A 72,089-nucleotide genomic window follows, 5' to 3' on the forward strand; every position below is an offset into this window, starting at 1 on the left:
TCTTAACACGAGGGCAGTTCCACAGAGTTACAGGTTGCCCTCACGGACTAACCTGGCCGGTTCTAATCAGAGGCGGTCAAAGCGGTGTGACCTATGGAATAGTTCAAGACTGCTGGCTCTATTCTCCTTCTTCCTCCCTAATCCCATCGTTCAGATTAAATAAAAAAATCCCCACCGCTGCGGCCCGCCTCCTTCTCTGAGGTGGGCGCCCTCATTGCCCGGCCGCCTTGCGGCCCGCCCCCGCTCGACCTCCTCGGTGGCTGGTTCATGGCGTGGCGTGGCTGCAGCTCCCCACGGCCTCGCTGGCTGGCCCGTCGTCTTCGTGTTCCGCGGCTGCCAGCTCCGCCGCCGGCTCCTGATCTGGGAGCGTGCCGGTCCGCCGTCCGACCGCTCGACGGCCAGCAGCGTCGTCGTCTGGAATAACGTCGTCGCGTCGACGCCTCCCATTTGTCACCTGGACGAGGACCACGACTCCCACGCCGTCGTTGGTAAGGCTGAGCTTCCTCGGCCTTCCGTCGCGACGGGGCGCTCCAGGTGGTTTCCCCAGGTACGACCTTCATTTGTTCTATGCCTCCTTCTTCCCTCTCTGTTTTTTTTTCTCTGTTCCTGATTTCCTCTTACTTTTTTCGTCCGAGTCCGTGCCAACTGGGAGGAGTCCTGCGAGAAGATGGCGAGAAACCCGCCGAGCGGGGCCAACCTGCTGCTGGTTTCCGGCGGACCAGCCGACGAGATCCAGCAGCATGTGCCACGGCACCCTCTCCGCCTGCCCGACGGCGTGCAGCGGGTGTCCAAGCACCACAGCCTTTCCGCACCCCTCCCGTGCCCTTCTCCCCACAGCCCATCTGTTCATCCGAGCAAGTGTGCAAGAAGATGCTTGCGGTGCCATGGGCAGCACATCTGGGGCGCTTTAATCCTGTGTCTCTGTTTTCAATTAATTCACTCATTGTTTTTGCAGATTCCAGCTCACCAGATATCAATGGAGACGGACCTCTACATAGAATTGATTACATACTCAGATCGCTAGCGTGCTCTACTGTATATTTTCTCTAAAAATAGCTACTTAATTATGCCATGCATCAAAGAAGAGGGGTTGGTACTGGCTTGCTATCCAGTCAGTTCATACGGAAGACACCAATTCGTGGTTAGTGCCTCAATTTTCTGCTATTTAAGCGCCCTGAATTTCTAAAGTTTTATGTCCTCCTTAAATTTCTGGATTTATTTTATATATGCATTAGCAGCCTATTACAATTATATTCCTGCTTATGGCTTCTGTTTCCTGTAATGAGCAGCGGTGGCTGAAGGTAGTAGGAGATGACTACCATGCTAGCGATCCAGCTTCATGTACGGCTCGCATCTCGGTGAGTCTAGGGTCTTCCCTTCTCCACCAGTCAAGTCAGCATCTTATTTTTCTGTTCTGTCTACCTATGTTCTGGCGCCTGGCATATGCTACAGTGACCAACTTGAAAGTGGTTTGACAAAAATATGCAGTGACCTCTTACAACTGCATTTGTGGACTAGCATTTGCAAAAGTTGCGATTCTCAAATTATGCATTCTTTGATCTATAGCAGCACTTCAAATTATGTTCTGACTGGTCTAATGATCTGTTGTTTCTTAGGTTTTTTTCTCTCTAAAGAGCCCGCTGATAAGGTGTTACCCAGATTGTGTGCAACCTTCGAAAAGCTCATGTAGAAGCACCTTTAATCATGCTCTGATTGTCGTACCGATTCACTGTTTCACGGTTTTTTCATCTCTCCCAAGACGCAACCAGCAAGGCGCCATACAGATTGTATGCAAGCATTAAAAAGTTCACATCTTACTAATGTAGGTGCTCCTCCTACACTTCGGAGATGAATTGCAGCTCGCGGCCTCTCCTACTGCACACCCAAGGGTGACACCCTCCACTGACTAGCATCTAAGGATGCCCGCGGCCACATCGTCGCGTGAGGTGAGCAAGCACCCCTCCCCATCTTATTACTCTTCTTAGACAAAACTTTTAAAGCATGGATTAGAGCCTACAGGGTTCACAAATCTGTTGTAAAATAATATTGTAGTATTGCACCATTCACACGCAAAGAACTGGAGAGGTGTCAGTATAAGTTACAGTGTCGCCTTTTTTAAATGGGTTTTTTGTTTCGAATTTTGTAAGGATTTAAGAGTAAAAGATTCAGCAGGACCAATTTACATATTTCAAATGGTGGTCTACCTTACCATTCCAACAGAAATTAAACTCATTTCGAATTACTAAGCTAATAAATTCTACTTTTGGGATCGACTGCTAGCTGAAGAAAAATTTAAAGTGGCACATTTTTCCTCGCTGTTATAACTCATGTCATGTTTTTTATTGTTCAGTAAGCTTCAACGGAATAGATCTAGAAAGGGATCTGCCGATGGAACTCCGAAGGACGAAGACTCAAGAACAGGTACATAATGGCACTCCAATACGATTTGTTGTAGCTCCATAGAAGAAAGCTTTAAAAAAGCTTCTGTTACAGTTCATCTAGATTCTGTTACTTGAATGGATGGTCAAATGCAGATTTAAATGTGTTATTTATGTTCTGTCTGGCTCTCTGATGAAATATTATTATGATACCAACATATGCCTTGTGTCCAGTCCTGACAATTTAGAGGTTTTGCTGGATCCTCTGGTAATATCAAGTCTTGTGCTCTGCTTTTGATATGCTTGATTTAATTTTTTTTATCCCACTTCCCATGCTTTACATCAAATGAAGTCGTCAAAATGGTCCTTTTAACGAGCATTGTTGTTTACTTTCTGTTGGTCAGATATTTAGTCAAAGAAGAACCGCCAAAGCCTGAGGCATGTTACATTGGTACCCAATAAAAATTTGATTACATTGTAGCAGATATGAGTGACTAATCCAGTCATCCAGATGACGTGACATTGTAGCAGATATGAGTGACTAATCCAGTCATCCAGATGACGTCAATGCAAATAGGGTAAGGCATTGTTCTTGCAGGCCATTTATTCTATCTTATTACTTTTGGCTTTCATATACAAGATAGACAATCGTATGTATCATGTAAATGGGAGAATTTTTCCTCTTTCGGATCTATTACAGAACACACTTTTTTCTGCTATTTACTTATGCAGTAGCTGGTTCATGTGTCCATGTTATCTGGGTAGATCGTTAGTACAACATGTATGACTATTTATTTGTATTCTAAATGGGAGTAGTTTTCCTCTTTCGGCTCTACCATATGAACTACTAGGAATAAATACATTACCATCACGAATTTGTGGTTTGACCAATTTGTTGTCAAGTATAGAAAATCTGCTCCGAGCAAAATGGACTGTGAGGGAGGGAATGGAGCATGGTTATAATATTTCTGGTTGCCTACCACAAACTGTCTGGTTAAAACAGTAACACAGTACTGCGGGGTTCAGGTAGTGGCCAAAGCTGCTACAATCTTCACCGTAACAAATTGTGCATAACTAAACTAATCAATCATATTAATGCCACGATTTTACTCGCTCTGGAGTTGTTGCTGGAACTACATAATAGAAACCTCAACTTCCTCCAAGTAAGGGTTCTTGGTAAGTTAAAGAATTGAATAGCGACTTGCAAGGCTGTTTAATGGAATTGTGCATTTTTATTAGTTGGGATCTCATAGTATGAATATAACTTATCTTCTATTGTTTTAGTTTAAGATATCTAATTATCCTAGAGCGATGTACGCTACTAAAACTCAGAAACTAAAACTCCAAAGTAGATTTTAACCTCTGAACTTTTACCTAACTGGCAGATACGAGGGGCATTCCTAGGAGAGAAAATCTACAGTAATGTTGGCCCCATCACTAACAGAAAAATTTAGCGTCCAGCCTACAGGTTAAAGTAAACTACGGTTGTACAAAATGCTTACAGCCCATCTATAAGAATAGTCTACATAGAGTTATTCTTCAAAGTTTCTTTTGCCTGAAAGCAAGTACTAACTATATATATTCCTGTTGCATATTCTTTATTGTTTTCACCTATTTTTTTATTACATAAGAAATATAGGAATTCTGTAGTTAGTCGATCTAAATATGTACATTTTTCATGGCGCATTCTTATGGTGATGCTTACAAGTAATAATACAGTTATAGAAGACACTCTTCCAACCAAATTTGAAGCAACATTTTGCTACGTAGATGCACAAATAATTCAGTCACAGAATACACTACGTACTATGCTAACAATGCGAAAATTTAGCAAATTTAGCAGTAGGAAAGCTAATAACAGCAACTTAGTAATCAAGCAACAGAAGCGTACCAGACCATTAATCCCTTCACGTCGGACAGCGGCAAGGACCAGCAATCGTAGCCTGCGCTGAAGTTGACGGTCGCCGCCTCTGCCCAGGCGCAGCTTCTGCCAAAGAAAAGGATCCTCGCCGCGCTCCGCTTTCCCTGTGTGCTCCGCTGCTCCAGCTCTCGGAACGCCGCGTATAGAATGCAGTACCAACTGCTCCTCCAGTACCTGCTGACGGCTCACCCGTCGATGAATCCAAGGGAAACGGAGGTAGCATCAGGGAGCACACTGTTCCAGATCTCCGCCTTCTTCCGCCAACCCAAGCACAATTCCGTCTCTCTCTCATACAGATCTTATTGCAAGAATTCATCCTCCTGAGAAGAAGAAAGGGGAAGATGACAGAAGCTCCATCCACTTTTTATTTTTTCCTGAGAGAACATGACAATGCACAATAAAATCACCACAAGTGAACAAGAAACGGTAGACAGCACGGGCGCGGCGTGCGCCGCGCCGTAAACTTCCTAGTATCCATCAAGTCCAAATAGGATAATAGTGTATAGCACATATGTAGGAATAAAACAATCCAATCGATGTCACGAGATTATTTTGGCTGCTAATCTTGGTGCGATAACAGTCCTACAAGTTGTTCTAAAAGTTTGTGTTAAATAAATTTCCATGATTAATTCTATGGAGAAATTTTGTGTTTAAGAAAGTGTCGAAGGCCTTGTTCGGATGACGTCAAGTTCATTCTATGTGGGCATATCAAGTAATCAAATCATGTGTGTGAAAAACTTGTATGTATTATACAGTAATTTTTAATTTATTAATGATTACTATTAGTGATGCCATTTAAATAACAAGTATATGTCATACACATGTTCACAAGTCATACCGAACTCACTATAAATCAAAAGACACATTGGATTACGATAAAGCCAATAAAGAATCTTGCAAACCGTTCTAATTACACTTTGGATCCAATTTATACTCTCGAAGTTTATGTAAATATGCTTTCCTACTCACCTAATAAAACATATTAAGGTATTTACATGACCATATGATTTAGAGATCTGTACCATAAATATGTATAATAGTATATAGATTGCGCAATTGCAAAATAATTTGCAAAGAGAATAATTTTGCAAAATTAGTTTAAGCATAACACACTGCAAATGTAATTTTATCAAGATACATTACAAGTGTAGATCAAAAAACACTTTAACAAGTATTTATAAACTTTTCTATGCTATTATCTATGCCAACAATGTAACGAAAATTAATAGTCGCTAATCATAATATAAATAAATTTGAAGTTCAAAAGTTTAGTATAAAATTGTAGTTTACACTATTCCTTCGGGCCAACATTATGCCTGGTTATGATATAAGAAAACAAATCATCTTATTAATTGAAATAGATACAAAATTTCAAGTTGGAAACGGTCAAGGAGCCAATTTAGTTCGAAACAATGTCCAAAATTTACGAAAATGTGGTTTCGAGGTTGACATTTTTTGGACTACAAAATTAAACACTTCCATATACCCCCGCATATAAAATCCGTGATAAAAAAATATTTTTTTAATAAATATAGATTTTTATTTATTAAGAAGTTAGACAAGGTTAAATTTAGATATGGTATTTGTATGAAGCACAAAATTGTTTGAATTTTTTTTGTGGAGGGACATGCCCTATGGCCTATACAAGACATGGATAACCCATAGGCCCGCAAACGGGATGACCGTCCCGGCCCGGCAGGGAGAGCCTGAAGTGTGCCATGCATATGCACCACCCAACGTTGCAACACATCCCAGCCATGATGTCCATCAAAGGCAAAGTGTGCCACGAACAGAAAAGCACATGGGTTTTGTTTGTTTTATTAGTGGATACGAGGGAAAAGAGGTATTAATGTTAGGATGACACCGATCATGAGTAAAATCCTCAAACGGATCGATGCATGGTGGTGCTGACCTGACTAGGTTTGTCTACGTGAATTTGACGGCTAAATTCTCTGTCTGGATATCAAGATTTACATTTAAAATCTTAATTGAATACGCACGATAACTTGGTGTCAAAGGAACACACTTGTGCGAAGAAGAATAGGACGTCAAGGTGAAGACATCGGACTTACAGTGTACAAAATACCATTGTAGCTAATTATTCGTAGCAAGGATCGATGTTACCTAAATCTGATATCCAAAATCTTCGAGTGGTGCCTCGAAAGATGAGTTCCTATGTAAGTACTCCTTTCGTATATAAAATGATGTCTTAATTTTATTAAAATTTAGATGTATATAGATTTATTTTAGTATTTAGATACAACCAAATTTATCTAAAATTAAGACATTCTTTCGTAGACGAAGGGAGTAGTTTATTTCCTTCAGCTGCGACAAGCCAGCTAGGTCCATCAGCTACGTCAACCACATGATTTGAGCCGATACGCGTCACAGAGCATCTACGCCCTTGCCCCTGTACGTACTGATTCACAGTAATCTCCAGAGCCGCCGGCCTCTCTGCACTGCACACAGAGGTAGACCGCATTGACCAGCATTGGCGGCATGGGTTAAAGATGCTAATACTACCGCTACCACTGGTAACCAAATCCTCATTAAGTGGAACCCTAACCAGCTTTAGCCCTTTTGACGGCTACCAAGAATCTTAAGTTCTTAGAGCATCTCCAGTCGCGTCCCTCAAAAAACGTCCGGCACAAATGATTTGGGGCACGTTTAGGACCGCGCCGGACAAAAAGAGATCAAAAATCTGTACAGAAAAGAGACCCTTTCCAGCTCGCGTCCTCAAACAGCGTCCGGATGCATGCATTTTAATAGAAGGACCACCCCATATGGGAAAAGTAGGTGAGAGAAAGTGTGGGAAAGAGAATGGCATGTGGGGACTAGGGCCGCATGCATGCATATGGGTCTCATTTAGTGTCCGGCGTCCGGTAGAGACTCTATACATAGAGTCTCTACCGGGGACGCCGGACACAAAAGAGGCGCTATTTAGCTTTGGGGGACGCAACTAGGACGCGATTTTCTCCATTTCTTGTCCGCCGTCCCCCAAACGCCGTTTGGGGGACGCGACTGGAGATGCTCTTAACCCCCTTTTACCCTCCCCGTCGCGATCCACCTTGAGCTAGCCGTGGCGCACCTGCCGCAACTCCAACCCCAAGCTAGCCTGCAACAGTGCAACTGCGTTGCCGGAGCAAATTGAGCAAGGAAGCGAGCAGGCAGGCAAAGCGCTTTCATTTCGTCCTGCTCTTGCATGCATGCATAGCCATATGTGCAACGACCAAACGTGGCAACAAGCATGCATGGCCCTCCGCCATTTCCCCCTTCTCCATCCCATCCCATGTACTAGGCGCCACCGGCTTTACCTTTGCATGCATCGGCTTCTCTCTGAATGAACCAAGCTCTTTTTGGACCTTGGGTGGAGCCTTTCTCTGTGCCATAAAAACGTAACGATCTTTCTATCCCTCGATCGCATGCCTCATCATGGCTACTACTGAACTGTATACATACAGGTCTACAGATGCGGCCACTATACATTGGCTAGCGCCGGTGCGTACCGTAGCTCAGGCCTTGCTCAGGGCTAGGTTAGATAGGCAAGGGTCCAAAGGCTTCTATGTAGCATAGCTGTGGGATGCTAGCTAGCTGCGCGCGCAAGCTCTCTCCCACACGCCACAACAGCTTGCCCTCTCTCCCTATGTCGTTTCTGTCAGTCATGCTTGACGGCGATCGAAGCGGCCTGCCGTCCGGAATCGATCGATCGCCGCTGATGTTCGTACGTACGTACGTGGTTCAGAGATGCCGGCGTCGGTCAGAAACGGGTGGCGGATCGAGCTGGAACAATTTTCGCCGCCCGCTGTCGGCCGGGTTTCTCCATTCGGGCTTCAGCGAACGCGTGATGAGGGCGAGGCAGGGCACACAAAAAAAAAATACTCCGTACTGCAATAGCATCGCGTGAACAGACAGGCTTAATTAACGGGCGGGTCCTCTGATTCCTGGAGTGCAACCAGGACCGCCTCATAACAGTGCTCATTCTCTGTTCTCTCTCTCGCCCTCGCTCTCTACATACAGTGCTCATTCATTCTCTCTTTCCTTTTCTCGCTCCGCCCGACATATAGTGCGACGCGAGCATGGGGGAGACAGCGCCTCATTTGACGAAAGGGACGTTACTTAGGACCGTGGGTCCATGCGTTTCCCGTCGAGCTCCTGTAGTCGCGTGGGCGTAGCCAGCAGCCAAAGGCGGGAAATGATTCGTGCACACATCATCACTCGCAGGAGCAGTACGTGCCATCAGTCCGCGCACCAACAGCCGTAGGGCGATCCACGGATGATCAATTTGATCATATTGTGGCTACCATTAAGAAGTATAGGTAGCAGGATGGGCACCAATCGGCTACTTAATAGTGCAGGGAGACAAGTACTTATTAAAGCAATTTGTCAAGCAATACAAACTTATTCTATGCAAGAATAAGTTGTCTAAGAAGCTTTGCAAGAAAATTACCGCTGAGCTTTGCAAGTAAATTACCGCTATGGTGGCTCGTTTTTGGTGGGGAGGTGATCAAGTTAAGAGGAAGATGCATTGGATTAAGTGGGCTGACCTTGCTAAACCCAAAGCTTCTGGTGGTATGGGTTTTAAGGATTTCGTACTTCATTAAAGCTATGTTAGCGAAACAAGGGTGGCGATTGATCTCTAATCCAGAATCACTATGTGCAAGAGTGCTTAAAGGGAAGTATTATCATGAAGGAGAATTTATGATAGCAACAAATAAAAGAAACTCGTCTCACACCTGTAAGCACTGGCGACGCCTCTTGGAGACCATACCAGGCCATGGCCCAGTCTTCCAAAAACGAAAATCATAATTAGTGAGGCATTTTGACTCATCATTGAGGCCTTGATTTATCATCATTTCTTACCCCTATAGCTCTAATTGGCCCATGCTAGTTTTTTCGGCCCCTCCTTCAATGGCTGTCACGCTCCGCCGCTGGCTGTAAGGCGATAATATATGGTCGTGAAGCGCTGAATCTTGGGCTAATCAAGAGAATAGGAGATGGAGAAAGTACAAGGATTTGGGAGGATTCGTGGATTCCTTCCGATCCATGTATGAAACCAATTGTAAGAATGCCCGAATCGGATGTTACTTTAGTAAAGGAACTGCTGGACCCGGTTACGGGAGAGTGGAATGAAGAGATTCTGACAACAATGATGGTGTCATTTGATAGTGAAGCTGTTATGAGAATCCCGGTTTGGAGGCTAGAGGAGGACACTTGGGCTTGGCAACTAGAAATGCACCGTAACTTCACAGTACGGTTGGCCTATAGAGCTTTGTTGCAAGCTAATTCCAACCAATTATGGTGTCAGATGGGTTCGAGCAATCTTACTGGAACTCTAGAAGTTGAGAGTTCCTCTGAAAGTTAGAAACTATTGGTGGAGAGTTATCAAGGGTTTTATCCCATGCATATCATTCCTTGAAGCAAGACATGTCGAGAAAATACCTTTGTGTCATGCATGTGGAATAGATTCATCATGCCTTATTTAAGTGTACTTGGGCTAAGCCTATTTGGCAAGAAGTGAAGGATATTACATCTGTTAAAGTGCTTGACCTCCATCCTAATACTTGGGCTATTGATATTATTGACAGCACCAAGGTAGATCCCAAAGATGCAGCTGTTATTTTATGTGGCTGATGGGTTGTTTGGTTAGAAAGAAATGCTAGAAAACATGGAGAGAGTTCGCGAGTGATCTCTGAATCTGTCAAATGGGCTACCGATATTGCAACAGACCTTGCTATAACAGGAAGGGCATCTAAGCTATAACCTAAATTATGCTCAAAATGGCAATTACCGGCTCCAGGATTGGTAAAGGTCAATGTTGATGCAAGTTTCTTGAATGTATCAGGAGAGGGTGCAATGGGGCAAGTGATCCGAAACCATGAAGGCATGTTAATGCGTGGACAAGCCAATTGGTATAATCACGCAGCTAGTGTGTTCAATATGGAGGCCTTAGTAGTTCGTGATGGTGTATAATTGGCAACTGATCTAGGACTGTCGCGTATTGTAGTGGAGATTGACTCAAGTGATGTGGTCAAGCTATGGAATGGTCAGGCTCAAGGTAGATAAGAAATCGCGCCGATCTTGCAAGAGATTGAAGATATTACTCGCTATATGAAATTGTTCCATTTCAAGTTCATCGGGTGGCAAGCTAATGAAGGAGCACACTTGTGTGCAAGCAAGCGCCAGCTAGTAGATCTAGATGTCTCTCGATTAAATATATTCCTACTTTTTAGCTGATTGTCTTCAGAATGATTGTAAGATCGATGTTTGAGCAATGAAAGTCATCGCTTCGCAAATAAAACTCTTTCATGCATCATGCCTGGACGCGAGGGTCAGGTGCTCCTCGAAATCACTCTACCTGGGCTTGTGAGCAGATGTTGACACGGTCTATATAATGTTAATTAATTCCGTCATTCCAAGCAGATTTTTTTCCTTCAAGAAACTGCCGGGGCACTTGTTTACGGTAGATGATGTCAAGTTCACCGCACACGGGCGTATCAAACAATCAAAATCTTTTTTTCAAAATGTATAATCAAATCATGTGTGTGAAAACTTGTAGAATGCTTTAGTTTTTGATGATTACCATTAGTGATGCCAGCTAAATAACAAGTAAATGGCATACATACATTGTACAGTTGTTGAACGACCCATTATAAATCGAACGATACATTTGACCATGACAAAACCAACAAAGAATCTCACGAACCGTTCTAATTGTATTTTGGATGCTTCGTAAATATTTTTACCAACTCATATGCTTAAGGTGTAATTTATATCTCGAAGTATCTGTAGATATGCTTACCTACTCATATACTATAAAGCTCTTATGATATTTACTGGACCATATGATTTTAGAGATCTCCGCCATAAACATGTATAACAATACATAGTTTATGCAATGGAAAAATACTTCACAAAAATAATAATGTTGCATAATAAGTTTAAACATAGCCCCGCAAAAAAAGTTTAAACATAGCACAATGCAAGTGTATATTTTTACGACCGTATAACAAACAAGAAATGAACTTTCAAGTTGTCTATGCTAAATACGTCATGAGCTTTTATAATCCCTAGTGATGTAGCATGCTATATATAAATAAGTTTGAAGTATAAAAGTTAAGTATAAGATCCTATGTCTGGCCCACTAAAATCCCGCGAGATTGGGGCAAGTTTCGTTTTTGTCGAGAATCCAGAACTTGATGAGAAGGTAGAATTTCAAATTACACGTGTATCGTGATCTTTCGATTGGACATTTGATTTGAGATCATACAGACTCAGTCTACAAAGCAGTTTATTCCCGGAGTGGCCTAGAAGACGCTTAAGAAACTTTTGCAACAACGACCAACAAAACAACAGATATTTGACCGGTAGAGAGAAAATCGCGCTTTCCCTAATTCCCCTCTAGTCCTACGTCGTTCCCGATGGCTATTAGGTCTAAAATCAAAGAAAATTTCCCAACGAAGTTGCATTATTAACCGTGAAAAACAAACTATATGCCCTATATATCAAGAACCAATGGAGTATTGAACAAACAATTCCCTACCATGTGTGCTAAGTGTGTGAGTTTGACCGATATAAGACGAACTTTTTATGACATATAGTTGTTATGCCACAAAAATCGATGAAACGTATGTGGAACCATATCATCATTAGATAAAGTTAATTATGGTTAATTGGTCGGTGAACTGTTGATCATGCGCCTCTAATTTATCGCTGCCGTCAGAGCAAGACTAGCTAAATGCGACATGTAAATCCGTATCCCATGTAATTATTCGCGGGCGCTTATTTCGCAGCTAGTAGTACCATAAGCTTGGTTAAGCATCAATTCCGTTTCGCATCATGCAAACACGTTCTCCGCACACGCGCGCTCGAGGTAGGTCCGCAGGTACTATTTTCACGTAGCCTCCAAAGCTCTTTCGAAATAGGCAGAACATATTTGGTCTGGTCAGGTATGCTTTCAGTGGTAGTGGACGGAAACAGGTGAACAAAACTGCTCATAGCGTGGAACACCTAAGGGCGCGTTTGGTTGTATGGGCCGATTCTTTGTATGACTGCGCCAACGAGATGGAGCGCATTGCGTGTTGCGAACGGGCCATGAGCCACTTTCGGCTGGTCGTTTGATAGCCTGTGAGCCCGTTTGCGCGCCGGAGAAGGAACTCGGGCCCCATCGTTTGGTTGCCCATTTTCAGCATATCTTGCACGCATGAAAACAGGAATCTGATGTTTGGTTACTCAAATCACAAGTCCATATCCTTACCACATTTCAAATATGGTGACATTACCATGGCATGGCATCTTACATACGATCAGAGACCACTCAGAAGAAGAAGATCATCACGATCACCACGATGAGGAAGGCGATGATGTAATCTTTCACCCGGCTGGGATGTACCCCCGACGGTGCTCCTTGTAGAGCATGTACTTCCTCCGGCGGTGCTCCTTGTGGAACATGTACTTTCTCCGGCGGTAGCTGTGCTAATGGCACTACCTCATCGATGGCATGATCTTCCTGCATCTCCTCTTGCAGGAAGCTGAGGTACTCTTGATGTGCCTCCTCCAATGTTGCATATCCTCGGTAGCTGTTGTTGGAGTAGCCATTGACCTGATGTTGACAGACTCTCCATGAGCTGTAGATTCCTCGAACCTGCCCGCGAAACACCACATACCACTAGCATGGCAAAATAAGAAGTTAGCAATCACAACAATGAAGCAATTCAGACATGAGCAATAGAGAAGAGAAGTGTTGACAGCAAATCTAAAACTAACAGGGGCATGCATATCATCCAAAAGTCAATCAGAATTTTATCCTACACTACCGTGGTGTCGTCCTACCACCACAACAAAAGTGGGTGTCTCATCCTAACACCGCAAAGTTCACCATCACCTGAGGGGTTAGTATATACCACCTCATAATACTTACAAAAGGGGGCCAAATGTTTTTCATCCTAGCTACTGCCAGAATATACATCATCATCATCATCACCGTCTCCATGCATGCAACCCTTATCCACCGCCTCAAGGGCACCACTATTCTTGCCGTGGTACTTGCCAAGGTAGTTCCTCAGCCAGAGGACGCGGTGTGGCTCTGAGAAGCCGACGAAGCTGGATCCCTGGGCCTTGTGGTCGATGAGGTGGCTGAGGACGACCATCAGATCATCCTCGGTGAAGCCAAGCATGTCCATGACCGCATTGTACAGGTCAGGGTGCATGTCCGTGGGCTTGTTCGCCCTGATGGCCTGTGCGACCTCCTTCACAGCAACAGTCATGTTGGTGAAGGCCACAAGCTCGTCGTCCGCGAAGGCACCTCTCTTCCTCTTGCCGGCGTGATAGAGCAAAGGTGGCCGATCTTTCGATGAGAGTATGATAGCGTCGATTTGTTTGTGGACTTTGTGCTTGACGATCCGACTACACGTGCAAAGCTCGTGCGCCAATGCAATCGCTAGAACAATCTCCGGGAGTTACTGATCTTGCGGATGCACGATCAGCCTGACCAGCGAGGGTCTTAATTCCTACCTGAAATCGAGAACAAGTAAGAACTAATATTGCAATCAGAATATTGCGGATGAAAGATGAAAGCTTTATTGAAAAGGTGGCGAATAGTCGGTCTTGTTCTGGGCGTTGGCCTCAAAAGAAGTACACGAGAGTTGCAGTAATGGCTAACTTTTAGTCTAATCAAAATCCGAGTCTAAACGTGACGGCTATGGGGGTATTTAAAGGCGGAAAAGGTGGGGTTTCGGCCAGCCATACGTATGGTGGCCGAACCAATCCCTAGAAGGCATTTCCCCATTCAATACGAACTCTAAAAAGTGGCTGACTTAATTCCTGCGAAAATGACATGGGCCTGGCCCAAAACTAAAGGTGACGCAGCACCATATTATGGTATGGACGAAATTATGAAGTGGAAAACTCTATATTTCGTCCATGTCTTCATCTCTTCTTATGGTGGCTTCAAAGTTCTGAAATCTCCACTTGCGGCATCATCTTCAATCCTCAAATGCTTGCTGCCATCTCCTCCATGTGTGATCATGCTCCAATGCTTGTCCTCCTCATTCATGCTTGGACCATCATTCCTAAGAGTAACAAACATATCTGATTTAGGCAGCATCATATTCTCATGTATGTGAGGAATAGTTCCAAAAAACGAAAGTACCTGATAGTTAAGTTGTTTGGCACGAGCTCGAGTGATTGGTTCTTGTATTTGTGTGGCTGTAGGTACAACAGTTGTATCAATAGATGGGATGTCCTCATCATGCCCCACTTCTTGAATTGAAGTCGTCCTCGACGAAAGCTCCTCTTCTTCACCAATGTAAGGCTTCAAATCTGCAATGTTAAATGTAGAACTAACCGGACCCAATTTTGCAGGAAGCTCAAGTTCATATGCATTATCATTTATTTTCTCTAACACCTTAAAAGGACCAGCAGCGCGTGGCATTAGTTTAGACTTGCGCAATTCAAGAAAACGATCTTTGCGCAAATGCAACCAAACAAGACCACCAACATCAAACACAACATGCTTTCTTCCTCTATCCCTAGCAATTTTATACTTAGCATTCATGGGTGCTATGTTGTCTTTAGTAGTCTCATGCAATTGTAATATCAATTCAGCACATTGTGTAGCATCCAAATTATTTTGCACCGAATATGGTAAAGGCAATAAATCAATAGGTGCACGTGGAACAAAACCATACACAATCTCAAATGGGCACATCTTAGTGGTAGAATGCAGCGAACGATTGTAAACAAATTCAACATGAGGTAAACATTCTTCCCACAATTTTAAGTTCTTCTTCAAAACAGCCTGCGGCATAGTAGATAAAGTTCTATTTACTACTTCAATTTGTCCATCAGTTTGGGGATCACATGTAGTACTAAACAGAAAGTTAGTCCCCAACTTAGCCCATAAACATCTCCAAAAGTGGCTAAGAAACTTAGTATCACGATCAGAAACAACAGTATTTGGCACACCATGTAAACGAACAATTTCGTGAAAGAACAAATCAGCAACATGTGTAGCATCTTCAGTCTTGTGACATGGAATAAAGTGTCCCATCTTAGATAACCGATCCACAACAACAAAGATACTATCCCTCCCCTTCTGTGTACGAGGCAAACCCAAAACGAAATCCATAGAAATATCCTCCCAAGGTACACTAGGAACAAGAAGAGGCATATATAAACCATGTGGATTGAGTCGAGACTTAGCTTTTTGAGATGTAGTGCAGCGTGCCACAAATCTCTCAACATCTCGACGCATATGTGGACAAAAGAAGTGTGCAGCAAGTACATCATCCGTCTTCTTCACACCAAAGTGACCCATCAATCCTCCTCCATGCGCCTCCTGCAACAACAAAAGACGAACGGAACTATCTGGGATGCATAGCTTGTTAGCACGGAACACAAATCCATCATTGAGGACGAATTTCTTCCATGTTCTACCATCTTTACAATTCAGCAACACATCTTTAAAATCAGCATCATGCAAGTATTGTTCCTTTATGGTTTCTAATCCAAAAATCTTGAAGTCAAGTTGAGATAGCATAGTATAACGGCGCGACAAAGCATCAGCAATAACATTATCTTTACCTTTTTTTTGTTTGATAACATAAGGAAAAGACTCAATAAACTCAACCCACTATGCATGGCGGCGATTCAACTTAGCTTGACTACGAATATGCTTCAAAGATTCATGATCGGAATGTATAACAAATTCTTTAGGCCATAAATAATGTTGCCAAGTTTCTAATGTCCAAATCAGCGCATACAATTCTTTTTCATAAGTAGAATAGTTCAGACTAGGCCCACTCAATTTTTTACTAAAACATGCAACAGGTTTGCCCTCTTGTAATAACACACCTCCCAAACCAATTCCACTAGCATCACATTCAAGCTCAAAAGTCTTATTGAAATCAGGAAGTTGGAGTAATGGAGCATGTGTTAACTTATCTTTCAGAATCATGAAGATCTTTCACAAAGTGCCTATAGGAACCCGTGAGGCCAAAAAAAACTCCTCACTTGTGTGACCTGAGATTTGGCTGCGGCCAACTCTCAATTGCCTCAATCTTGGCTCGATCAACTTCAATTCCCTGCGCAGTAACAACATAGCCAAGAAACGCAACACGATTGGTGCAAAAGGTGCACTTCTTAAGATTACCATACAAACGTGCATCACGTAAAGCATTGAAAACATCACATAAATGATCCAAATGATCCTCCAAAGATTTGCTATAAATCAGAATATCGTCAAAGTATACCACCACAAAACGTACAATAAAAGCACGTAAAACTTCGTTCATCAGTCTCATGAAAGTACTAGGTGCATTAGTTAAACCAAAAGGCATTACTAACCACTCATATAAGCCGAACTTAGTTTTAAACGATGTTTTCCATTCATCTCCTAATTTCATACGAATCTGGTGGTAACCACTACGCAAATCAACTTTAGAGAACATAATAGAACCACTCAATTCATCAAGCATATCATATAAACGAGGTATAGGATGACGGTATTGAATGGTAATATTATTAATAGCTCTACAATCAGTACATATGTGTGAAGAACCATCTTTCTTAGGTACCAAGATAATAGGAACAGCACATGGGCTAAGAGACTCGCGAATGTAACCTTTATCTTGGAGAACCTGAATTTGCCGCTGAATCTCTTCGGTCTCTTCAGGATTGGTACGATATGGTGCACGGTTGGGCAGCGAAGCTCCTGGAATCAAGTCAATTTGGTGTTCTATCCCACGAATAGGTGGTAAGCCAGGTGGAACATCTTGTGGGAACACATCAATGAATTCCTGCAAAAGGTTAGCAACCGCAGGTGGCAAAGAAGGAGGCATATCCTCAAATGAAAACAAAACTTCTTTGCAAATGATAGCATAGCATTGAGTAGTGTTCACATCAAGTTCAGCAATATCAGATTTGCTAGTGAGCAAACAAGGATTTTTCAAACGAATTTCAGTAGCATGGTTCGAATCAGATTTAGTATTAGTCTTATATGGCACAAAATTTGCAGTAACAATCTAATTTTCACTCTTATGTTTCTCCTTGTTTTTTACTCTACTAGCTCTAGCAAGATCATCTTTTACTATTTGTTCAGGAGTCATAGGCTTGAGACCAATTTTCTTTCCATCATGCATAAGAGAATACTGATTAGTTCTACCATTATGAACAAATTCTCTATCAAATTGCCAAGGTCTACCAAGTAATAAAGAACAAGCTTACATAGGTACAACATCACAATCAACAAAATCAAAATATGTACCAATATTAAAACGCACACGTGTAGTTCTTGTTACCTTGAGCTTCCGAGAGCTCTCAAACCATTGAATGTAATATGGGTGTGTGCGCTGTCTCGTAGGTAGAGAAAGCTTCTCCACCATGTCAACGCTAGCCAGATTATTGCAGCTCCCTCCATCAATGATGATCCGTATAGCTCGCTCTTTTACAACGCCTCGTGTTTGAAACAGATTGTGGCGTTGATCATGCTCAGCTTTACTCAATTACACGCTCAACACACGTTGTGCAACTAAGCTCATGTACTGATCAGCAGCATCAGCTTCCATTACCTCCAAGTCTCTCTCAGAATCAGAATTGGCTCCATCACGTGCAACAATAAGGGCCAATGTATCTTCATCAAAGTCACTTACAGAATCATATTCTCCATCTTCACGCACCAACATCACACGTTTGGTTCTGCATTCTCTCTCTATTTTACCAAATCCCAAGCATTTGCGACATTGAATGTCGCGCATCATCCCCGTGGAGGCCATGGAAGATGAACTCCGAGGAGGACCAGCAGATGGTGGTGGAGTAGCAGCAGGTGGCGCTCGTGATGCAGGCGCGGTGTACTTGGAGGTAGTAGGCGCTGATGTAGCACCACGAGATGGTGGCGCTGATTGTCGCGGAGACCACGACGATGTACGACCTGCAGAAACATTAGCTCTTCTCCATGGTGGTTGACGATCCTGCACTTCACGTTCACCTTTGCAAGCAAGATGAAACAAGCGAGTAATAGTGTTTACTCCTTATAATCTAGAATATGATGAATCTCTTTATTCAAACCATCAAAGAAACGTGCAAGCATAGCCTCATTATCCTCTACAACACCACAACGAATCATGCCAGTTTGCAATTCTTGATAATAGTCTTCTACAGAATTTTTCCCTTGTTCTAAGCGAGACAATTTTTTTAGCAAATCACGTTGATAATGTGGAGGAACAAAACGAGTACGCATAGCAAGTTTTAAACCAACCCATGTAGTAGGAATATTTGCATGATGTGCTCTACAATGTTCAGACCACCAAATAGAAGCGAAATCTTTGAACTCACAAGTAGCAGCACTAACACGCAAGTGATCAGGGTATTTAAACATGCAAAGCGTTGTTCTACTTCCAATTCCCATGTAAGATATGCATCAGGATTATATCTACCCTCAAATGGCGGAATATTCAGTTTTAGTTTAGCAACATGATCATCATCATGTACCGGGCGTGGAGGTGGACGAGCGTTGCAGTTCAGTTGTCGTGGATCACCCGGTGCAGGTTGTTCGACTTCCTCGCCGTCCACCACGTTCTCCTCGACCTGCTCGTCCGCGTCCCCTTCATAGTCCTCGTATCCTTCATCAGAAGGCGCGTCAGGTGCGGTTGCTGCAGCAGGAGCGGTACCCGCAGGCACATCCGCACGAGGAACGCGGCATGCGCGTCGTCGCACGTTGTCGCGAGGTGGCGGCAACCGAGTCAAGAGCTCCTGGAACTTGGCGTCGAGCTTGGAGTTGAAAGCTGTCTCGAGGCCATTCAGCTTGTCCAGCGCGTCGGTGAGTTTGGCGTCCACATCACCAATGCGCGCATCAACGTCACGTGCATGCCCGCCCAAAAGGTGGGTGAAGTGAGCATGCAACTTCTCAATCGTCATCTTTGCCGGATCAACAGCTCCCGGTGTAGGTCCTGTCACGATTAGTACAGAAGAAGCACAAATGTATATGCCTACAAACTACGGAATATGGTGGTTCACGCACAATTCGTCAAGCAAAATACAAAGCTCTTACAAGTTCTTACCAAACAGGAGGAAGGCGATGTAACAACCAGCAAGAATCAGCATCTCCAAAGATTGCCAAAGAGATCACCAGGTGTCGACACAATGCATGTGGAGACAATATGTAGAGTTGTAGGAAGGCTAATATGGTAGCAAAACAACAATTGTCAAAATAGCAATGCAATATTGAAAGTATGCTCAACAACGGTATTGTGATGGTCCTAGGCTAGACCGTACTAGAGACGCGAGCCTAGAACACTAACAAGGTCACGACGCGGCACACAAGCAACTAGCAGTGATGAGGTGGCGATGATGTGGCGACCCGAGGTGCGAAAAATCACTATGATGGCAAGTGTCTCAAACTGATCCCCAAGGTCTAAAAACAGTATAACCTCAGAAAAATAATTTGTCGAAAATTCGGAGGTGCTCCGGAAAGCGCGAGACGCCAAAACTATGTCGCTATAACGGCCAGTGGCGAAAAGTAATCGCCAAGGTGAAAAACCAATGTAGCCAGAATTTTTTTTTTTGCTCTCCTTCACAATTCTTTACCGGTGGCCGAAACTTATCTCATGGAAATTTTTTCTACAGCACGGATGAAATTAGAAGGCAACAGCTAAAGGAGGGAAATAATAAAACCTAATTCTACTCAGACTCTGTCGCGACAGAGAAACAGGAACAATATGTGTCGCGGTAGGAAACGGGGTATATGGTAGATGCGGGTGTATATGGCAGGTGTATATGGCGATGGCGGAAGTATATGGCAGGTGTATATGGCAATGTATATATGGCGATGGCGGAAGTATGTGGCAGGTGTATATGGCAACGACGGCGGTGATCTGCGTATGGTGCGAGTGGCGGTGGCGGCGTGACTAATATGACCAGAACTCGAAACTCTAAAGGAACTAGACGCTAAGACCAACAACTCGACACGAAGATGCAGACACAAATTCAACTATGCAAAACTGAAAATACAATGCAAGGCGTGGCAGGAGGGTTTATGGGACGATATGATCTAAACCCTAACTATATTGTTTTGGCTTTTTCGTAGTTTATGGGTATAATGGCAGATGCAATCTACACTAAGAAAACAGTAAAATCTCACCGAGCAACCTGAAATCTGATACCACTTGATAGGGCAAAGGTGGTCGATCTTTCGATGAGAGTATGATAGCGTCGATTTGTTGGTGGACTTTGTGCTTGACGATCCGACTACACGTGCAAAGCTCGTGCGCCAATGCAATCGCTAGGACAATCTCCGGGAGTTACTGATCTTGCGGATGCACGATCAACCTGACTAGCGAGAGTCTTAATTCCTACCTGAAATCGAAAACAAGTAAGAACTAATATTGCAATCAGATATTGCGGATGAAAGATGAAAGCTTTATTGAAATGGTGGGATTCCGAATAGTCGGTCTTGTTCTGGGCGTTGGCCTCAAAAGAAGTACACGAGAATTGCAGCAATGGCTAAATTTTAGTCTAATCAAAATCCGAGTCTAAACGTGACGGCTATGGGGGTATTTAAAGGCGGAAAAGGTGGGGTTTCGACCAGCCATACGTATGGTGGCCGAACCAATTCCTAGAAGGCCTTTCCCCTTCAATACGGACTCTAAAACGTGGCTGACTTAATTCCTGCGAAAATGACATGGGCTTGGCCCAAAACTAAAGGTGATGCAGCACCATATTATGCTATGGACGAAATTATGAAGTGGAAAACTCTATATTTCGTCCATGTCTTCATCTCTTCTTATGGTGGCTTCAAAGTTCTGAAATCTCCACTTGCGGCGTCATCGTCAATCCTCAAATGCTTGCTGCCATCTCCTCCATGTGTGATCATTCTCGAATGCTTGTTCTCCTCATCCATGCTTGGTCCATCATTCCTAAGAGTAACAGACATATCTGATTTAGGCAGCACCATATTCTCATGTATGTGAGGAATAATTCCAAGAAACGAAAGTACCTGATAGCTAAATTGTTTGGCACGAGCTCGAGTGATTGGTCCTTGTATTTGTGTGGCTGTAGGTACAAAGCTTGTATCAATAGATGGGATGTCCTCATCACGGCAGTCGGCTTATCAGGTGCGTCGGCGGGCTTGTCAGCATCGAGGTTCACCATGTCGGACTCCTAGGTGTCAGCATCCTCAGGTGCAGGAGGTGGTGCAGGCGAGCCCAGGGGCTCACTGGATCGCATGGTGTACTTCCCGGTGGCGAGGCCGAAGGAGAAGATGGTGTGCATATCGTTGTAGTTGGCGATGGGCACATTCAGGAACTCCGCGTCCTTTGGGTGATCCTACGATACGAAGGGACAAACATGTTAGTTCAGCTCATGGCTGATCAAGAAAGTTAGTGAGGACGACTGAGTTAGTGAGGTGCTCACCGCGACGTGCCCGCAGAACCCTCAAGGACGATGCATTTGGTGTCCTCGCACCACTGAGCACCGCTTAGATCGCGGAGCCTGCTAATGGCGAGCCACCTCTGCCTCCACTTCCTCAGGTGGTTGTACACCTGAGTGGAGCAGACGGTCACACCACAGTGGTGAGCTAGGCCCTTCGCCACAGTATTGAGATGGACTTCCTTGAAGCCTTTGTCAGTTCTCACTCCGCTCTAGATCAAGCCGCACATCTTCTCCAACACGAAGCTAGACATGAAAGGAAGCCATTTCATGGTGGCATTCCTTTCATGCCCGGTCTTCAACAAGGCCCTCTCCACTTCCCTGTGGTTCTTGTTCTTCTTAGAGGTGGCCAGCCTAGCCGCTACCTCTACCGCTACCTGAGCCACCAGGTCAGACACCGGTAGAGGGGTGACCTTGGACTCAAACGTGGGCTGCGAATTGGGAACTTGGGAAGGGATCTGAGAGTCCCCAACGCAGACAAGTGCCTGGCTAAACTCATCGCAGAAAGAGTCCTATACACATCGTAGTACAACCTAAATCAGACAAACAGTTCATTGCAACGGTGAATAGCACAAAGCTACTGCAAGATCATGGCAGATGAGAACATTTTTTACTAACCCCTGCTACAAGAACAAATCCTAGGCAAGATCATGGCAGGTGAGGACATTTTGGACTAACCCCTGGTTCAAGAACAAACCCTAGGCAAGATCATGGCAGTAGTATACGAAAATGTAGAATCCTAGCAAGATCATGGCAGGTGAGCACATTTTGGACTAACCCCTGCTACAAGACCAAACCCTAGGCAAGATCTGACAAGTCCTAACCTAGATCTAAGAGCATCTCCACTCGTGCCCCCGTCGAGGCCCCCGGCGAGCGTTTTTTCCATCCGGACGGCGAAATTCGGCCCAGTCGCGCCCCCGGTTCCTCGTTTTCGCCCGGATTTGGCCCTTCATCCATCCGGCGAGCCCACGCCACCCCCGGCCCCCGGGAGCGCTCGGGGACTCCGGACGAGTGAAAAGCGGGGAAGGGCCCGATCCGTCGGTGACTCGACGCACGAACCCCACCGCCACGTCGCTCAAAATCACCCCCACCCCTCGTATCTCTCTCGCCGCCGGCACCACCCCGCCGGCTTGTTGCCCGATTCCGCCGCCCCTCCTTCCCCACCTGCCTATATTCCGCCGGTCTTTCGACGACGGCCTATCCGGCTGCTCTTCCGCCGGCCTCGTTTTCCGGCCTCGCTTGCTCGTCGTCGCTCGCGGCTCGGGTTGCCTCGACCATGCATGTCAGGTGTTCGTCCATTTGCCTCGCCGGCCATGGACTCGGACGAAGAGGAGGAGCAGATGTTCGTCGAGCTTATGCAAGAAGAGATGGCAGCAGCCGCCCAAGACGACGAGCACATGATGATCCTTGGTTGCTTGGCAAGCATGTACGCCGGACCGGCAACTCGTCGACGTGGTGGGTCGGCACGAGGTCGCCGGAAGTGCAAGCCGAGACAGCGAATGGAGGGCTACCGCATGTTGTACGCCGACTACTTCGCCGACAATCCATTGCACGGTGAGAGTGTTTTCCGGCGTCGTTTCAGGATGAGCAGAAAGCTATTTCTGCAAATTGTGTATGCCATCCGCCACTTTGATCCCTACTTCAGATGCAAGGCGGATTGCACTGGTTTGGTTGGATTTTCGTCACTGCAGAAGTGCACAGTGGCTATGAGGATGCTGCCAACTAGTCTGTCTTAATTTGTTTGAAAAATTGTGAAATTTGTGTGCTTCATTTGTTTCAGCACTTGTTAAACATTGTACTGTTATCGCCGAATTTGTTTCAGCAATTTTCGTACTCTTGTTTGCCGAACTTGTTAAATTTTATGTTGAATTTGTTTGAAATATGTCAAATGGTCGAGGTTGGGGGTTTCTCGCGGGGGGACGGCTGGAACTTCGGCGCTCCCCACGCCAAATCTTCATCCAATCCGGACGAAAATTTCGTCGGATTTGGGCGTGGGGAGCGCCAACGAGTGGGGATGCTCTAAACATCACCGTGGAACGGGGATAAGGGATGGCTTACAGTCATGGCGGGAGGTGAAGATGCGCTGGACCTAGGAGGTAGCCCAGCAACCGTCGCCGACCGGAGATGCGTGCGCCTCTTACCTGCTTGCCGACGGGAGGAGGAGCTCGAAATTTGGGGGGACAGTGGAGGAGGGGGTAGAAATAGGCCATGGCGAGCGGCGGGAGGTGACAGAATCCTTCCCGCCCCCCTTTTCGCTTTTCGCCGATGCGCGCCGCAGCTCCCGCCATCTCCATCCCCGTCTCCGCCCGTGCGCCGAAGATTCCACTTTGCATAAGCGGGCGTGGAGATTTGCCTGCACCGCTGGAAACTACCGAACCGGGCGTTCCTCCAGGGACTGGCCCGACACTGCTTTGAGAAACGATTCCTGCAACAACACGGCTCGGTCCAGGCAACCAAACAGACCAAAAATTGCTGGCCCGATGCGAGCCAAGGGGATGCGAGCAACCAAACGCGCCCTAAAGCTATTCTTTTATTGTTTCCGTTATTGTCATGATTTTGACTGTACGTACGTGCAACGGTGTACTCGATCCATTTCAAAATTTTAAGCTTCATGGTTTCTGCTGCTCGTATGCATCCATAAGGGTCCTGCATCCACACAAACAAACAAACACTTCTTCCGATCTCTGCATCCGTGGCTGACTGACAGGTCGAGACCATTTTCGCACACAAAAACGATGCAGGTCGAGACAGTGTCGGCGTTGCACCGGTCTTTACTCCATCCGGCTAAACCCGAGCTGCACAAGTATGACACGAAATTTACGAATATGCATAAGTATTATGGTATACTCTACATACTTCGCAGCTTCGTTCAGATAGTCAGAATCGTCTCAGGTGAGACGGGCGTTGCCACGGCAAGAAAAATGCCCTCTCAGAGCATCTCCAGCCGCGTCCTCCAAACCGTCCCCAAAGGAATTTGGGGCGCGCCGGATAAAAAAACCGTTCCAGCCGCGTCCCCCAAAGCCCATTTTTGTCCGGCGCGGCCCGATACGGTGTCCGGCGCCCCGAGCCCGTCCCCGTCCCACAGGGGACGCTCCGGGACGCCGGACACACCGAAAAGCGAGGCACCGACGCGGGCCCGACGCGTCAGCGGCTGGGACGATCAGCCGCCGCCTACGTAGCGACGGTGCAGTTGCCGGGAAGCGGAACCATCGCATTGGCAACCGCGTCGACGACGCGGCAATCGCCGGAATGGAGTCGGGACTCCTCGGAAGAGCAATCGCCGCTCCTTTCGACTTCTGCGCCGCCGTTGATCCGCGCTCAATAAGACCCGTACGTCGGCGCTTTTGGATCTTCACCGGCCGCATCCGACACCTCCAGCGACGATGAGCTACATCTCCGAGCTCCCGTCCGACACCTCCAGCCGAGGGAAAGCCTCGCCGGATGGCGCCATTGGTGGGAGAAAGCTCCGACGCCCGGCAGCCGACGACGATTCCCTCCCGCCACTTGACAGCGCGGAGGAATGGATGGGCGTGGAGGAGGACGCGGAGGAAGAAGGGTCAGAGGAGGCGGCGGTGGCCCGTGCGAAGGCGGAGGCGGACGCGAAGGCCAATACCGCCAAGGTCAAGGCCAAAGCCAAGGCGCAGCCGGCGAGCACCGGCGACAACGAGGAGGACTCCGACGCGTCGGCCGACACCGCCTCTTCGGAAGAGGTGACGAGCAGGAAGCGCCACCGCGACGACGAGGCGGGGCCATCATCGAAGAAGAAGTAGTAGTTTAAAATAATTTATATGCAATTTAATTATGTTTTTTCGAAGTTTTATATGTATTTTGTTTATGTTGAACCGATTTGAATATTAGTAAAGAGTTTTATTCTACCTATTTAAATTATTTTTAATGTTTGGGGGAGGCGTTTGGGGTGTTAGATGTATATATTTGTCTATTGTAGTTTTCCCATATGTTAGGGGGCTTTCTGCATTTGTGCACCTGTACATGTACTATATATTGTGGCCTTTGGCCCCCTGGTAATACAACAAGCATATTGCCTCTAACATGGTATCAGAGCCCCAGGTCTCGAGTTCAAATCCTGGCTTTCACATGGTTTTCGCAATTAAGCCTAAAAATTGCTGTTGTTCATGGTTTTCGCAATTAAGCCTAAAAATTGCTGTTGTCCCCCTCTTTAGCCACCGCCGATGGCCCTGTTTCGGTGTGCTCTTCTTCTTTCACGTGTTGACTTTCTCTTCTCCCGTCACACGCGAGTGGGGGTGTTGTGAAGTGTACAAGTAGATTGCCTAGCCCTTTTCATCAGTTCGGACTTTTGATTCAAGTGGCTAGTGCATGAAGCTTAACATGGTATCAGAGCCGAAATCGGTTCTCTAATTTTTCCCGACGTTGCTTGTCCGTCGTCTCTCCGCTACTTCTCTGTGCCGGCCCGCGCCGGATCTTCTTCTCCTCTTGGCTGATCTTGGCCCGACGCCTAGAGCCCCGACGTGGACCTCCTCTTCCGCTCCGCTCGGCGCCTGGAGATTGATTCTGCCGCCCGCCCGCCCGTTCCTCCATCTGGCTGCGGCGCTGGAAGGCCGAGCCCGCCCCGCGCCGATTCCCCTCGATTCCCCTGTGCCGATTCTTCCCCTGTGCAGCCGGCCGATTCCCCACGCCGCCGGCCGATTCCCATGTGCCGATTGCTTCGATTCAGCGCCGCCCCGCTTCGATTCTCCCCTGTGCCCGCCCCGCTCTCAAGCGCCCGATCGGCCCAGCATCTTCGGCTCGACGGTTTCCAGTCCCGTTTCTTCTGATCTTGTCTAGTTTGCCTTCGATCTGAAAAAAAAAGAGAAAAAAAAGAGCAAAAAAAAAAAGAGCAAAAAAAAAAAGTGCTATGTCTTCTTCGGGCTATGTTGCGATCCCTCGCTGCCCGGTGATCTTCGATGGCGCGAATTACCCAGATTTCGCTGCCTTTATGCGCGTTCACATGCGCGGTCTTCGTCTTTGGGGTGTGCTTTCTGGCGAGGTCTCCTGTCCGCCGCGCCCCGTTGCTCCTACGGTGCCTGTTGCACCGCCACCTGCTGCCCTTGCCCCTGATGCTACTCAGGCGGATAAGGATGCAGCCAAGAGTGCTGATGACACTGCTTTGGCTGATTATGACCGGAAGGTCCAGGACCACTCTACTGCCGTTGCGACTTACCGGCTGGATCCGACCGAGTACACTCGGTGGATAGATGAGGATGCGCGTCGTCGCTGCTTGTTCTCACCTCCGGTGTTCTCGCCTCGCATGTCTGCTGAGTTTATGAGTCTTCCCACCGCTGCCGCTCGGTGGGCTTTTCTTCGTCGGCCGCTATCGGCCGTCCGGGGTTGCTCTCTATCCGTCCGTGGTCCGCCGAGAGCATGCCCTTCGACAGGGTGATTCTACTATTGATGAGTTCTACACTCGAGTGCTTCTATTTGGCGTCGCCTTGATTCTCTCCGTACGGATGTGTGTGCCACCTGTCCCTCGCTGTCCGACCGTGCGCGCGGATCCGGAGTTTCGGCGTGTTTTTGAGTTCTTGTCGCGGCTCCGTAAGGAGTTTGAGCCGCGCCGGGCCCAGCCTGCTTGCCCGTGGTCGTGTTCCGCTCTCTGAGGTCCTTGCTGAGCTTCGTGCTGAGGAGACTCGTCTTCGTGGTGATGGTCTTCTTGAGGTTCCCTCTGTTCTTGCTGCTCGTGGCCCTTCTGTGTCGTCTGCTCGTGGACCTCCTACGCCGCCGGCTTCGTTGCGGCCTCCGGCACAGCCGATACTTCTACTCCTCCATTCCAGGGTCAGCGTCAGCCCCAGTAGCCTCGTAGTTCGACATCACCTCCTTGCACCTACTGTGGTAGGCCTGGCCACACTATCTCTACATGCTGGCAGAGGGATCCCAGCTTACTCCCGCCGCATCTTACTCGTCGTCAGGATGGTTCTTCAGGATCTTCTGGCCGTTGCGCTCTCGATCGGGACATTATCCGTGGTCTTCATGGTCTACTCGCCGGTACGAGCTCTTCCTCGACGGGTACCGCCGGTTCCGTGCCTGGCTCTTCCGGCACCGCGCGACCACCACCTTCCACACGATCAGGTACGTCATCCCCGTGGTATCCGGATTCCGGAGCTTCTTTTCATATGACCTCTGCGTCTTCTATTCTTTACGCTCTTCGCTCTCTTGTTTCTCCTGTTCGTGTTATCACGGCTGATGGTACTTCTCTCCTCGTTTCCGGTCGAGGCACCCTTTCTACTACCTCTTTCTCTGTTCCCGATGTTTCCCATGTTCCTAGTCTTAAGATGAACCTGTTTTCTCGCTAGTCGGCCTACTGATTCTGGTTGTCGCGTCATTCTTGACGCTGATTCTTGTGCTGTTCAGGACCTCCGTACACATACCCTGGTTGGAGCTGGCCCTCGCAGCCTTGAGTCCCCGGGGCTCTGGGAGTTAGACTGTCTCAGGAGATGTGTCTTTGCATTCGTGTCAGGGTTGTAGGCTAGGCAAACAGATTCAGCTTCCCTATCCTACTAGTACGTCTGTATCTCAGCGACCTTTTGATTTAGTTCATTCGGATGTTTGGGGTCCGGCTCCCTTTCCTTCGAAAGGGGGTCATCGATACTATATTTTGTTTATTGATGATTTTTCGCGATACACCTGGTTGTTTCTTATGCACTCTCGCTGTGAGGTGCTTTCTATTTATCAGCGTTTTGCAGCCATGGTTCGTACTCAGTATTCCACGCCTATTCGTGTGTTTCGTGCTGACTCTGCAGGCGAGTATATCTCCCAGCACCTTCGTGGTGTTCTTGCTGAGCAGGGCACCCTTGCCCAGTTCTCGTGTCCCGGCGCCCATGCTCAAAATGGTGTCGCCGAGCGTAAGCATCGTCATATTCTTGAGACTACCCGTGCTATGATGATTGCTTCCTCTCTTCCGCCGCATTTCGGGCTGAGGCTCGTCGCTACGTCGACTTACCTCATTAACATTCAGCCTTCTGCTGCCCTTCAAGGTGGCATTCCTCTCGAGCGTCTTTCCGGTTGCTCTCCGGATTACTCGACACTTCGTTTATTTGGTTGTGTTTGCTATGTTCTTCTCCCTCCTCGCGATCGCACCAAGCTGACCGCTCGATCCGTTGAGTGTGTTTTTCTCGGATACAGTGATGAGCATAAGGGCTATCGCTGTTGGGACCCCGTTGGTCGTCGGATGCGCATCTCTCGTGATGTCACGTTTGATGAGACGCGTCCTTTCTATCCTCGTCCCACCTCGGGTACTTACCCGGTGGATGATATCTCTTTTCTTCTTTTTCCGGATGCACCCCCTGCTATCCCATCTCCTCCCCCTCCTAGTCCTGATGCGCCCCCTTCGGCGCCATCCTCTCCTCCGTCTAGTCCACCTAGTACTCCTCGTTCTCCGGTTTCGGATCCTTCTGATGTTGTCCCTTCTTCCTCTTCTTCTGATGAGTTGTCTTCCGCTGATGACCTTCCCCCTTCACGGCCTGTTCGTCAGCGTCGTGCTCCAGCTCGTTACTCTCCTAGTCAGTATGGTCTTTCTGTCGTTTCCGAGCCGACTTCTTATCGGGATGCCGAGCGTCATCCTGAATGGCAGCTTGCCATGGCTGAGGAGATCGCTGCGCTTGAGCGCACTGGCACTTGGTATCTTGTTTCTCCCCCTTCTGGTGTTCGTCCTATCACGTGTAAGTGGGTCTATAAAATTAAGACTCGCTCTAATGGATCTCTTGAGCGCTATAAAGCGCGTCTTGTGGCTCGTGGCTTTCAGCAGGAGCACGGCCGTGACTATGATGAGACTTTTGAACCTGTGGCTCATATGACTATTGTGCGTACCCTTCTTGCTGTTGCTTCTGTTCGCCGTTGGTCTGTCTCCCAGCTTGATGTTCAGAATGCTTTTCTTAACGGCGAGTTGAGTGAGGAGGTTTACATGCAGCCTCCTCCTGGGTATTCTGTTCCCGATGGGATGGTTTGTCGTCTTCGGCGTTCTCTCTATGGTCTCAAACAGGCACCTCGTGCCTGGTTTGAGCGCTTCGCCTCTGTGGTGACTGCTGCTGGTTTCTCTCCTAGTCTTCATGATCCCGCCCTTTTTGTTCACACTTCTCCTCGTGGACGTACTCTTCTTCTTCTCTATGTTGATGATATGATCATTACTGGTGATGATCCTGAGTATATTGCCTTCGTCAAGGCTCGTCTTCGCGATCAGTTTCTTATGACTGATCTTGGTCCTCTTCGCTATTTTCTTGGCATTGAGGTTTCCTCCACTTCGATGGCTTTTCTATCTCTCGGGAAAAGTACATTCGGGATCTTCTTGCTCGTGCTCGCTCTTGGGGATGAGCGCACGGTCGATACTCCTATGGAGCTTAATGTTAAGCTTCGTCCTACTGATGGTGATCCTCTTCCTGATCCCACCCGTTATCGTCATCTTGTTGGGAGTCTTGTTTATCTTGCTGTCACTCGTCCTTATATTTCTTATCCTGTTCATATTCTGAGTCAGTTTGTCTCAGCTCCCACCACTGTTCACTATAGTCATCTCCTCCGTGTTCTTCGTTATCTTCGTGGCACGATCACTCGTCGCCTTTTCTTTCCCTGTTCCAGCTCTCTCCGGCTCCGGTGCTATTCGGATGCTACGTGGGCGAGTGATCCTACGGATCGTCGTTCGCTTTCCGCTTACTGTGTGTTTCTTGGTGGTTCGCTTGTTGCTTGGAAGACGAAGAAACAGGTCGCAGTTTCCCGTTCGAGTGTTGAGGCTGAGTTGCGGGCTATGGCTTTGTTGATTGCTGAGGTTACTTGGTTACGGTGGTTGCTTGCAGATTTTGGGGTCTCTGTTACGACACCCACTCCACTTTTGTCTGACAGTACAGGTGCTATCAGTATTGCACATGATCCGGTCAAGCATGAGCTGACCAAGCATATCGGTGTTGATGCTTTTTACACACGTGCACAGGTACAGGATGATGTTGTTGCGGTTCATTATGTGCCTTCGGATTTGCAGTTGGCGGATTTCTTTACGAAGGCACAGACTCGAGCGCAGCATGATTTCTTACTCTCCAAACTCAGTGTTGTGGATCCACCATGAGTTTGAGGGGGGGTGTTAGATGTATATATTTGTCTATTGTAGTTTCCCCATATGTTAGGGGGCTTTCTGCATTTGTGCACCTGTACATGTACTATATATTGTGGCCTTTGGCCCCCTGGTAATACAACAAGCATATTGCCTCTAACATGGGGGACGCCACTGAGAAGCGACGTCTCCCAAACGCAGCACCAACGAAATACGTCCCACAAACGCTCAATTGGGGGACGGTTTGGGGGACGCGGCTGGAGATGCTCTCACATCGGCAAATACGCTGCGGTGCAACTGTTTCGAGCGCACTGCATCCATAGATCTGCATGTCGAGTCAGTCAGGCACGATCATCTAATGTCGAGCGTCGGCTGCCTTCTCGGAGTGGCCTTTCCGCCCTTGTGTCATTCTTGGTCTCCGCCTAGAGCCCAGCGCTGCGCATGCATGCATTTCGTCGATCGTCTGGCAACAGCATCGAAACGAGCCCTGGCAGAGAAGTTACTTGTTCCTGCGGAAGAAAGATTTGGTTCAATGATATCCACTTTCTTGATTTTGTACGCAATTATTTTTCGCGTTGAAGAAAGATTTGGTTCAACGATATCCACTTTCTTGATTTAGTACGTAATTATTTTTCACGTTGAAGATCCCACTTCTATGATGTGTAATTTGAGTAAAATCATGTGTTACAGTTCTTCATTGTTAGTCATTTTGCTCCGCTGAGTAGGCTGATTAGCAATTGGAGATACAATAGATTAGCAATTGGAGTACTTTCCTGGGACGAAGCCAGGAAAATAACTTAGAGAAGGCCAGTTGAACATTATGTTTGTTGGAGGAGGCCATATAGGTAATTTCTAACAAATTTTTAGGACAATCTGCATAATTTATAGTGAGTTTTTCAGTAAAAATTTCAGCATAGGGGGGATTAAATTACAAGGATCTACCACAATTGGGGCGAAGTGGACAGGTCAGTACCACTCTTGGTAATTTTTTCGTGTCAGTACCATTTCTGGGGCAGCCAGCAACTGATTGAGCAAATGTGGAGCAAACAGCGAATTAGGCTCTGCGGCCCCACTGTCAGTGCCAACGTGGCAGACGGCCGTGAGGAAGCTGCGGTTAGGGTCAAAACCCTACCGTTCGGGCAGCTCTGTCCAGTTCTTCCCCGTCTTTCTCCCCATTTCTTTCCAGCTCGAGGCGCCGGCGATGGAGGAGCCTCCCAATCACGGCGGCGACGGCGGCGGCGGTGGCGGAAGAAGCAGCGTAGATACGGCGAGCCAGGGAGGCGAGAGCGTGGAGGAAGTTCTGGACGAGCTGTGGCCGTCGCGGCCATCGTCGGCGGCGGCGAATCTTGCTGCGATTTGGGTTGCTAATCCAGCGTTCTCAGAACGGTACACCTACGGTCTTGGTGGTGTCGAGTAAGTATCTCCTCTTTAGCTTATCTAGTTGCACATTTGTACTCCGCACCTTGCGGATTAAGGGGCTAGGGTTTACTGAATCTTGTCTGCACTTGTACTCTGTTTTGCTAGCTTGGATCCTGAAATTTGGGATATCAGAATACATTTGGATGGGGTAGATAACCTGGAGAGGAAGATTGACCGCGATGACATAACCTACATGAATTTAGTAGCTATGATTGAGACACAGGGTTATAGCATCACAGATTCTATGTATTGCACGCAATCAGATGGCAGGGTTATATTAGTTGAAAGCAATGCAGTAATCTATGATTTGCTAGAAATGTTTGAATCAACTCAAGTGTTATCTTTGTCTGTCAAGAGGAGAGGTGCTGTTGTTGCAAAGAATCAAACAAAGGCAGGTCAGAGTAGTGGAACAAATGCAGATGTTGTTATTAAGTACAATCCTCAAGTTGTGTTTGATTTAACTCCACCACCTGTATTCTCTGTGGATACTGATGGACAAGTCTTCACAAGTCAGTGCACTCAACAAAGCACAAATATTCAGAAGGGAAAACAAGCAGCAGTTGATGATGATGATGCAATATATGCAGAGGTTGATGGTGATGCTGGTGACTGTGTATTCTTTGACATGGGAGAGGCAGACTTTGCTGCAATGGAAGAAATTAGAAGGAAAGAAGATGAAGAGATAGCTGAGAAGATTGAGGAGATGAGAAGGAAGAGAGAGGACCCCATGCTGCATTGTGAAGGAGACACTGACATAGAAGATATATTTGTCAGTGAGGACAATGCAATTGAAGCAGAAGCATTAGCATTTGCAGAACCTGAACCTGAGGCTTCACAGGTGACAGAGGCTTCACAGGTGACAGTGCATAAGAAAAAGAAAAAGGCAGCTAAAAGAGGTCCAGGTCCCACAACAAGAAGCCATTCAGCTGTGCAGATTGATGAGACTCCAGACATCATACCATCTGGAGATGAAGATGATTCAGCAGGTTTTCTGAAGGAGGAAGAAGATGATGGCTTTGAACCACTGTCAATGGTGCCCCCAAAGGGAAGGAAGAGTAGAAGAAAGAAACTAGCAGAGAGGAAATGGTATGATGAGAAGATGCTGCAGCCACATGAGCAGTTGTGTGTCAAAATGTGCTTTACCAATGTTCAGCAATTCAGAAATGCTCTCATTGATTTGCACATTGCTCAAAGTAGAAACTTCTCTTATCATAGAAACTCCAATGTCAGGATCATTGTGCAGTGCATTAAGGAGAAATGCCCTTTCCATGTGATAGCCTCAGAGATCAAAGGTGAGAAGACCTTTGTGATAAGAAAGATGAAGCTCAGGCATACATGTCCTACAACCACTGACAGTACCAGGGTTAGTGCAAAATGGTTAGCAGCAAAGTATGAAAGCTTGTTCAGATCAGATCCAAACACAACAATTCAAACAATCATAGATAGTGCCAGGCAGCATTTTGGTGTGGAAGTACCAAAGATGATGGCCTACAGGGCAAAGTGGCTTGCAATTGATGCTGTTCTTGGTGATCACAGAGAACAATATGTTAGGCTTAGAGACTTTGCACAAACAGTTGTTGATACTAACCCTGGAAGTAGGGTTATAGTTACAACTGTTACTGAAGCTCCTTCTTTGGATAACCCTCATCCTGGCCCCACATTCCATGGTTTATTCTTCTGCATCAATGGAGCTAGAGAGGGGTTTCTGAAAGGCTGCAGGCCATTCATTGGTAATAGGCACTTTGTCAACATACTTGTTGTTGAAATGCATATGTACTTTCATTCTTTTTAATTCTAAAACTCATAATGTATGCAGGGTTGGATGGGTGCTTTATCAAACTATGCACGCTTTATCAAACTATGCACTGGTGCTCAAATATTGGCTGCAACTGGCAGGGATGGAAACAACAATATGTATCCAATAGCCTTTGCTATGGTGCCTAAAGAGGATACAGCAAACTGGTGCTGGTTCTTGACCCAGCTAAAGTATGCTCTAGGTGGTGAATCAGGGCAGTTTGGCCATTACACAATCATGTCTGACAGGCAAAAGGTTGGTGCTTATACTTGTCTGCAATTTTTATTTAACTGCCATGACTTAGGTTAGGGTAGTTATAATGTACTAGTTGTCGTTGACTAGTTGTCGTCGACTAGCTTGACTTTAGCTTGTGGTACTTGTAATGTACTAGTTGTCGTCGACTAGTTGTCCTCGACTAGTTGTATTGGGCTAGTCGTGGACGACTACTTGACGTCGACTAGTACACCTCAACTAGCTGTCTTAGTTTAGGATACTTGTTGTCAACTAGTTGTCGTCGACTAGTTAACCTCGACTAGTTAACCTCAACTAGTTGTCGTCGACTAGTTAACCTCGACTAGTTAGCCATTTGTGTGCTAAAATAACTTGTATTTCTTGTTGTTCTGTTTACATAGGGACTTCTTAAGGCTGTCAGTACAGTGTTTCCAAACTGTCCTCAGAGATTTTGCTTAAGGCACATATATGCCAATTTCCAAACTGCTGGGTTTAGAGGTGAAGATCTCAAGAAATGCATGGATGCAGCTGCCTATGCTTACCACAAGGATCACTTTGACATTGCAATGGAAAATCTGAAGAAAGAGAGTGAGGAAGCCTGGACATGGCTGAGCAAAATCCCAGTCCACACTTGGGCCAGACATGCTTTTGACACAAACTGCAAGACAGACTTGGTGGTCAACAACCTCAGTGAAGTATTTAATAGATACATCCTGGATGTAAGGAAGAAACCAATCAGGACCATGATTGAAGGCATAAAGAACAAGATGATGACTAGGAATCATGAAAAAAGGATAGGTGCAGCTACAGCAGGTTGGGAAATCACTCCTCACTTCACAGAAATGTTAGAGCTGTCAAAGAAATACTCTAGGTTTTGCACTCCAAGGATTGCAGATATTGGGTTGTGGCAAGTGACCAACAGAAGGGTGATGCAACACATGCTGTCAACCTGGAGGCAAGAACATGTGGTTGTAGGAGATGGGATGTGACAGGTATGCCTTGCAACCATGCTGTGAGTGCTATCATCAAGGCCAAGCAAACTCCAGAGGATTATGTGAGCAACTTTTTCAAGAAAGAAATGTATGCTGAAGCTTTTAAGCCAGTGATTTACCCAGTGCCTGGGCAACATGATTGGACCAAGACAAACACTCCTGACATCATTCCCCCACAGTTCTACATTACCAAAGGAAGGAAGCAAGAGAAGAGAAGGAAGGGGAAGTTTGAGGTGCCAAAGCCCAAAGAAAATTCAAGGATGGGGACCATTACTTGCTCCAATTGCAAGCTGCAAGGCCACAAATACGCCAGCTGCACACAGGCTTTGAGGCCAGACCTGCTGATCAGAAAAAACAAACATGTGGTATGGAAAACTATATATATTTTTCTGCAATTTATTTTGTTCAATATATAAATGTTATATCTCTGCTACTACCTCCTGTGCAGCCTGCTCCACAGCCAGGTCCAAGGGAGCAGCAAGCTCCACAGCCAGGTCCAAGGGAGCAGCAAGCTCCACAGCCAGGTCCAAGGCAACAACAAGCTGGTCCAAGGCAACAGCACACTGGTCCAGAAGGGGCTAGGAGGCAACCTTTTGTCCCACCAAGAACAGCAGCAGAAGATGATGGACAAGGAGGTCCAGCATTCAAAAGGACCAGGACCTGGGGCTACTTTAACTGTGGCTATGTTGGAGAGCAAGGGGAAGAAGGATCTTCCAACAACTAAATGAAGTTGGATCCTTATACATCTATGTTGTAATGGACCAGAAGTAGGCATTACTTTATTTGATGTATTCTTTTGTCTAGCTGATGTGTAACTAGTTGGGTTCTCCACTAGTTGTTGTAATGGACCAGAAGAAGGCCTTACTGATGCAAACAGCTATATAACTAGTTGGGTTCTCCACTAGTTATCCTTTTGGTGCCGTAAAATAGTAGAGAAAGTCTACTATTTGTTAAATGATGCCTGGGTAAAATAGTACTGAGCACTTCTGTCTGCAAATCTGCCAAGTTATCTGTTCCTGTGTCCTTTTTTGTCTCTCTAATTGACTGTGTTGCAAGTGACCATAAATGGGCGGCGCCGCCGTGCTCTGATGCCGCCGGCGACCATAAATGGGCGGCGCCGCCGTGCTTGTGCTGTATTGCATGCAGTTCAACAATCAAACCTGTCAAACAATGTTATCACTTGATAGCCACAGCCATTTTCATCCATAAATTACTTAGTCGACAACGACTAGTCGACGAAAACCTCATTTCATTCAACAGCATCATTTCCTAGATTTTAAACACATTCATTCAACAGCATTTCAAACACACATAAATCCAACAGCACTTCAAACCCACATAATTCAAACAACACTTCAAACACACATAAATTCAACATGATCATAGTTCAAACAACTGCTTGCTAGCAAGTTCAACAAGACACTGAAATTGATCAAGCTGGATAACAAACTACTAGTCCATTACAACCACACATGATCATAGGTCATACACAAACTAAATACTTAACCTAACGAGCTACATAGTTTCGAGCAACCATCATTCCTTCACTATTTCAGCTATCTTCTTCAGCTTGTCCTTCATCACATGGCCTGCATTGAAAAGATCGGACACACGATACTCTAGCCTTCCTCTTGTCTTCCTTCAAAGTGGCCACTTTTTGCTCTGCCTTCAACCTTTGTGCCTTCTCAAGCTCTAGGTCATGGGTTGTAAGCTCTGCAACATGCTCCAATGTGTTACCTAACTGTTTATGGAGCTCCAGGTTCTTCTTCTCCAATTCCCTTTTTTGTAACACAAGCTCATAATTCTTTGTTGCATAATCCACATTTCCATGGATCCTTGTGTCTCTCTCATCCTCATACATATTCCAAATCTTCAGCAAACATATCTTCATTGTAGATGGCCATTCACCATCAACCCAATGGATTTTGTCACACATCTCTTCCTCCTACACATCCAATAAATTAGAGGCAGTAACTACTAGGGGCAGTACAAAAAGATTGGGACTAAATTTGTTAAATAACTATTAGAGGCAGTAACTAAATAATTCCATCTATTTACTAGATTTGTTAAGTAACTAAATTTACCAGGATGGGACTAACTAATAGCATCTATTCCATCAAGCTAATTGAATGTACCAAATTCTACAAATATTATCTAACAAATAATATCAAATTACGCAAATATTGCCATCAAGCTGTCAAATTATGTACACAATGCAATAACCATACCTTCATTCCACATCCAAGAAATCTCCTCCCGGTGTTTGCACCTTCGAAGCACACATACTTGTACATGGGCATGTCATGCTTGCAACGCATGTCACAATCATCATAGCCGGTGTAGTCTAGGTGCAGCAAGGTTTCTGGAATCTAAAGCAAGCCAGAGGAAGCAGATTTCAGAAAGGAATTTGACGAATCGAGGCTAGGACGAACAAATCCCAAATCAAAACAAACCCTAACCCTAATGCCATACATACCGGTGGACGAGGGTCGAAGTCGTGCCCCTCGCCGAAACCGAGAGAGCAAGCCGTCGTCGCCGCTTTCTCCATCATTCCGGGACGGCATGGCGACGGCGGAGCTCCACGGCTCGGCGGCGCGGCGGCGACGCTCAGTTAGATGCGGGAGAGGAGAACTGGTCGGGTCCGGTCGAGTGGAGCGAGAAGGTTTTGACCCACTCGATCGGGTCAGACGGAGATAGTTCACGGCCGTTAGCCACGTTGGCACTGACAGTGGGGCCGCAGAGCCTAATTCGCTGTTTGCTCCACATTTGCTCAATCTGTTGCTGGCTGCCCCAGAAATGGTACTGACACGAAAAAATTACCAAGAGTGGTACTGACCTATCCACTTCGCCCCAATTGTGGTAGTTCCTTGTAATTTACTCCATAGGGGGACCATCGCCCTAGTGGTTTGGCCTGTTAGAACACAGTCTGTACCACGTTGGCACAATCGCTCGTCAAACGAACTCGCCGCAGGTTCAGGTCACTAGGCAAGTCCCTCTCGCCGGGCTGCTGCTTCCATGATCTCCGGACAGATGCCCCGAGAACATGCCCGTATCATCACGTGCAACGGCTGAGACTGACGCCGTTCCTCCATTCTTAGATAAAGCTACACCAACAGTTACTTTGGTCATTCCCAATGGCGGAGGCATCCATCTAGCAAACGGTGGCACACCACCTGGCTTCTGCTTCGCCGGCTCGCTAAATACAGACATGTAGTGAATGAATCTGTTAATGAAACTGAAGGTGGACAAGGGGCTTTGGAAGATTTCTTCATGCAGCGCCTTCCTTCGCGCATGCCATATAGCCCACAGTGCTACCTGCCTACCGCCACCTTTGTCGGCCCAAACACTCCTCCCCGTATACTCCCCCCGGTTCTTAGCTTAAGGCGTATAAGTTTTTTCAGTTTTTCACCAGAGATTAAGGGGCGGGGTGAAGTTTTCCCTCTTTCTCACCAAAATGCCCCTCACATCGGTTTCCAGCGTCCTAAAATCACGGAAGTAATTTAAGTATTGACGGCAGCTTCCTTCGCATCCCGCATGGTATACTCCTTGGAAAACGGTAACAAGCCTGGCCACGAGCCAGTAGCCCGCACAAGGCGCAAGCTCCATGAGTCGCCATGTTTCTGTGATGGAGAACATCAGCGGTTGGCAGCGATTGCTTTGCAAGTTTCCAAAGGACGACTCACTAAAAAATTATTATAAATCGAGGAGGATGCAGTGATGCAGCCCATCTTACAGCCGAGAGAAGAGAGCCATGCTGTTTGTATAAGCCAAATCTCAGAATTTTTGTACTACAACTTAGTTTCTAGAATTTCCACTAAAAAAAACTTAGTTGCTACAATCATTGTAATTAAATATGCCAGATATATAAGGAAACTTCTAAGTTCCACTTCAACAGATAATATTTAAAAAAAACTGATATGCAGAAAATCTAGGAAGTGAATGTTTTTCTTTGGTACTAAGCAAGACAGATACGTCATCAAACAAATAAGAAACAAAAAGGAGAAGGCAACAAACTAAAAGACTTACCGAATCAATATGGCAGCTTGATAAAGCTTTTAATCACAATACCAAGCAAAATTAAACTAGCATATCGCTGCCAATGACAGATAAACATTGGGGCAAACCAACATGGATGCACCATGCTATAATATTCTTTGGCTCTTCAATGCAAGTTACATATCCAAATATACACAAATGGCCTATATAACACCACTCTGAACTTGTGGGAGTAACATTCTCACAAGAAAACATGATTCGAAGTGACATTTTGGACGAACCACTCTCTTATTATGTACGGCAAAACAATGTATTTGAAGGGCAGCCTTGGCTTATAGGCCAAAAGTCATTTAATTGCTCTACTATAAACCACTAAAATATGGAACCAACGGATCCCAAAAGAAGAAATCAGAGAACCATAAGACCTATAACCTACTTGAATCTAGTCAGTTATCATTAAATCGTTAGGAAGTTGTCCGAAAATGTCAGGGCAGTCTTCCCAGCTGCTATTTTCTCTGGATTCCCAGTAACCACCAAGGTAGCGGTATGTGTCTGTACCTTTATCCTTCGCAAACCACCGAGGTTTCCACCCGCTCTCCTGCATCTTCCGTGCCTGCAGCATAGTTGGTATCATAACATGATTCATGAAGAACTAAATAAGCAAATCATGTCAACAATCGAAATAAGCTCAACTGATTTAATCTTCCAAACTTCCTGAGCTCAAAAATTGTGCATTAGATCACAGTATTCAATTCCAAAATCATTTAAGCAGACTAAACTTATTAAGTATAAAATTGTGCGTTTATGCAGCTATTTCTCATGTCTCCCGATTTTTCTTCGCCAAATTTTTGGGCTGACATGAACTGGATAGTTTCCGTTTTCCACGGCTCACGGTCAACTGCGGGGTCCATGAGGAACTTTTAGTTGGCTTTTAACCGAAATACTTCAGAAAAAATATAGTGTAGCACCGACTAAACCAGCATTAGGACTTCATTGCCAATGGAATGTTTCTGATTTCTTGTAATCTATCAAGCAAAACATAGTGTGAACAAACACAAGTAGGCTGACACGAGCAGGAATAAACAACCCACGATTATGTGCACAACATGGTAATTGCATGTAACATGTTGCAAGGACAAGAATCAGGCATACTGGCAGTCTCATTCATAACTTCCTCAGGTTAACAAGACTAAGGAGCAACATAAAAAATAAGTGTAAGGGTCGTCTCCAGCTCTAAGTGTAGAACAGCACGGGATCTTATGCTTTTTATTATCTTATGAATTATTATTATTATTATTTCTCTTTGCCAATCTCAATGGAGGTTTCTGAATTATTGCTTTTTTTAGATGGCAGTTGACTAGTCTGGGTATCCTTGAAAAATAAAGATGGTAGTTGATGGTTTCTGGACAAGGCAGTACAGCTTCCTTGTTTGCTGGATTGTAACGTAGAAACAAGCTCAATCTAATCCAAACTATTTTAGAAAAGTTATCTCTACTGCTGCCTTAGAGGATCGAGTTGGCAGCCCCTATGGGAGCCATGTGGTGAAGAGCATAGGATCTTGTACTAACACAAAGGATTTTGTCACTGGCGTGAGCATATCCATGACCATCTACGCAAACATTGACGCCATATTTTGTTCCATCCACAAATTGCACAACATAACTACGTGAAGAGTTGATCTGAACTAATGAATATATATGAGAACAAGAACATGAAATTATTCAAAGCAGCCTATATAGACTTATCCATAGTTTACCAAAATAAAAAGGTGATGGGTTCAAGTCATAAACTAACCTGCCGTTGTCTCTGCTCAAGTCTCAACTTCTCAGCATTTGCTCTTTCATATTCACCATTCTCTAGGCACCTCTGGTCTGGTCGCAATCTTGAGTCTGTTGGTGGTAGTTTTTCCTGCATATAGGTTGATTGGAAGAAACAAATCGATCAATGGTACGAGTGTACTGCCTATACCACTATATCCGTATGAGTGAATTTCAATATGAAGGCAATAGTGATACACATACCTTCAATCCAGGGGTAAGTTCATTTAGTGTGATTGCAAAGCTAGTCAAATTGTACCGAGTGGGGAACTTGGGCGGTTTACTCCTTTTCCATAACAAATGAGCCTCAGAGAAATTTTCTGATCCCTTGCCTTTTCCAAAGCAATCACCCATCACATAGTGCATGCTTTCATCCCACTTCCCAAAGAGTGTAGCAACAGTTCGACCACTTCGGTCCTGAATAACACCTTGGACCTGCACATATGTTGGTTGAACTCTGCTGAGATAATCTAAGAAGTACATAGACATGGCACTGCAGAGTAAGGTACTCTGGCATAAAATATCTAGTGTTTTGTGAATGAAAACATGACCTTCTAAAAACATCGTGCAATTGTTTTTCAAAATTATTGACAAATTATTTTCATAAGGATAAGGGTTGTCAAATGGAGTCTTCATACTTTCTTCACCTAATGGATGCACGTGCATACACTATTCAACTGATAAAGCTTGTTGTCAACCCATATTACAATGAAAGTAAATATCAGCACAATGAAAGAAAACAAACATCAATTGCTTGAAGAGGGGTGCTAGAAGATACACATCAGCTGGGAGACTTTTGTAATTCAAACTTGCTTCAATTACAGACAGCACCTACCGCATTTTAGGGCTGCCATCTCTAATACAGAAATTTATTTCTAAAATATTCAACAAACAAGGGGGAAAACTAACTCATGATGGAAACCTAATATATGTAGACTAACTGCATTTTCTAGCTGACCAGCACAAGAAGGAGAATGCATTGGCCATCGCCTACATGAACAGTAATGTACTAATGTACTTCAGACTTCAGTATCTTTAGGTCATTGATACAAGCTGCCACCTCTTAGGCTCCACACCTTAACAACAGTAACAGCAGTCTTGCAGCATCATTCCTTTCTTTAGAGTTGTTTGGTTGATGGAATCAAAGGGATGGGAACAATGTTGGAAAATGAAGTGTCATATGTTTGATTGGTGTGATCAGAATTAGTGTCTATTGGGATGTGAGTCAGTGAGCCTTATGCTTTCAGTTATCTCTATTTTATTCGCAAAGAGTAGGTGGTACGCGAATGACATCAGTACTCCTTTTCTAGATAAATACCCACCCTGCACTTTATTTATCTTACGACGATACCGTTCTAAAAAACCATATGGACAAACGGCCCTCTGATTTCAGTAGATGATTTTACATGAGCCAAAATACCATTTAATTTTACTGTGTGAAATATTGCTTTATTTTCTCGAAAGTGTATGTCACAAAGCTTGTACAGCAGAATGGAAGCTAAGAACAATCATATCAGCTATCTCACTTACACTGGTAGTTCAAGAAATGCATTGACACTAATGCAGTATAACTCCCAACGTTTTGAGGCTATAACACAGATACTCAACCATTTCGAGTTACATTCTATGATGGCCAGGATTCCCAAACTTTGAACATACTTTTTAAAAAAGAAGGCCTTTCCACAGGCACAGATGCATCACTTGCCTTAACTAGAACAGATGAAAAGGTGTATCTTAGCAACAAACAAATTGCTACTTAAATGGAGAAATAGATAGAACAATGGGATATGAACAACCAGTATACAAGCAAATTATTAAATACCTGATGAGGGTTGCGATCAATAATTGACTGCTCCTTGAATTTCAGCTTACATGAATATTCACGGTTGCCTTGAATGCGCATAGTGCCATAGTGATCACAGTACAGTTTGCCCAATATGAGATTGTAAATGGAAGTGGTCACCTGTGATAGCATATTTCCAGTCAGATGATTTCACATATTTGACTGACTGTAGGTAATTAGGTCATAATACCTTGCTCCATTGGAAAACTTCACCATCATCAAACTCCAATGTTAACATACCAACAGGATCAAGTTGAATGGATCGACCCCAGAACTTGCTCTTTAAGTTGCTATCTGCCCAAAATCTCCAGCCAGTTCCTTCACAATGGCATGCAACAACCATAGGATGATGACTGACCTGCCAAGCGGTAAGTACTTTTATGAACCAACGAGCAAAGACAAATAGAAATATACTTGAAGAAAATCTGTAGTAGCATCAGGTATCTGTGAGTCTACAATGAGAGGCTATTTGATGACACAAGAGCCTTAGAATGGTCAATCATGAGATATTAAGTTGGAGCAGTATTTTGTTGTTGTGGAATACAGCTCTAATGCTCCATCTATTTAATATTCTGTAAAAAAACTTACAGTAATCTACAAACAGAAAACGCAAACAAGTGGGCTACTGTTGCAAAAACAGTGGATACATATTTGAAAAGTATGTCAACCCATGTCATTTTAATGTATAGTTGATGCCGGTAAGGCACATGTAATGCTACATAAAACAGATTTGGTGGTAAGGAACAGTCAGGTGATGGTTTGTATTAAAGAATTCTTATAGGTATACAAATATTTCTCGCAAAAAAGTTACAACAACAAACTAGCAAACTATGAGAAAAAGAACGGTAGGATCAACTGACTATGTTAAACCAACACTAAGAACTCGTTCTTCATATTAATGAACTTTTAGAGGTTCATAACCAAACCTTTTCTGAGAAAAAACGGAGGCCTTTATCTGGATAATCTGCTTCGTAGGTCTCACCAAGAAGGGGATTAAAGGGCTTACAGCTCCTTCCGTCCGTAGAGGCATAACCAGAAACAGCAAATGCTGCTACACTAAGAATCCTCATAAGACTATCCCCCTGAATATTCAACAGAAGAGATGTGAGACTCATAAAATGTGATCTTTCGTATGGGAAAAGCATACAAAATGTTCCCGTGACCAAGCTGAAAAATGGGAGGAAGGAGAAATACCCTTTTGCCCCATTCATATGCACGATCAATAAGGTAGGAATACTCGAGATCCTCATAACATTTTTGTAATGATGAAAGAGGCTCATTGAAGTAAACAGGTAGACAGACTTTGGTGAGATCCTTCCCTATGTTGTCCTTGATCATTGACCACAGGCTCACACCCTTCTCTTTTTCAACGGGATCTGGCAGCTTCTTACGCCTTCTTACGTATGGATAACTAATTCCAACAGACTTCATGGAAGGATCAATTCCATCCATTGGATAATCATCCTCGTCATCTGAACCAGCTTCAGATCTTTGGAAATCAGATCCACTGCTTTTAAAAGAGCTTGACGAAAGAAAATCTGTTGTATCAAAATAAATGTTCTCGTCCTCGTCTGTCTCTTCTTCAGCAGGATCTTGTGGTTCATTATAATCATCAGATTCACTAGCACTTCCTTCTGAAAAAGAGTGATGATATTAACTTTTATCCACAAAAGTACATCAAATAATGAATCAACATTGAGGATATACAATCGAAACAGAGTTTGGAAGAAAATAACACTGTGAGCTGCATGCAGGAGAAACAAATGTGCGCGTTCAAGGCCTCAGAATATTTGTATCTAGGAGCAGCAATGAGGAACTTATGAAAGAAAAAAGGTGAGGGCGAAAAGGTCTAGATTGATCTCGGAAAGTTCTACTAAGGGAACTACAAGATTCACTGTTCTAGTTATCAGAGTTTCATACGAGCCATGATTATTACATATAAGGATCAACTGAAATTTTACAACTCAAGTAGCTCCTTACAAAAATGACAGATTTGCATACAACAAATTGCAGCTTTTGAACATTTATTGGTGGTAATCCAATTATAGTTGGCAATAAACTTAAAACAATTCTATTTTGATATGATCAGTGATGTCCAGAATAGTGCACTTAAGCTCTTCTCTTAAAGGAACTCCAGCCAAGAAAATGGGACACCAGAAAAAGAGTTTGAACATTTATAGGAGGGTAATCCAATTATAGTTGCCAAAAAAACTTAAAACAATTCTATTTCGATATGATCAGTGGTGACCAGAATAGTGCATTTAAACACTGCTCTACAAGAATTAAAGGAACTCCACCCAAGAAAATGGGACACCAAAAAAAAGATTGCATGCATGAATAACTTCATATCCACTCTGGATTCAAAACATCCCTTGAATGCCATGTCCATCTAGTATACTGCAACTGCTTATGCATGACAGTGGTTTGGAAAAATTCCGGCAGACCAAACAGTAATGCTTAGTCGAATCCACACTGCCACAATTTTTTTGAAGTTCGAGAGTTACAGGCTTACAACTATGTTTTAGATGGTGTATGCCCACTTTGGAGTGGCATTTACTCAGTCAGTTACAGACCAACAGTACTCACTGACATATCAAATTATCCCTTAGCAAAAGCATGGATGAACCATAATGGTCTTACCCACAAATTTGCAGCCACAAAGGTAAGAGTGCACGCATAGAAATAACATGTGTAGCATTAACATTTAATTAATAGTCAACTTTTCATACCACTATACTTCTCATTCCTTGGTCTAGAAGCAGAGCCGTACTCTTTTGACTGCCTTTGGCTCTCGTCAACGAGGGTATTCTCCAAATCAACCTTTTCTGTCTACAACAAGGCACCAGAACATAACAATTTGTCAGATGAGGATATCGATAACATAAATTCTGAATAGATCTACAAATTATTTAGGGGTTGTTTGGGTACATGGCATATACAGAACGTGTTTCCTACAAATCAGAATAAAACATTGTTAGGATATGCTTAGGATTTCATGGATATAGAGAACTTGGTTCTCCGTAACCTCAGATTTTGCATTTTGGGAAAAACATGTATTGGTAGTTTTCCTAAATCCCGATTTCCATGCACTAGATAACTCCTTCCATCCCACTCTTTTCTCAACAACTTATCCACGTTGCTTTCCTTTGCCGCATGTCCACTCGCAAACAAATCTTCTAGCCCATACATGGTTTTTTATAAACTGTTTTTTACCAAAAAAAATAGTAAACTGGTTTTCCTAAAAATCGGTCTAAAACCTATTTTTAAAACTTGGTAAAACTGCACCTGTATCACCTATAAGTTGTTATGTGTTCGACACATGACAACATGCTGAACTGTGCTAAAATATCAGATCCACATGTCTCAGTAGCATTGTCAAAAAGGTTGTACTTCGATTTAAAAACAGTGAAACAAACAAAACCACCCTGTAAGGATTTCCCATTTTTCGTCAAATAATCAAAATTATACAGAGTGGGCAAATATCATGTGGAACCCCAAATTGAGCGCCAAATCATGTGTGGAGGTTTTTGAAACTCTCAAGATGGACAGATTAGAAAAACATACAGGAAAAATTATGCATGAACAGTGATATGCCTTTTTTCATGCAGTAATTGCATTTTCTCTATCTTCCAAATGTGATTTGAGTTTTATCTTGAAATTTTTACAGGGCTGTAGAATGCACCTTCTCCAGCATTACATGTTTCTGGACTACTTATGAAAACATTCTCACCTAGTTTCCACGCAGTCAATGATCAATCCAGGTTTCCACTTGATACATACCCATTAAACAGATCGCAATATTCAGTTTTGATGATAGCACATTAAATTACATAGGCCAAGTACGTCTGACAAAGTAAATAAAACAGCAGCGCAGAAAATGAAGTACAGCACGGTGAATTCGCATTTCCAATGTGCAAAGCAGAAAATGCCAAAATATTCTGTACGTCAAATGATCATCAGTAGCGATGTGCCTATGTACTTTTTTTTTAGATCAGTAGCTGTGTACTTGTTTCACCAATTAACCAAACCATGTAGTCCCAAATGGAACATCACGGCATTGGATGGAAACCATTCCCGAATGCGCAATCAAATTCTGTTTGAAGCCAAGTAGTACGAGCAATACCTCTAGATGGCGTAGGGTGTCAAGGAGCAGTGCCTGTTTCTGCTTGAGGAGCACGAGCTGCTTGTGCAGGGCCTCGAACTCGGCACGCACGATCCTCTCGCTGTCGGCAATGGCCGCCTCGCCGACCCCTTCCTGCTGCAGGCGCTGCCTGAGGCGCTCGGTGGAGACGGCCGCGGCGGCGGCGGTGTCCCCCGGCCCGACCATCTCGCTGGTGGACATCCTGGGGAACATCTCCTTGGTGGCGCGCAGCGCCTCCAGCCACACGGCCCGGTCCTCGCGCGTCTCCGCGCGCAGGTGCAGCCGCTTGGTCCCCGAGAAGATCGAGAAGCGCCTGTCGTCCGATCTGCTCTCCCTGACGGTGGAGACCTGCACGGGAGCCCGTTCCGGCGTGAGATACGGGGAGCGAAATGGATCTGCGGACCACGCACGGGGAAGGGAGTTGTGAGGACCTTGAGGTGGATTTCGCCGAGGGGCTTGCGGGGCGGGTTGTGGTGGTGGTGGCCGTTGGAGTGGGGGGCGGCGGAGGAGGAGGAGGTGGAGGGGCGGGAGAGGCGGCGGAGGGAGTCCTCGCCGATGACCTTGGCGGCGCGGTCGGTGTCGCGCGAGAGGAGGATGCGGTCGGGCCCGTGGATCTTGTAGTAGGAGAGCACGCCGTCGCTGAGCGCGAACCAGCGCGGGCGCCAGCCGCGGCCGTAGTTGACCCACTTGTAGAGGACCCCGGAGATGCCGCCGCCGACGATCTCGTTCAGCTTCACGCCGTCAGGTGGCGAGGTGGAGCCGCCGCCGCCGAGGCTGACTCCCGAGAGGCGCACGCGGCGCTCGCCTGCGGTGGAGGTGCTGCGCGGGGTGGGCATCGACGGTGGCGGGGGCGGCGGCGGCATCGCGGCGGGGAGACCCGCCGCCGCGGAGGCCTCGGCCGCCGCCGTGGCGGCAGAGGCGGCGGGGGAGACGGAGACGGGCGGCACGCAGCAGAATGGGTGCATGTGGCGGTCGGGATCGGGCGCGTGCGTGCGTGCGCTCGCCGCGCTGGCCGGCGAAGAGGCGGGCGGGCGGCCCGGGGGAAGCGGATAGTATCTACTAGTACTATGTTAGGTTTAATTTTGTTTTTATGGGTGCGCTGGGAACGGGCGCATTTTATGGGGGGGAGGTGGGTGAGGGGGGTTTAAATGCGGGAAGGAGTGGGGTAAACGGCTGCTCCGGCGGTACTTGGGGCCTTCTTTTTTGCTTGGCACGACTCGCTCGCAGTCGCCGGTGGGTGGGACGACGACGATGACGACGGAGCCGTGAGCCCACGACCGACTGGCGATTTGATCACGAGTCGTCCAGGAAGACGGAGAAGCGGAGATACGTGGCAGATGCCCACGGTGGCATCCTTTTGCCTTGAGTGTCATTTTGGTCTCCGTTGGCTTATCCAAAATATTGGCACACTATTTTTATTTTATGATATCATAGATTAGTTTTTGTTTACTACTGTACAATGTCTTTTATGTAGGTATTTTTGGTTTATATCTTATACTACACAAGAAGCATTTAGTATGTTTTGACTTTGTGCCCAAAAGTCTCAAAACAATGTCAACCGATTAAGTAATCGCGAGACGATAATGAGCTACTACTCCCTTATTCATAGAGTATATGCAATATATATTTATAAGGTATTGCAGGTGATAAAAAAAAGTTACCGAAATGCCAATTAGATTTTAGTATGGGATGATGATGTACCGGCACAGGTTGCCGAAGTTTTGGTGGGTGATCTGCCCATGTTATCATAATAAAGGCTGGTATTTTCAAAAAAAAAAGTTACAAGTTTGGGCATATTCTATGAAAGATAACTCAGCATAAAGTACATAGGAGTACGACTTGTACTTTTCGAATGACTGAGAATACCCAAGCCATTATGATAATTTCAATTTGTTCTGTATGGCAATTAAAGGAAGACTCGAAAGCAACTAAACAATGAGTGCTAGACGGCATATTGAGGTAGCAACCAGTTGAAGTAGACAATTCGCCAATGAAGGATCTAGAATTTTACTAAACCAACATATATCATGTAAGTTAAACTTTGTTAAAGATACAAGGCACAAATAACCAACACATGTGTTCAAACCATGGCAAAAAGCATAAAATAATTAAAAACAAAATCTTACGTATGGTCTTTGTTCTTTAGCGAAATGGGGACATAGTTAGAGGGTCACTCTAAGACATGTGCATAGTTGAAACCCATGAAATCATCAATAATCTAGCCAGGAAATATAAAGGACCCCTTTCATGGACGCAAATTCGGTAAAGACGTGTGTTCAGTCTAACAATATGGAAAAATTCATATTCCTTTATAGTGTTATCGCAAAAAATGTATATTAATTTTCATTTAACATTTAGTGAGAAAACATTAGAATCAAACATGAAGCATGGGCACATGGCGTATTAGGTGGCATGCATGAAAGTCAACCAAGGTTGCCTTAGCACTCTTCATGTGGTGGTTGCATGTGTGAGTGATGGGCTAGGCATGAACATTGCTTCAAAACATCCCTTGGTCATATACCCTAGGGGGGACCTCAAGCGAGCCACTCCCATGCATGACAATGCAAATGGTGCGCTCCGCGCTCCTTCACTTATCTCCCTCACTTTCAACTCTCCTGATCTCTTCACCAATGTTTCGATCCATGATGATGTCTAGAGGAAAGGGGTTTGCATATGAGGTGATTCCACTCGCATGATACATTCTAACTACCGCCAATTGTAGCTCTCTCGTTTCATGTTTATGTTTGGAGTTCGTCAAGATCGGTTCCAAATTATTGTACATGGTTGATCGTTTTCAAAATCCTCTAAGAAGTATAGTGGTCTAGTCATCCTACCAAATTTTCATGGTGCAAGCTTTATGTTTCAAGAATTGTAACCAGAGAATTCACGAAACAAACATAAATAGATAGAGTGGTTATGAATTCATTTATGGAGTAGATCGATTGTATCTCTCTCGTTATACACCGTCTTTGTGTACCTTTCCCACCTTACTCGAGTTTGTCAAATTTTCGCATATAGTTGATCTTATTCATATTCCTTTGCCATGGTCATCAGTATAGCTGATTTGCCAATGCTCTTGGACTTTAGCACCTGAAACGACATCGAGTTATCGCTTGCAAGGATAAAATGATCAGCTGCAAAGGTTACGATTGTCTTTTAGCCCTCTAAGTAAGCTAGGGCCTCTTCAACATTAGTTGACTTACATTAGGGGATAGTTCCCCAGGCTCATAGCATTATCTTTCCCTCCTTGACGCTCTACTATGCTTGAATTCATTGACTAAGAAGTTGAGTTGAGTTTTATACTTTTAATCGGAGCTTGTTAAAAATTGAGTTTAACGAGTCAAGTAGATCAGTTGCTAGTTTAACTTGTTAAGCATGTTAATAAAGAGACACGAGACGAGTTCGGAAGTTATTTTTGATTGTTATCATTTGTGCAATGTAATGTTTGTCCCTTTCGTGTAAAATATTGATTATTGTGATTTATGCAATAAAATGTAAATCTAAAATATATTTTGTATGAATTATAGTAGTACACATAATACATGTGCTTTGTTATTCGCATTATCACGAGTTACACGAGCTAGCTCACGAGTAATATTATCTAAGCTCAGTAGCGGCCGAGTGTGTCACGCGGGCTCGAATTCTAGCATGTTCTTATACACTAGTTCCATCCGAAGTAATTGAAGTTCTAGATTATGAGTCAAACCTCACTAAGTTCACCAATTTAGTTTATATATACAGAGTTAAATCTATATAGCAGAAAAATATACCTTACGATAATATAATAAACCTAAATTGATGTTTTAGATATTGATATGTTTTATAAATTAATCAAAATTAAGATAGTTTGGCTTAAAACCATATAAAACCTCAATTATTTTGAAAATCGGGGGAGATATGTTCGACGCCTTCGAGCATGGCACGTCCAACGCCAACGCGCCTTGAGGCTGGAATATGAACTTCTGTCTCACGTATACTTGCATGTGCGTACACGTAGACGTTAGTGTCAACGCAGGCCACGACGGCAGAGATCCGCCACGACGGCTGAGATCCGGGCGTAACGTAACGCACGTTGTGGGCACTCAAATTGACACCGGCGTGTTTCATGCACGTGGTACAATTGAACGTCTCCGTCTGATCCAGCTGACGTGAGCTATTAATTACTTCAAGGATGGATCTGCATCGAGCTGGTCAATCTGAAGCTTTCGTTGGAGGAAATGGCACAACATGGTTGTGCACGTCGTCCATGCATGCATGAACATTGGAAATTTGACAATAATGAAATGACATGCAACCTCTTGAAAAAAGCTTGCAAATTGGAGCTCTTATTTTTATTACTACATCCATACAGGTTTATTAGGGTATTACGCACTTTGAGAAAAAAAAATCATTAATTTGTCGTATAATTTTTCTGCCATATATCTCATATTTTGTTGAACAAATTAGTAGTTAATTTGTTTTGAAATGTGTAAGACCCGAATAAACAAGGTATGGAGGGCTATGAGTCTAGTTGGCCCATATCGTTTGGCCTATTTGCACCTATTAAGAAGTTACAATGTAATATGGAAAATGTAATATCAATGGACATGTATAAAAGCAATGAATTATTTTATTTGTGGGATTTCTAAAATGTCATAATTAATAGGAAAACGTAAGATTTGATTGTCACGTCTCGCTGAATTTTTTAAATTTTGAAAAATAAAGAACTAGCCCAAAAGAGTGTTTGACACACCAAAAGAATAGCAAATGAATTGCACCTAGTTGTTGAATTGGTGGAGATTTCCTTCAAAATACGAACACAAAAGAATCAACTGGGAAAATGTAACAATTCTAAACATGTGAATGAAAAAAGCCTACACATGAAAAAATAGTAAGGATCCAATTCTCCGAAATCTCCATTGATTTTATTTTGAATAAAAAAAATCCCAAACTCTTTGAATTGCCCTAACAAGCATACAATTAATGAGTAAAACTCAGCTAAGGAAAGGGATCATCTATTTAAAAGTTATCGCTAAAATCTTACTGTATTACGCAATGGATGATGATGAGTAGACATTATTTATCTAAGAAAATCTGGATAGATACCCAGAAAGTATATTGTGTTCATGATTTCTAGTTGAGTTTTACTTTGCTCTCTAGGCTCCCCTATTAGACAATTTTGACATTAAACATTCAATACAAGGTATATTTTGTCCTTGGACCTAGTCAAAATGGCATATGATCAAATGTATGACATAGTTCCACTCCGCACATTGTGAACCTAATCATCACAAAATATGAAAACAAATCTTTCTAAAAATGGCAACCAATAATGTTCTACAAAAATATTGTGAAATCCATAGTATCTTTAAATAAAATAGAAAAGTAAAAAATGTATAGTAATTATAGAATACAAGAACTTTGGTTTATGATAGAATACTTATGAATGTATTCAGTTTTGTATACATGTTTATATTAGTGTTTTCATGAATGATTCTAGGATTTCATAGTATGACATAATTCTGTTTTGCTACTTATCGGTCAAATGATGATAAAGGACCGGGTTGCATTGTGATTCGTGCTGGCCAGAAACTCGGATTTTCTTTATTGCTCACTACTTGGAACGGAAAAAGTTTGCTCAAACTGTTGTATTTGAGTCATGATTCTTGTTGGCCTTGGAATTGTACATGGGTTGAAACGCCGTATGGCAGAGACTAAAGTTAAGTCTGATCGAGATTAGGCGCTAGACGCTCCCAACTTATTTATTGTTTCAATTATTAAAATTTATATTTTCCTAATGTTCTCCTTTGTTTAAAAATTTAGAAATTTTCAAGTTTACATAATATATGTTTTATTTTCTCGTGGCTTGATTAAGTGTTTACACAACTAGGTTGCCATAGTGTGAAACATCCTTCATGTCATTGGTCATATCACATTGATTCGAACAAGGAATCAAATGTGTATGACATTTGATTGATAATGATGGTTCAGCTTGTATGGTATTGAAGTAGAGGGCCAAAATGGAATTTTTATTTTTATCTTAGCATTTGTATGCAACTGTAGATTTACAATTAGCGTGCTTGGCCTTTACCAATCGAGATATCACACTTGGGTGACCGAGAAATAGCAGACTAGCCTGTTGTTTTGCTTCAAAAGAGAAACTAGTCCATGTTTACTTTCTAGCTGAACTTATGTGCATTTTATTGTGACATTTAGTTTTTTCTATCATTTAATTTATTTCCTAAACAAGGAGTATTTGGATGAACAAAAAACTGCAACGTTCCACGTCTGTTCCATAAAGGATGTCGTAGATTTGCCATCCAAATTTAGACGATAAATCTAAGACATTCTTTATGAAATGGAAGGAGGAGATGATCCGGAGATAGAAAATGACAAGTACCAGTCCCATTGCCCTTGAAAATGACTCCCAACCAGAACAAGAAGTTCCTTTTTGGTAGTAAACTCCTACACACAAAGCCAATGTACTCTACAAATGTCATTTAGTGATAATGGTTAGGCTTATATGGTTTTCGGGTAAGGGGCCAAATGAACTTTTTTTTAAATACTCGTCTTAGTATGCTTGCACAACCGTAAGTTTACGGTCAGCGTGTGCCGGCCTTTATCAGTTAAGATGTCGCACTTAGGCGACCGAGGAATAGCAGACGGCTCTCTCATTTCATTTACTTCACAAACAGAGAATATTTGATGAACATTGAACAACCCAAATTTGCAAAGTTATAGTAGATGACAGGGTAGCATCAACACGGAAAATAGAAAATGACGAGTACCAGTCGCATGACCCTTGAAAATGACTCCTAGCCAGAACGAAAAGGTTCTTTCTGGTAGTATTGAACTACTGCACACATGCCATTTTTCTCCACGTTTTCCCGTTCGAGCAAAGCATAACTAGCAGGATCAATAATTGGTCACCGGCGGCGGCGATACATGAAATACTACCCAAACTTAGACCGACGTTTTATTGGACCCTGTTCCCCGTTCTGAACTTTTGCGGATTCCTCCAGCTCCGCCGGAGCTGGGAGCCTCGACCACGCGCGAGGCGAGCGGGCGAAAGCAGAATCGGCGCCGCGATTCCCCTTCCGCGCCTACCGCCCGCGTGCATCCCGTGGCCCGGGTGGAGGGAGGTAGCTAGACGGGGGACGCGTCCGAGCTCCACGGACCACGGCACCGATGCTTCGATCCGGTGGACCACCCGTCGCCACCTGCCATCTTCGATTCCAGACGGCCGCATCCGGTGCCCCCGTCGTCGGCTCCAGCCCCACTATCGCTTTTGCTGCTGCCAATCGGCGTCTCCGGCCGCTGTCACCAGATGGATGCTTCCAGCTGATTGCGCGCTCGCCAGCAACTTTTCGAGTAACCAAACAACTTTTGAGCGAGCTCGTTGTAGCTGCATACTATGCCGGTAACTAACCACTCTCTTCGTTCTTTTCCTGAGTGCGTCGTCTTTAGCACACAGGGACTTGGAGTGATTGACTATAGTTTCCTGGTTGACAGAAATTTCAGAGCAACTACCTTATCATCACTGTCCAAATTGTGGAGTACATCTTCTTCTAGAATCTACTGTAGATGTTAATTAGCGGAGCAAATGCTCTTCTATATGTGGTATTTCTGTAGTGCTGTTTTCAGCAGAGCCTTTTCTTATCGTATCAGTCTGAATTTCATATTTTCGAATATAAAAAGAGCTACTTCCTCAGTTCAATGAAATATGTATGTCTTAGATTTATCTAAATTTGTATGTATATGGCTTGTTTCATGTGACGGAGGGAGTATAAATATCCTCATATACGAAATGTTCGCCAGTTAGTAATGCTCTTCAAAATTGAAACCCTTCCATGGCATATGAGCTACGAATACATTACGCTAAGAAAGGCTAATAAAGTACTAATACATTTTTCTAAAGCAGGGTTTCCCTCTACACTAAAACATGTATAGATATATGAGTATCTAAATAAATCTGGAAAAATATTTTCGAACAGGGAGAATAGTAGGGTACGTCCTTAGTGAGACGAAATCGAAGAAGAAATGGATTGCAAGCGAAGCTCTCCTGATTCGATGCTTACAGTGGAAGTCACCAAGAGGTACTTCTGAACAAGATATATATATGAAGCTGGTCAAACTGTGTACGTATTACTATATCTTAGAAGCCTACGTCGTCAAGTTATTCATGCATACAAAAATGGTAAGACGTGAGGGTTCGAGATAATAACATATATGTGCACAGTTTTGTGTGTGTAGATAAGCACTTGTTTACTTGCTGGGTCTTTCCGGTTACTCTGATCTACACGCGTACAACTCAGGGCCATCCTTTATAGCCAAGAGCCTTGCGAGGAGGAACTCTGCGCTGCTAAGCAAAGGAAAGGTGAAGAAAGGCAACACCAAGAAAGCACGCGATGCACATATATAATGAGCCCATGCAATCCATGACGTGAACACATGTTAATCATATTCCTACTATTGATCTTTCTATCTGTGTGATTGATTGTGCGATTTCGAGAAGGGAGATAAAAGAATATGATTCTAGTGAATCGAGTATAATAGTTCCGAATTAAGCTGTTAAATGTAGATGGGCTGCAGCCCAGTAAGGCAGCCCATATAGTCTACAATTCCTGAAATCTCAAGACCCATCACGTTGGCAGCTTGGGACAGCCTTGGGGGACAAAGTTTAGTCCCACATTACTAGTTGGGAATGAGTTGGAGTGAGAATAGAAGGAGCCCTCGCGCACTCCTCCTCCTCCGCCCGCCCCGCCTCGCCTCGTCACGCACGCACGTCGCGTTTCGTGACTCGAGTTCGAGTTCGAGACACACTCAAGGAAGCCTAAATTTTTGCTTGGTGCACCAACTGTGTTGGGTACGTGTCGACCTGCATGTGCATGCTCGCCGCGTGTCCCTGACTTCCTACGCGTGTCAACGCGGTCGGGGCGACTCTCCTCCTAGGCTATACAAGGAGACCGATCAGATCTGGAAACAGGGCTCTTAGATCTCTCTCTCGCGAAGTTCCTTTTGTTGTGCTACTCTCTAGTCTTCCCCATCCCGGCGATTGCGTGCACAGCCGTCCGGGAGAGCAGGCCTCCGAAACCCTGTCCGTTGAGATCTTGCACCGGGAGACGGGCGATAAGGTTTTTGGGGAGCGTCTCGACGCGACTGCTCGCTGCTGTTCGTCCTCTTCATCGACGGTTAGGCTGCTTCATCGACAGATCCGACTACACCATGGGCGACATCAACAACTCCCATGGTGGTGGTGTCGTTGTCGGTGCGACCTTCCCGGTCGCGATGTACGTGCTTTTCCTCTCCTACCTTGCACTCGCTACTTGTTCCATGTTCGGATCCGATGCATGTGCTTAGTCTGATGTGTATGGTTAAGTATGCTTGTGCATCTGTAATGTTGCTTTCGGTAATTAAACTCACACGGAAATTGCCTAATAATCCAACAATCCAAAAACCTTATATGCATAGGCAATTTTCACCGTCTGGTTTTGCTGCTGCGCTCAAACCGAGCCCGTTTACGGGTTCTCATTTCAAGAGATGGCAGAGTAAGACCCTCTTGTGGCTCACTTCTATGGGCGTGCACCGAGTTGCGGAAGGTACTCCCAGAGGTTCGCTTACCCCTGAAGAGGATAAAGCGTTCGGGGATGCCACCGTAATCTTTGTGGGTGCCGTCCTAAGTGTGCTTGGAGACAAGTTGGTTGATGCTTATCTGCACATTCGAAATGGGAAGGAACTGTGGGATGCACTGGACGCTAAGTTTGGTGTTGCCGATGCCGGAGGTGAACTGTATGCTATGGAGCAGTTCAATGACTACAGAATGGTTGAGAACCGATCTGTAGTAGAACAGGCTCATGAGATACAAATCATGGCAAAGGAACTCGAGCTCCTCAAGTGTGTGCTACCGGACAAGTTTGTTGCGGGATGCATTGTCGCTAAGCTTCCCCCTTCATGGAGGAACTTTGCCACTTCTCTCAAACATCAGAGGCATGAGTTTTCTGTTGAGAATATCATGGGCTCTCTGGATGTTGAGGAGAAGGCGAGGGCAAAAGACAAACACACTCGGAGGAACCGATGGACGTTCTGCTGCCAATATGGTGCGAAAAAATGCCCACAAGTCCAAGGGAAAGAACAAGGGAGTCTCCCGGACTACCAACTTCAAGAAGAAAGGGAAAACGGAGAAGAAAGATCCTTGCTCGGGTGTGTGGCGAGACAGGCCATTGGGCTAATCGTTGTCCACAACGCAAAGGAAAGAAATGTCGAGTCTGGACAGAACTCAAATTTTGTCAGCATGGTCATTGGCAACACGAGAGGAAGGAACTACAGGGGTATGGTAATATGTTACCTCATTGTTCTTTCGGTGTTTCAGCCCACGGAATGGTGGGTTGATACGAGTGCCAATGTTCATGTGTGTGCCGACATCTCCATGTTTACCTCTTATCGGGCCCGAGGTTCCTCGGCAATGATGGGGAATGGGTTACATGCTACTCGTTCGTGGTGTTGGCACGGTAGATCCGAAGTTTACTTCGGGAAAGATCGTGCAACTGAAGAACGTGTTGCATGTCCCTTCTATCAAGAAGAATCTCGTTAGTGGCTCCCGTCTTATGAAAGATGGGTTTAAGTTGGTGTTTGAGTCCAATAAAGTTGTACTGTCTAAGTATGGGACCTTTGTTGGAAAGAGATATGATTGTGAGGGAATGTTTCGCTTCTCTCTAGAAGACTTCTGTGATAATGTTGTGAACCATGTAAGCACTAGTGTTAATGAAACTAATGTTTGGCATTCACGACTTTGTCATGTTAATTTCGGTTGTATGACGCGGCTTGCCGATATGAGTTTAATTCCGAAATTCACCTTTGTCAAAGGCTCTAAGTGTCATGCTTGTGTGCAAGCAAAGCAGCCTCGCAAGCCTCACAAGCCTGCGAAGGAAAGAAACTTGGCACCACTAGAGCTCGTGCATTCAGATCTATGTGAGATGAATGGTGAGTTGACAAGAGGTGGAAAGAAATATTTCATGACTTTTATTGATGATTCCACTAGGTACTGTTATGTGTATCTCCTGAAAACTAAAGATGAGGCTCTTGACTTCTTTAAAATCTATAAGGCTGAAGTTGAGAATCAACTTGAAAGAAAGATAAAAAGGGTTCGGTCCGATCGTGGTGGAGAGTACTTTTCTAATGAGTTCAATTTATTCTGCATGCGGAACATGGTATAATCCATGAGAGGACGCCTCCCAATTCCCCACAATCCAATGGGATTGCGGAAAGGAAAACCCGTACTCTAACAGATTTGGTTAACGCCATGTTAGATGTTTCGGGTTTATCCAAGGAATGGTGGGGGAGGCTATATTGACTTCGTGTCATGTCCTAAACCGTGTTCCAACCAAGAATAAAGAGATTACCCCTTATGAGGAATGGGAAAAGAAAAGACCAATACTCTCCTACCTACGAACTTGGGGTTGTTTGGCAAAAGTGAATTTGCCAATCACCAAAAAGCGAAAGCTTGGACCAAAAACCGTGGACTGTGTCTTTCTTGGTTATGCTGCCCATAGCATTGCTTATAGATTTCTTGTGGTGAAATCTAGAGTGGATGACATGAATGTTGGCATCATCTTTGAATCAAGAGATGCTACATTCTTTGAGGATATATTTCCTATGAGAGATATGCATGGCATGTCTAGTTGGGAATCTGATCCAATACATGAAACTCCTATGGAGTCTGATGAGGAATCTGATGATGAGAGTTCAGATTCTGATGAAGATGATAATGAAGCTCCCACAAGGAGTAAGAGACAAAGGACTGCAAAGTCTTTTGGTAATGATTTCATTGTGTATCTTGTGGATGATACTCCCACTACCATTTCAGAAGCTCTCGCATCTCCTGATGCAGACTACTGGAAGGAAGCGGTTCAAAGCGAGATGGATTCCATCTTGGCTAATGGAACGTGGGTGTTGTGGGTATACTTCATGGGTGTACCATCGACAATGCCTAGATCCGGCAAGCCCGGGTGGCCCACAGACGGTGATGAGGCATGTGGCCCATCGGGCGGCCCGATTGCTTGTTGATCATGAAGGAAGAAGTCCAGCCCAGGATCAGCAGGCCGGATCCGTACCGACATAGGAGTAACCCGGATCCATGGAGGCCCAAGAGGAACCCGGATCCAGGACGACGTGTATGGAAGGCGGATCCGTGACGTGCACGGCAAGATATTGTACCGTAGTTAGGCTATCTGTAATCCGGCTAGGACTCTCCATGTAACCCTAGATCCGTGCGCCTTTATAAGCCGGATCCCGGGAGCCCTAGAGGCACAACCACAACTCATTGTAACAACGCGAAAGCGCCCGGATAATTCCGGACAAGCAGCGGTAGGCCCCTGTCATCGTGCGGGTGTTCCGAAGGCTGGGTAACTCGCGTACCACCGTCCCGTGTGCACTCCGCCCTATGGCCCCTACTTCTTCTCCCCCTCGTGAGGATCCCTCCTCCGAGGTACCGTCGATTAGGCAACGACAGTTGGCGCCCACCGTGGGGCTCGCGGCGTCTGGAGGCCGGAACCGGGAGGGTTCCGCCATGGGAAGCTACGACGACACCATCGCTGTGGGGCGTGTCCTTTACGCCGGAAATCTGCCGATCGTCCCTCCGGATGAGTGTTGGATTCCGGCTAAAACCGACCCCATCAAGCTCTCCATCGTCCCGGTTGGCGGCATACACATCTTCATCGGGAAACCGTCGATTCCGACGGAAACCCACCGGTAAGTAGCGCGACGCGACCGCCGCTGAGCAGGACGCGGTCGCGAAGATCCGATCCGAGACGCCGGAACTTCCTAGCGAAGATTCCGCCTTAGATCCGGAAAAATCAAAACCCACCCAATCCGCCCCCGAGCGGGAAGTAACGGTGGAAGACCAATGCGGATCCGCTCGGGTCTCCCGGGTGTTAGAGAAGCAAAGGTGTCACTTCGTACACTTCTTGGCCCATACCGCCGGAACCGCCCCTCATGAAGTCGGAGCTGGTCCCGTGCGGGTTGAGGCCCCGGAAAACAACGCTGCTCCGGATCGGCGGGAGGCCGTCGGAGAAAGCGAGACTCCGGTCGAAGAATCGATCTTGGGAAATCTAAGCCCAATTTCCGGAGACTCCCGTCCACGGAATCCGATGACTTCGTCCGCAAGCTAGGGGAGTATGGTTTCGGCGATCAGCCCGAAGTCGACTCCGCCCAGCCAAAGCAGGTACTTGCAACGGTAGCGGCGCTCGGAGAAGACGGATCGAAGCGGCGGACACTCAATCCGACCCCCGACCATCTCACCATGGATCTCCGATGTCGCGGGAACGGCCCCGTAGGGATCCTTCCTCGGAGAGCCTCCTGTCGCTCGAAGAGATAGTTGCACAAGCACGCATGGATTTGGTCGCAAAGTCGGACGTCCTCAACAAGCCAATAACTCCCGGCGATGCCGCAGATCCGGAGGCCCTAGAGGCCACCGGAAAGGAGATGCTGGCCACGGCCAAAAAGTTTGCCAACACCGCAGCTGCTATATTGGATGAGAGGGAAGAAGCTGCACTGATCATGGATCGCTTTGAGAGACAAGATCGCGAAGTCACCGCAACGCTCGAGCAAGTCAAGAGTATGAGAGCAGAGTGGGAGGTGAAAATGACCTATGCACGGGCGGAGGCCGATAGAATCGTCGGAGAAGCAATCCCTCCCCGCAGGATCAACTTCGCAACCCCTGCCGAACGGCAGCCGCTCGCTACCCCGAAGGACAATCCGGCAAGAGCTGCGAAATTCTGAAGAAAAGTGACGAGGAGGTTGACATCAACTACTTGCGCACGCTCGTCGCTTCGGCGGTTAAACGACAGAGCAAGGCGGATACTTCGCGCAAGTTGGAATCTAACCCGGAGCATTGCGTCTCCACTCGCGCGAAGGACGCCCGCAACAATCGCCGGCGAGATGACGAGTCGCGAACCGGATCCTCGGAACGCGGAAGGAAAGCCGGGGAACACCCAAATCCGATCCCCGTACCATCAAAGACGCCACCGTCGGATCCGAGAAAGGGAAAGGATGCAATGTACTCCGGACGAGACAAGTACCGCAACGCCTCTCCTCCGCCTAATGGTTACCCGCGTCCCCCTCGTCGTCGCAGTCCAGCCGGAAACACCAGGCTTCAAGGGCATGGTGGAATTATTATCCGCGACATCGTGATGCCTTCCGGAAACCGGAACAGGGAGCGCACGCCGGAGCCTCGCCGGAATCTGAACAATGATCGTGAGCCCGAGCCTAGGAGGAGCCGGAATGAGGAGCGCGACCCGGAACCCCGCCGGAGCTGGAACGACCAGGGCAGCCAGCGTCATGGCGAAGGCAGCCACAGGAGCCGGAGCCGGCACCGGGAGGGCCGGGGAGAGTCCGCGGCGGAAGCGAGAGGTCGGATCGGCCCCCTCGCGAGTCTCCCTCACCACCACCTAGCGGTGGCGGCGGAGGTGGAGGCGGAGGCGGTGGCCGGAGATCTCGCTCTCGCTCACGGTCCCCCGACACGGCTCACGCGACGCGCGGGAACGCCTCAACGAATACGGAACCGACTACATCGGACCGAAGTGCTTTGGCGAGGATGATTCGAGAGGAACCAAAGCCAAGGAGCTCCCTCAAGTTACCCGGAAACCCGAAGCATTATGATGGCACCGAAAGGCCGGATACCTGGATCGAGGATTACTACAATGCGGTAACCTTCGCCGGAGGAACCCCTAATATCGCCGCCGCATGCTCCGGTTGTACCTTGTAGGACCAGCCCGGATCCGGCTCGGTGACCTCGAGAAAAACTCCATCTTTTGTCGGTTCGACCTGAAGACCGCTTTCGAGAAACACTTCGGAGGCACCTACAAAAGACCTGCCACGAGCAAGCGACTTACAAGCTTGTATCCGGAAGAAGGGAGAAACCTCAAGAAACTTCCTCACACGATGGTTGGCATGCGGGAACGAGTGCGAAAACGTCGATCACACCACCGCCATGTACGCCTTCATCGGTGGATTGCGAGAGAGGAGGACTGCCGAGGCACAAGCTTACATGTTTGGCCAACGCCAACAAACCGACTTTGGATGAGATGATCTCCATTGCCGGTGATCACATCGCCGCCGATGACGACGCAGGCGGTGATATCGCAGCTACGGCAATCCCCCTGCACCAACAAAAGAAGAACCGTGATAACGGTAACAACGACGGCCACAAACGCAAAAACCACGATGACCGAGAAGAGTGGCGGATCCGACATGGTCGCCATGGCATTCCAACGCGGAGGCTCGGGAGGCGGAAGAGGACGCGGCCGTGGAGGCGGAGCCGGCGAGGGTCGGCGACGATACCTCCGAGGTCACTGCCGGTGGATCCCGCGCTCCGCAAACATATGAGGAGTACGAGAGACATGCCTGCCCGGCCCACTTGGATCCGGCTACGGGAAGTCCACTCACACCAACCGCAACCGCAAATGGGTCAACGACCTCAAGAACGACCCGGAGGCGGGGATACAAGCGAGCCCGGAAGCACCGCCCACGCGGCAAAGGAGGCAAGGGCAAGAACAAGGACAAGGAGGAGGACAGTTCCGAGGCGATGGACGAGGATGATAACTCGCCGGATCCCAAAGCCGGATCCGCAGGAAAATCCAACCCCTTCGAGAAAAAGAGCGTGGGGGCTTACCATACCTTCCTCGGAACCCCCACTGTCCGCGCTACAAAATCAGCTACCCGGATCCTGAACGCCACAGTTCCGGCTGTGCCGCAGTATGTCAGGTGGTCGGAAGTTCCGTGCACATTTGACAGGGAGGACCATCCCGCCATTGTGCCAAAAGAATACTACGCCTTGGTTGTGAGTCCTCGCATAGACGGGTATGACTTCTCCAAGTGCCTCGGGGATGGCGGAGCCAGCTTGAACATCATGTACCTGGAGACTCGGAGCGGATGAACCTCACCAAGGAACAGCTCAAACACAGCACCACTGAGTTTCACGGCGTGGTTCCGGGTAAGAAGGCGAACTCCCTCGGCAGCATCACACTTCCCGTGGCTTTCGGCGATGTTCATAATTTCCGCGAAGAGAAGGTCACGTTCGAAGTTGTGCCCTTCAAGAGCTCCTACCATGTCATCTTCGGCAGGCCCACCTACCACAAGTTCCACGCAAGAGCGTGCTATATCTACAACAAGCTCAAGATGACGGGTCCCAATGGTATGATCACCATAACCGGAGACTACAAGAAGGCTCATGAGTGCGAGTTGGGCGAAGCCGCCTTCGCAGAGTCTGTCATATCCGGAGAAGAGCTGAAAGGCTACAGGGCCGCGGTGGATCCGACCGAGATGCAAACCACCAAGAAGCAGATCTCCGAACAGAAAAACTCCTTCAGGGCCGCGATTGAGACCAAGAAAGTCAGCTTCAAGGAAGATGACCCCAGCAAACAAGTCTCGATCGGAGCCAACATGGACCCCAAATAGGAAAGCGCGCTCGTCGAGTTCCTCCGCGCTAACATGGATATCTTCGCATGGCAACCTTCGACATGTCCGGAGTACCTAGGGAACTCGCCGAGCACTACCTCAACATAAATCCGGGGCTAAACCGGTGAAGCAAGCTATGCGACGCTTTGGAGATAAGAAGCGCCGCGCCATAGGAATGGAATTAGCAAAGTTACTAGAAGCAGGTTTTGTAATAGAAGTTATCCACACCGATTGGGTCGCGAATCCCGTCCTTGTACCCAAAAAGAACACCGAAATACTAAGAATGTGCATCGATTACTCGGCTTGAACAAACATTGCCCGAAGGATCCGTTTCCCCTGCCGCGCATTGACCAAGTCATTGATTCGACGGCGGGGCGGAACTTCTGTGTTTTCTTGATGCGTATTCCGGGTATCATCAGATCCGGATGAAGGAATCCGACCAAAAGGCTACTTCATTCATTACCCCGTTTGGCACTTACTGCTATGTTACCATGCCTTTTGGTTTGAAAAACGCAGGTGCCACCTACCAACGTACGATGCAGCGATGCATCGAAGGACCAAATCGGCCGGAACGTGCACGCCTACGTCGACGACATCGCGGTCATGACCCGGAAAGGATCCGACTTGATCGGCGACCTCACGGAAACCTTTGAGAATCTCCGTCGGTACAAGATGATGTTGAATCCGCTGAAGTGCGTCTTTGGCGTGCCAGTCGGAAAACTCCTTGGCTTCATAGTCTCTCACAGAGGCATTGAGGTTAACCCGGAAAAAATCAAGGCAATCCTGTGTATCAAACGGCCAACTTGTCTCAAAGATGTGCAACGACTAACTCGGTTGTGTCGCAGCAATCGGTAGGTTTGTTAGCCGTCTTGGCGAGAAGGCGCTACCTCCGTACAAGTTGCTGAAGAAAACGGACAAATTTGTGCGGGACGACGCAGGTCGACGCAGCTCTTCGAGGGTTGAAGGAAATACTTACCTCCCCACCTATCCCGGCGGCCCCAGCGAGTCGAGCCAATGCTCCTTTATCCGGCGGCTACCAACAAAGTCATTAGCCTCGTCATCGTGGTGGAGCGAAAGGAGGAAGGTCATGAATATGACGTCCAAAGACCTGTCTACTACATAAGCGAGGTGCCGACGGAGTCAAAGCAAAGATACCCTCACTTTCGAAGCTAGCTTATGGAGTTTTCCTAGGCAGCCGGAAGCCGAGACACTACTTCGAAGAACACCCGATGAATGGTTGTGAGCAAAGCTCCGCTGTCAACAATTCTCAACAACGCTGACGCAACAGGACGGACAGCTAAATGGGGCATTGAATTATCCGCCTTCGACATCGCCTACAAGCCAAGGACTGCGGTCAAATCCCAAGTCTTGGCAGATTTCGTTGCAGATTGGACAGAGGCTCCGGATGCAAGTCTGGAGCCGGAACCAGAAACATGGGTCATGCACTTCGACGGATCCAAGCAGCATCAAGGCTCGGGAGCCGGAGTCACCACTGAAGTCCCCTACTGGGAGAAGAGCTGCGGTATGTTCCGCGGATCCACTTCGAAGCTACAAATAACATGGCGGAATACGAGGCTCTACTACACGGACTGCGCATCGCTAAGGAAATAGGGATCAAGCACATCATTTGTTGCGGAGATTCCGACTCGGTGGCACGGCAAGTGGCCGGAACTCCGGAACGCCGAAATTCCGTCATGGCGGCCTACGAGAGACGAAGTTGACGAGATCGCCAAGAGCTTCCTCGGATACGAAGTCAAGTACGTCGGAAGAGACGACAATACGAGCGGCGGACATGCTATCCAAGCTCGGATCCGGCGAAAGCCAATTCCGCCCGGAATTTACCTAGAGCATCTCCGGATACCCTCGGTGAAGGGCGCTAACCCGGAAAACCCGAAGTGGCGGTGTCTCCGGCTAAAGAGGTATTGGCTACCATTCCGGCTTGGACACGGCCTTTCCTGGACTACCTCATCGATCGAAGTTGCCGGAGGACGAGGTCCTCGCACGCCGGATCATCGGACGAGCACGATCCTACACAATTGTCGATGGACAGCTCTACAAACGAAGCGCAACGGGGGTGTTTCTCAAATGCGTCTCCAATCAAGATGGCATTGAAATCCTCGGAGAGATCCACGCGGGGGACTGCGGGCACCATGCCGCTCCCGGGTCACTCGTTGCAAAAGCTTTTCGGCTAGGCTTTTATTGGCTCACAGCTAAAGAAGATGCTTGATAAGATAGTCAAAACCTGCCGAGGTTGTCGGTACTACGCTACTCAACCAAACGCTCCAGCCCAAGAGCTGAAGACCATACCTATCACCCGGCCATTTGCGGTGCGGGGGCTCGATATGGTTGGTAAGTTAAAACGATCATCTCCTGGTGGTTGTGAATACCTCCCGGTCGTCGTTGACAAGTTCGGCAAGTGGATCGAGGCCAAGCCGGTGAGAAAAGCCGACGGTGCTACGGCACTAAAATTTGTCATCGGCCTCGTAATGAGATTCGGCATCCCACACAGCATAATCACGGATAATGGCACAAACTTCGCTCGGGGAGAATTGAAGGATTATTGTGAGACAATGGGGATTCGATTGGACCTTGCATCTGTGGCTCACCCACAATCCAATGGTCAAGTTGAAAGAGCTAACGGTCTAATATTATCAGGAATCAAGCCACGCCTTGAAGAACCGCTGCGACGAGCAGCTGGAGCTTGGGCCGACGAACTAGACGCTGTCTTGTGGAGTTTGCGAACTACCCCTAACGAGTCAACGGGGTTTACCCCTTTTTTCCTGGTATACGGATCCGAAGCCGTGATTCCCTCCGACATCATCCACGATTCACCGCGAGTTTCCGCCTATAATGAAGAAACAGTCGACGAGGCCGAGACGGCTATCCGTGGACCCGATCGAAGAAGCTCGGAACCTAGCTGACCGGCGCTCCGCCATCTACCGGCGAAGCTCCGACGCTATCACGGTCGTCGAGTTCGGAAACGCTCCTTCATGGCCGGAGACCCGGTCCTCCGCCTTCGACAGGTGAAAGACCATAAGTTGCAATCTCCATGGGAAGGACCCTTTGTCGTTAGCAAAGTGCTTCATAACGGATCGTACTACCTTGTCGATTTCCGCGAGGCGAGGGATAGACACTGCTAGCGGCGCCGGAAACGCAAGCGTGAGGATCCGGATGACATCTACGATGAAACAGATCGCCCTTGGAATATAGCACGGCTACGTCCTTTCTACACTTAGCATATTTTTCCGAGTTACAAACTACGTAATAGTTATACATGATCAATGAAATAAAGCTTATGGTTCACTCTTTGAGTCTTTTGCCTCCTTTACTTGTTCATTTTAGATCGTGTATGTTTTTCCGACTAAAACCGCAGAGCTGGATGTTTTCCGCCTAGGCGTGTATAAAAGTTGTGATTTCTAAAATCGTCCTTTAGGACGTAAGCTTAAGTTTTCTGATTAAGTTGTTATCTGTTGCGAACTCGTGGATTCCTAGTAGCGATTTCCGGCACCTATGCCTGGGGGCTTGTTTCCGCGGATATGGACGGATTGCCATTGGGCTTCGTCGCCGCTGGCGAGCATCTCCGGCTAAGGTTTTCCGGCTCGTGGAAGGTCAAGCGGGCAAGCCGGAAAATAACGAGATCAGCACTTGCTTTCCGACATAAAACGAAACATGCACATAATATTCAACGGATAGCAGGATAAGTGTTTCCGCCCCATGCATAATCGTTTCGTTCCTAGCTACTTAAGAATTTAAAGTCTTATTACAAACCCTCGCTGGGGCCAAAATGATGCATTGTTTTTCCGCGAGGAATAAAAGTTCTCACTCCCCCTTAGCCGGAGAAGTCTTGCCCTCTGGATCTTGTTCCTTGGCGCCTTCGGCCGGAGAAGACACATCTTCTTCACTTTCTTTTCGAAGCGGCGGCGCTGGTCTTGGGTTCCTCTTGGGGAGTTTCCTTGGAGCTGGTCCGGGTAAATTGGGTTCGGATTCCGCAGGTCGCGCCTTGGCAGCAAGCTCCTTCGAAGTTCCGCTTCTAAGGGCTCGTCCGCGGGAAGAACGACCTTGTCGTAGAATTCCTCGTGCCGGATCCTGCGCGCGATACGGGTGTCGTAGCCGCTCACCGCATCCGGTGAGCGCGTTGACATCCGCATCCGGAGGAACGCCCGTGGTCACTTCATCAAGATCAAGATCCGGAGTATGTGCCGGGCACATGGTTAAGGCCATTGCGAGCTGCGCCTCGGGCCGAGGATGCTTGCGGATCCGTCACCGGTTCCGGCGGGACATCCATCTTCCTAATAAGTTTCCGGACGTCGCAAGTGCGGCTCCTCTTGATGGATAAGTTGTAACATATCTTGCGGGAGGCGGAGATAAGATCTTTGCGATCATCGCCCGCAAGTTGAAGGAGGTCGTCACGTGGGTACAAATTCCGGCGCTCTTCCGAGTACCCAAGCGGCTCGCACAAAACGGTCGGGGTATAAGCATACGGTATTGAGCATAAAGTAAAACGTCGGAACAAATATCCGGGCAGGGTTCCGGTATTGGTACCCAAGATGTTCTCATTGAGCAAGTCCCGAGTGCTTGCTCCGCCGTCCGCATAAATTTCCGGAGTCCGTCAATCTCTTTTTGCTGCCTCCTGGTGGTCTCGCTATCAGCATTCTTTTTTAGTATCAGCTCGCCCTTTTCCCTGATATGCTCGGAGTTTTTCTCCGCCAACTGCTTTTCGGCTTGCTCCCTCTTAAGTTCCGCCTCCTTTAGCTTCGTCTCCAAGTCTTGGTACGAGGAGCGCAGGTTCTCAAGTTCAGTCGAAGCTGTTGCCAGGGAGGAGGATGCGCCTAAAATAGCATAAGTTAACAGCAATAAGTTCAAAGTCGGAAATTGGTTAATGACGAAGAAGGCGGAAACCAACCTTGGGCGTCTGCCACTTGTTTAGCCAAATCTGCATTCTCATCCTTCAGGGTCCGGATATTTTCCACCTGACTCAGAGTAACGCGGCGCTGCAGGGCAATGTTCTTGTGCAGCTCGTAGTGCAGCGCCTGCTGTTCCTGTAAAATTTACACAGTGCAGGAGTAAAAATTCCGCCTGTAGCAGTGGTTTCTTTTAAAAAGCATCATTGCCGGAACCTTTCCGCCATAATGCTTGGGGGCTACTGGTTCATTCTAAAAAACTTTCCCGGAAGTAATCTTTCTCTAAGCATCTAAGCGCTAACTACTTTTTCAGTTTCCGCTTACATGCTTGGGGGCTACTGGGGGAGTACCTTTTGCTTGCGGATGAGTTGGTCGCGAACCGGCCAACATTTTTCTTGAAGTCTTGGATTTCCGACGTCCCGGAATCAGGCTTCCCCGGGCGTTGTTAAGCATGGCGTTAAGCGAGGTCTTGTTGAAGCTCCCACTTTTCCGCCTCGGTCGGTTTATTGAAAAACTTAGTGGCATAGGCCTTTGGGGTGGAAGTGATGTCAGTCGGATCTCCAAAGTTCTTCGGAAAACGACCATGTCGCCAGCACCTTCTCCAGCTTTCTCGGAAGAAGTTATTTCAACCTCTCCTTGGACTTGTTTTTCCGCCCCTTCTTGGGCTGGGCCTTTGGCCTTAGGGTCTTCTTCGTCCGCATGCTCGCTGCTAACCGGAATTATTTCCGGTGGGGTGCTTGCGGCGGTGGGGGGAGATGGATCCGCCCGAGGGGCGACAGGTTGGGGAGTTGGGTGGGAGACGCTTGGTGGAACTGGGGTAGAGGGACCAACAGCCGGAGATTTCTTCATATATTTTGTGATGGGCTCTTGGCTGGTGGTCCGCGTGGCGGTGATTTTCGGATTCCTGCGAACAAGTGAAAGGGTTTAGACAAGAAGTAATTTCGCTAAGTTAAAATCGCGTCATGACTCGGAAACTTACGGGCGCCGGGGATGATGGGGCGCGTGCCTTGGCCGGCCGTCGAGAGCATCCTTATACGTGCACGCTCCGCTTTCCTTGAATCTAGCGGAGGTGGTTTTACTCGTCTTCGGTTTCTTGGCGGAGGCCTCGCCGCTAGCTCCGGCTCAGAGCCGGAAGCCTTGGCGCGGGGACGCTTTGTAGGTCGAGGGGCCGCCTTGCGAGGTGCCTGTTCCTCTTCCTCCTCGTCGTCATCCGGAACCTCCTCCGCCGTGTCTTCGGTGACGGGGACGCGGAGAATGGTGCGAAAGTCCTCCTCCGCCAAAGTGTTGAGCTGGAAGGAAGATGCATAAAAGTTAAGTTAAACATCCAAAAAATTGTGAAGTTTGAAGCAGCGGAAAGAGCAAAGCTTACCGGAGGACACTGGTCGTTTGTATAGATGTCTTTAGTCAGTTCCGGGACCTGTTGGCCCCTCGGAATCTTCACCAGTGTCTTGATCCTTCTCTTCAGAGAGTCAGCCGGAAGGTCGTGGCGGGTAACTCGGAGAAGATCATCCGCCCCGGTATAAGCGCACATCAGGCGCGCGTTGTAGCGTAGAGGCTGGATTCTCCGAGAAAACCAGGCGAGTGTGAGCTGGGCTCCGGTTAGTCCGTCGTGGACTAGCCAGGAGATTCTCCGCGCAGCCTTCTCCGGAGTGGGGTGCCGGGCGAGCGAAGGGACGAAGCTCCGGCTTGCAAGCTCTTCCGGAGGTTCGTTGACAAGCCGGGGCAGGCCTTCATGAACTTTCGGAACCGAGGCATTCTTCTCATAAAACCATCCGGCGTTCCGATACCGGACGGATTCGTGTGAGTCATGAGGGGGGTACATGCGACTAGGGCGGAGCATAAACGTCATGCTTCCGCGAGTTCACCATAGCTTTCTCCTTGGTTTCTTTCTTCACCCGGAAAAGAATTGCCACAACTTGACGTCCGGCCGGATCCCAAGATGTCCTTCGCGGAGAGTCACGAAGTTGGACAAAAGAAGGTATGAATTCGGGCAAATGTTGTGGGGCTGGAGCCCGTAGGTGCTAAGGATGGAGAGAAAAATTCCGAACAAGGGAGTGAAAGTCCGCGTTCCACCCAAGCCTTAGTCATAACAACTTCTCCGGCTTCGGCTTGGGGACGACGGAATCACGTGTGAAGCTCCAATGCGAGGAGATCATTCCTTCGTTCGGAGCTCTCTAAGCTCCACATCGGTGGTTTCGCAAGGCCACCATTGACCCCGTTCTCCTTCGCGGATCCGGGCCTTGGACGCCTTCTTGTTTTCCGCCTCCCGCACCTTTGCTGCCATCCGAGCTTGTCCCTCGAGTTCTTCTTGGAGCTCTTGGAGGGTAGGAATCCGGCTTGGAGCGGTCTTTGGAAGATGCGGAAAAAGGTTGAGCTAGTCCGATGTCGGAAACATACGGTGGCGGGAATGATATGGGATCCGGGCATATGGGTTCTATCTCGATTGGGATCCGGGCTACTCGAAGAGCTACCAGTGCAAAGTGACGATTCGAGTGGCATGCTTCCGGCTGCACCCATACAAAGTGTTTGAGTACCCGGATCACTAAGCCTATCTTCTACACTAGGTTGTCTTCTACAAAGCCGATGAACTTACCGCTAATGGCTTGGTGGCTCGACGGAGCTCCGGCGGAGATGAGGTCGCCGAACTTGAAGGAAATCGACCCGCGTGACCACGAATCGGCGGCGGAGCGAGTTTCTCGTTCAAACGTGAGAATCTTGGTGCGAAGGGAGCCTTGGTTCGGCGGCGCACGAAGTTCACCGTGACGAAGCTCGCCGGAGTCAAGATCTGGCGGGCGGCGCGAGCGCGAGGAGGAAGACGATGTGGTGAGAGGGGGTGAAAGAATGAGTTTTTACCGGGCCGCGGGGTATTTATAGGCCGCGCTCGGAGATTCGGGATCCGGATCTGACGGTAGAAACCGAACGGTCGCGCCGTTGGATGAATGACACGTGTTTAGGTCAAATGCGGTAAAACGACGTGGAGGTAATTTAACCATGCGCTCCCGAAAATTCCGGCTGAAGATTGGTATCTGCGAAAATTTAGCGCGGGAAATAAGGAAGTTGTGCGCGGGAAATGTGGAACTTCCGTTGTTGAGCATGATCTGAAGATGAAGGATTTCCGAAGCCGTTTGAGTCTTTTAAGATTCCGGATATAATTTGTCTCTTATTCGAGCGGGGAGTAACCCGGAAATGTTCTTTTGAACGTCGATGGATGAAGTCCCGCGAGATGGGAGCATTTTCCGGCTATAAGTTGGAAAAAAGAAGAAAATGCAAAGTTGGAGCTCTTCAAGTTTCTCCGCGTTACCAACGTTTGCCGGAGATTATAATGAACCAGCAAGGCGGAAACTGCAGGTGAAACTCGGAGAACTCCGGGGCTACCGTTGTGGGTATACTTCATGGGTGTACCATCGACAATGCCTAGATCCGGCAAGCCCGGGTGGCCCACGAACGGTGATGAGGCATGTGGCCCATCGGGCGGCCCGATTGCTTGTTGATCATGAAGGAAGAAGTCCAGCCCGAGATCGGCGGGCCGGATCCGTACCGACATAGGAGTAACCCGGATCCATGGAGGCCCAAGAGGAACCCGGATCCAGGACGACGTGTATGGAAGGCGGATCCGTGACGTGCACGGCAAGATATTGTACCGTAGTTAGGCTATCTGTAATCCGGCTAGGACTCTCCATGTAACCCTAGATCCGTGCGCCTTTATAAGCCGGATCCCGGGAGCCCTAGAGGCACAACCACAACTCATTGTAACAACGCG

The 72,089-nt window shown here is 46.6% G+C and overlaps 1 protein-coding gene, 1 long non-coding RNA gene and 1 pseudogene across 3 annotated transcripts; 2 read left to right on the top strand and 1 right to left on the bottom strand.

Annotated features, from left to right (window-relative positions):
- The first annotated feature begins 1,282 nt into the window (after window positions 1-1,282).
- Window positions 1,283-2,987, top strand: LOC124700216. Of its 2 annotated transcripts, none has more exons than XR_007001676.1 (5): window positions 1,283-1,358; window positions 1,617-1,739; window positions 1,827-1,946; window positions 2,351-2,421; window positions 2,783-2,987. It is a non-coding gene; the product is annotated as an uncharacterized LOC124700216 (long non-coding RNA). The 2 variants fall into 2 exon arrangements; XR_007001677.1 differs by having other exon boundaries at window positions 1,617-1,686.
- A 28,811-nt stretch (window positions 2,988-31,798) lies between these two features.
- Window positions 31,799-35,197, top strand: LOC124697171 (annotated as a pseudogene).
- A 4,180-nt stretch (window positions 35,198-39,377) lies between these two features.
- LOC124703995 (oxysterol-binding protein-related protein 1C-like) lies at window positions 39,378-47,962 on the bottom strand. Its single transcript, XM_047236225.1, has 10 exons — window positions 47,429-47,962; window positions 46,980-47,345; window positions 45,586-45,685; window positions 44,051-44,490; window positions 43,783-43,938; window positions 43,047-43,214; window positions 42,836-42,976; window positions 41,218-41,448; window positions 40,991-41,104; window positions 39,378-39,809 (listed from the first exon to the last, which is right to left on the bottom strand). Exons 1-10 carry the CDS (start codon window positions 47,960-47,962, stop codon window positions 39,639-39,641), a joined length of 2,421 nt encoding a protein of 806 aa, XP_047092181.1. The 3' UTR covers window positions 39,378-39,638.
- Window positions 47,963-72,089: the final 24,127 nt, after the last annotated feature.

The sequence above is a fragment of the Lolium rigidum genome, chromosome 3 (assembly GCF_022539505.1).
Source record: "Lolium rigidum isolate FL_2022 chromosome 3, APGP_CSIRO_Lrig_0.1, whole genome shotgun sequence".
NCBI classification, from domain to species: Eukaryota; Viridiplantae; Streptophyta; class Magnoliopsida; order Poales; family Poaceae; genus Lolium; species Lolium rigidum.

Excerpts from the sequence above, each read along its gene's own strand:
- LOC124703995 (XM_047236225.1), bottom strand. The coding sequence starts at position 47,962 with ATGCACCCATTCTGCTGCGTGCCGCCCGTCTCCGTCTCCCCCGCCGCC. Across the intron at positions 41,105-41,217 it reads AACTTACCCCTGGATTGAAG|GAAAAACTACCACCAACAGA; the intron begins GTATGTGTATCA and ends ACCTATATGCAG. Across the intron at positions 39,810-40,990 it reads TTGAGCAGAGACAACGGCAG|GCACGGAAGATGCAGGAGAG; the intron begins GTTAGTTTATGA and ends ACTATGCTGCAG.